This window comes from Thamnophis sirtalis, unplaced genomic scaffold, assembly GCF_051295495.1.
Source record: "Thamnophis sirtalis isolate CommonGarterSnake01/CBP01778 unplaced genomic scaffold, rThaSir2_p1.2 scaffold_4, whole genome shotgun sequence".
Lineage (NCBI taxonomy): Eukaryota > Metazoa > Chordata > Lepidosauria > Squamata > Natricidae > Thamnophis > Thamnophis sirtalis.
In genome coordinates this window covers 41458523-41530611 of record NW_028261384.1, presented here as the reverse complement: position 1 = coordinate 41530611, position 72089 = coordinate 41458523, and the positions used below count along the sequence as shown (strand labels likewise).

General features: G+C 38.3%; 1 protein-coding gene and 1 long non-coding RNA gene across 4 annotated transcripts; one reads left to right on the top strand and one right to left on the bottom strand.

Moving 5' to 3' along the window:
* Nucleotides 1–17460: 17460 nt before the first annotated feature.
* On the top strand, nt 17461–21724 carry LOC148045817 (uncharacterized). Its single transcript, XR_015696349.1, has 2 exons — nt 17461–17718; nt 21535–21724. It is a non-coding gene; the product is annotated as an uncharacterized LOC148045817 (long non-coding RNA).
* Nucleotides 19100–64396, bottom strand: SNX10 (sorting nexin 10). Of its 3 annotated transcripts, XM_014067865.2 has the most exons (8): nt 64218–64340; nt 51321–51395; nt 48658–48702; nt 45643–45729; nt 44085–44185; nt 36463–36561; nt 21480–21692; nt 19100–21058 (listed from the first exon to the last, which is right to left on the bottom strand). In XM_014067865.2, exons 3-8 carry the CDS (start codon nt 48679–48681, stop codon nt 20977–20979), a joined length of 606 nt encoding a protein of 201 aa, XP_013923340.1. In that variant the 5' UTR covers nt 48682–48702; nt 51321–51395; nt 64218–64340; the 3' UTR covers nt 19100–20976. The 3 variants fall into 3 exon arrangements, with proteins under 3 accessions (XP_013923340.1, XP_013923332.2, XP_087568928.1); XM_014067857.2 differs by lacking the exon at nt 51321–51395 and having other exon boundaries at nt 64218–64396; XM_087712802.1 differs by lacking the exons at nt 51321–51395; nt 64218–64340 and adding an exon at nt 58064–58147.
* Nucleotides 64397–72089: the final 7693 nt, after the last annotated feature.

Sequence of the window (72089 nt, the reverse complement as noted above, 5' to 3'; positions counted from 1 at the left end):
GCTGGAGCCTCTTCCGGATGCCTCCCCCCCCCTCCATATTTAACTCAGCTTCACAGAGACGCCATTGGCTTCAACAACATTGTTCCCCTTACCAATACTGTCCCTTTTACCAACGCTACTACTGGTACTGCTATTACTCTTTCCAGTAACATAGCCCCCGGTTTCAGCATTGTTTCCTTCACCAACGCTGCCTTATTCTTCGACGCTGCTCTTTTTATTAACGCTGCCTTTTTTACCAACATTGGTTCCCTGCCGCCTCGGACTTTGCTTGCCAGACTTCCCTTACCCATAGACCTAGGCCCTATGTTCCTGTTTGTCTTAGCTCTGACTATTACCATCATTACTCTTGGTGTTTATCCCCAGAAGGAAACTTTGGTCTGGGCTGTGGATGGACAGCTGATGGCAACAAACTGAACTCGCACTTTAAAAACTTTTTAATCAATTGCGCAACTATTTTAGCTTTTACTCTTCCTCTTCTTTCATCTTTTTCTTCTTTCTTTGTATGGGCTATGTATGAGGTATGTATAAGATGAATGAATGTCCCACTTTTATGATTATATTGTTGTAAATTTTGTGTTTTTAACTATTACGTGGGGACTGTCTGGGGGAGTGTATGAGTATGTGTGATTCGGAGGACCTGCCGGGAGTTGCGGGGGCCATAGGGGTGGTTGAGGGGACCAGAGACACGGGAGAGGGTCGGGGTATTGTGGTCGTAACAGGGAGGGGCAGATACGGCGGGGACTTCAGGGCAGGCCATTACCGGGGAAGGAGGGTTCACTACATTACAGAGATCCCTCCTTCCGGCCCTGGGAGTCCCACTCCAAGACCAGATGGCGTGAGTAGCCAGGACCCTGGTCTCAGGCTGTTGTCGCTAAATGCCAGGTCTGTCGTTCATAAAGCTCCTCTCGTCCGGGACTTAATTTTAGACGAGAGGGCAGACCTGGCATGTATTACTGAAACCTGGCTGGGCCCAGAGGGAGGAGTCCCCCTTGTAGAGCTGTGCCCAGAAGGATTTCAGGTGCTGCATCAGCCGAGAGCCCAGGGAAGGGGTGGGGGTGTGGCCGCCGTTATCCGGAAGTCGTTAGTTCCTCGTAGGGTCCCTGCTCCGGAGATTGTCGGGTGTGAGTCCTTGCTGTTAAAGTTGGACCTCAAGGGTCAAGTGGGTTTGCTGCTAACGTACCTGCCTCCCAACAGCGTGGCAGCAGCCCTCCCCTCGCTCCTCGAGTCGGTAGCCGAGCTGGCAGTTGAGTTCCCTAGGTTGATGGTCCTGGGGGACTTTAATTTGCCATCGCTCGGTGAAAACTCTGATGGGGCGCAGGAGTTCATGGCTTCCATGACAGCCATGGGCTTGACCCAAGTAATTCGAGGCCCAACCCATTCAGCGGGACACATGCTTGACCTTGTATTTCTCTCGGAGCAGTGGATTCATGATCTTGGTCTGAGGGGGAGCGACATCATACCCCTGTCGTGGTCAGACCACTGCCTACTGAGGCTCGACTTCCGGAGGCCAAACCCCCACTGTAGGGAGGAGGAACCGACCAGGTGGTTCCGCCCCAGGCGTCTCATGGAGCCGTCAAGGTTCCAGACAGAGCTTGGGGTTATTCCTGACACTTTCGCCCACAGTCCGGTGGAGACTCTGGCTGCTGCGTGGCACTTGGCAGCGTCAGAGGCCCTCGACCGGATTGCGCCACTGCGGCTCCTCCGAGGCGGCGGATCCCGGAGACCTCCTTGGTTCACCGAGGAGCTCCGGGAGATGAAGCGCCGGAGGAGATGCCTAGAGCACCGTTGGAGGTCCGATAAGTCCGAATCGAACCGAGCAATGGTAACCACCTGCACCAGGGAATATACTAGAGCACTTAGGGCAGCAAAAAGATCACACATAGCCACCCTGGTTGCATCCGCTGAGTCCCGTCCAGCCGCCCTGTTCAGGATAACCCGCTCCCTATTGAACAAAAGGGAGGCGGGGGAACCCCTGCAGGGCAGAGCTGAAGAATATGCCCAATTCTTGGCGGACAAAATTGCTCGGTTTCGGTCGGACTTGGACTCCACACCTGCAGTTCCAGCCGAGGCACAGGGGGACCAAGTAGAACAGCTCTGGGTTGAGTTTCAGGACGTTACCCCCGGGGATGTGGACAAGGCCATGAGAGCTGTAAGTTCCTCCACCTGTGTTCTGGATCCGTGTCCCTCATGGCTGGTTGCTAACTGCAGTGAGGTGACACGAGGCTGGATCCAGGCGGTCGTAACCGCCTCCCTTCGGGAGGGGAACTTCCCCGCCGCACTGAAAGCGGCGGTGGTGAGACCCCTCCTGAAGAAACCATCCTTGGATCCAGCTGTTCTTAACAGCTATCGCCCGGTCTCCAACCTTCCCTTCCTGGGGAAGGTTGTTGAGAAGGTGGTGGCCTTCCAGCTCCAACGGTCCTTGGAGGAAGCAAACTATCTAGACCCCTTCCAGTCAGGCTTCAGACCCGGCTACAGCACAGAAACCGCCTTGGTCGCATTGATGGATGATCTTTGGAGAGCCAGAGATGAAGGACACTCCTCCATCCTGGTCCTCCTTGACCTCTCAGCGGCTTTCGATACCATCGACCATGGTATCCTTCTGCGACGACTGCGGGAGGTGGGAGTGGGAGGCACCGTGCTACGGTGGTTCTCCTCCTACCTCTCGGACAGGTCGCAGTCGGTGTTAGTGGGAGGGCAGAGATCGTCCCCAAGGCCCCTAAATTATGGGGTGCCGCAGGGCTCGGTCTTATCCCCCCTACTATTTAACATCTACATGAAACCGCTGGGAGAGATCATCCGCAGGCACGGGATTAGATACCATCAATATGCGGACGATACTCAATTGTATCTGTCCGCCCCGTGCCAAATCAATGAAGCGGTTGACGTGATGAGCCGGGGTCTTGAGGCGGTCATGGACTGGATGAGGGTTAACAAGCTTGTGCTCAACCCAGAAAAGACCGAGTGGCTGTTGTGTTTCCCTCCCAAAGATTTGGCCAATATTCCAACACTCAGGCTGGGGGGTCAAATTTTACACCCCTCAGAGAGGGTCCGCAACTTAGGAGTCCTCCTGGACCCACAGCTGTCATTTGACCACCACTTAACGGCTGTGACCAGGGGGGCATTCGCCCAGGTTCGCCTGGTGCGCCAGTTGCGGCCCTACCTGAATCGGGAGGCCCTCACAACAGTCACTCGGGCCCTTGTGACCTCTAGGCTGGAATACTGCAATGTGCTCTACATGGGGCTGCCCTTGAGGAGCATCCGGCGTCTTCAGCTAGTGCAGAACGCAGCCGCGCGAGTGATTGCGGGTGCACCTCGATTCACCCGCATAACACCTATCCTCCGCGAGCTGCGCTGGCTGCCTGTCGATCTCCGGATGCGCTTCAAGGTGCTATTAATCACCCATAAAGCCCTACATGGCAGTGGATCTGGATACTTGAGAGACCGCCTTCTGCCAATTACCTCCCTACGACCTATAAGATCTCATAGATTAGGCCTCCTCCGCATTCCATCGGCCAGCCAGTGTCGGCTGGCAACTACAAGGAGGAGGGCCTTCTCAGCAGTAGCCCCGACCCTTTGGAACGAGCTCCCCGTGGAGATTCGTACCCTCTCCACCGTCCGGGCCTTCCGCATAGCCCTGAAGAACTGGCTCGCCCGTCAGGCCTGGGGATAAGGATCACTACCCCGCCCGAATGATGAATGTATGTTGCTTATTATTTTATTATATGTTGTTATCTTAATGTTGTATTCCCCCCTTCCCTGGTTTTCTGTGAGCCGCCCTGAGTCCCCTCAGGGAAAAGGGCGGCCTACAAATGCTAATAAACCACTAAACCACTAAACCACAAGACTTGCACCCCTAACCCTTTAGAAAAAAAACCCAGGCATGTTAAAACTTGACAGCTTTAAGACTTGTGGACTTCAACTCCCAGAATTCCTCTTCCAGTCAAGTTGGCTCAGAAACTCTGGCATTGAAGCACGCAAGTCTTAAAGCTGTCAAGTTACAAGATCCTTCCACCCCTAATTCTTTAGGGGAAAAAACCCAAAAGTGTTCAAACTTGACAGCTTTAAGACTTGTGGACTTCACTTCCCAGAATTCCTCCTCCAGTCATATTGGCTCAAGAACTCTGGCATTAACGCCTGCAAGTCTTAAAGCTGTCAAGTTACAAGACCCTTGCATCCCTAACCCTTTAGAAAAAAAACTGCAAGGGTATTCAAACTTGACCGCTTTAAGACTTGTGGACTTCAACTCCCAGAATTCCTCCTCTCGCTCTTCATCTTGATGATGTGCGGATGGGCAGGGGGAGGGAGCTGGAACCGGTTCTAAATGGCACTGTAGATTTGTGGAACCTCTTCTATAGAAGAGGTTAGAACTGGCAGGAACCCACCCCTGCTTACAAAGTACTATATTTTGCTAGACCTTAGCATGCAGCCTTTTCTATGCTATTTTATTTACAGTTATAAAAAGATTATCCGCACAAAGATGAGCTATTGTGAAAATTAGCAGGAGTGTGACCTGTAAGTAGGAGGTAGTCAGATATGTAAATGTCATAATAACTTATCTGCACTACCTGCCAATAAAGGATTCAAGCTGAGAAGCGAGAAATGCCAAATCCAAGAGTCCAAATCTGTAGGGGGTGACCTTTATTCATCAAATTATTTTTACAGCCTAGAGCATTTTCTATTGCTTGGAACAGTAATTCTCAGTCTTATTTTCCCAAATATTGCTGGGCTACAACATGAATCATTCCAGACCATTGACCCTTCTTCCTAGAGATAATGTGAATTTTAATCCATTATGGTATCTGGGTCCTAATGTTGGCAGCCACAACTCTAGAGCAATCTTTCCAGCTCGCACGGTATTTTGGAACTCTAGCCTCAAAAAAAAAATTAACCAGAAATTCTGGGTGTTGCTCCCCACAACTACTGAAAATTGATGGACACAAACCACAAAATAATCTTTCCTTCCATTTACAAAACTGTTGCCTTTCTGAAGACCTATTTATTTACTGAAAACATTTATATGTCACCTCTTGCCATATTACAATTTCAGGATGAAGTGCAATGAAAAATTCTGTAACTATATAAAATATATTAATATTTATTAATATATTAATATATTAATATTTATTAATTAAAATATATTAATTTTATTATATATTAATAAAATAGCAATAAACATTTATTTTTCAGAAGAGCGGGACATTAAATAATTTATAACACTTTAACACTTAGTTAAATTGTCTGGTGTTTACAGTTCTGCAGTGAGAGCTCCAAGTGAATGCTTTCCATAATAAGAGTTAAAATGTCAGAAGTTTGTCTCCCTTTCTACTGAATAACTTGCCTTTGATAACATGCTGCATCGAAACAAGAAATTTACCAGAAAAGGTAAATATATACAATACACATTTCTATAATTTTGTATCAAGGGTTTGGGTCCCAAGACATTTTAATGCATGCAAAAATGAATTAGTTTTCTAAGAGTAAAAATTAATTAATTAATTAATGGGAGACAAAAAGTGCCCATCTTTTGAAACATGAAAGTATTAACTTGATAGTATGAATTAAGAAGTATGCAGAAGTATAAAACTAAGGTTGTTTAATAGTTTCTAGCAAATAGACAGAAAACCTGGAATGCAAAAAGCATGTATTTTCTTAAGCCTTTTTCAGTTTACTGGTTTCTGGAGAAGTTATATGTTAATTCCCCAAATAGGATCATTCTTATTAGAAATATTGTAATATGTAATATGTACACAAAGACTGCAGAGATTTATTTATTTTTTCATCAAGACAGCTAATCATATCTTTATTAAGTGAATGGTTCAATGCACAAGGGATAAAAAATGAATGGATTTATGTACCCAAACCTTTACTTCCAACCAAAGGTACTTTTCAAAAGGTAACTGGGTTTTCTTTTTTTCTTGGGGTTTTTTCCTTGAAAATGTTTCATTTCTCATTCAAGAAGCTTCTTCAGTTCTCAGTTCAATTCTTAAGGAAATAAATAAGGCAGTCCAGTTGCCTTTTGAAAAGCAGATTTGGAACAAGCATGACCTAGATCATTGAGAATTTCTGTAGATATAACCTCCAAAATTTATTTGTTTATTTACATATTTGTGTTTACGACATCAAAATTCCTTTGGTTGTTTTAAATTCTTCAGCTGCATTATTCCCAAATACACACAATTTTCAGCTATTATTCTAGCAATCCAAATGTCTAAATTTTCTTGCATGGAGATTAACCCACAACTTCTGAAGGCAAGATGTTCCACTGGTTTATTGTTCCCACTTAGAAAGTTTCTCCTTAATTTTAAGTTGCTTCTCTCCTTGGTTAGTTTCTATCATTTCTTGTTTTGCCTACTGATGGTATGAAAAATAAGTTGACCTCTCCTTTGTGGCAGCCCCTCAAATATTGCAATAATGCTATAGTGTCACCCCAAACCCTAAACTAGTCATATTCTATTCCTGCAACCATTCTTTGTGTTTTAGTCTCCATGCTCTTAATCATCTTAGTTGTTATTCTCTGCACTTTTTCTAAAGACTCAGTATCTTATTTGTAATGTCGTGACTAAAACTGAATGAATTCTAGGTGTTGTCTTACTAAGGTTTCATAAAGTGGTACTAATATTCACATGATCTTTACTCTATGCCTGTTTATGCAACCAAGGACTGCATTTGCTTTTTTGGGAGGAGCTGCTGCAACACACTACTGGCTCATATTTAAGTGATCATCTTACTAGGACTCCAAGATCCCCTCTTATAGTTACTGTTTTAAGACAGGTTTCACCTAATCTGCATTAATACCATTACCGTATTTGCCTAAGATTCACATCTGCCACATTATTCATTACTATACTTAGATTGATTGGATTTACACAAGTGAGTAAACTATACACCATGGATTATAAACTACAAACTACTAAATTCACATAGCACAGTCAGAATCAAACATATCTCAATATGGCTAGTAAAATGTAAGAACCCAGCTATTAAAAACACTATTAAGCTTTATGCATGTTTGATTTTCAATATGATTTGTATGTACACAGACATGCAAAAGCAGTGAGGCAGAATCTAACATGTGTTCTCATTTTATTTGCTTATTACATTTAAATTCTGAGTTCTTTCCACGTCACCTATATTTTACTCAACCCAAGAGTAGGGTCAGTCTGAAAGAAACTGATTTCTACTCAAAAACAAGCATGAACAGATGTAACAGATTGTCCTAGTGACTAGTGAACTGATGTGTTCTGAGGCATGAATCTGCTTTAAATCAATTTCCTCAATGAGGTCTAAGGTTCCATTCTTCTAATTGTCTTCTACAGGCTTTATAGATAGAAAGGACATAAATATGATGTCATTCCTACTCTGACTGGTATAAGAGCACAAAATCCACAATATTTGAAACAGTTGAAGAGGTGCACATGGGTAGGAAAGAGAGAAGAAAGGGAACTGGCAAATAGTTCTCCAATTATGGTGGCAATGATCTCATGGTATTTTTCACAAAACAATTTCCATACTATCACAATCACATATCAGTATTGGAAACCCACAGGAAATGTACAACAGGCCCTTCCCCTAGTGCCCATTTGTAGAGCGTGGAACTATTCAGTGGATTTGATTTTCTGCCAAAATTCAGCTCTGTAATTTGCTGTCAGTGCTATTCAAGAGTTGCAATATTCAACTCTTAAGGCTGTTTAATTCTAATGTTTTTAAATGAGTTCGAGGTAAAGATTCTCTCTTCCCAAGCTTCTTCCCATGGAAGGCTGCCCACCTATATATAAACCATGCATATAGCATGGTTTTCCATGGCTAGATCTTCTTTGAAAAAGGTAACCTCAAAACCCATTTTAAAATAATGAAAATAAAATAATCTGGCAATAAGATGAAGCTTTGTTTGGGTTTTTGTCTGTTTTCTTTTCTCCAAAGAGTTTCTTTCACTTTATGATTGCAATTAATATTTCCATTCTACTGCAAAAGCTGGTGTTCAGTATAAATATTAGCCAAGCGAGCAAAACTGCCATCCTTTCCTCTGCAGTCAGGATAAGCTCCCCCCACATCCCACCACCGCCCAGCTGTATTTTTCCCATTATTCGTTTAATGCAGAGCAGGGCTGTGATTACAAAGAGGCAGTTTGACTCCAGCAATAGGTCTTCTTCACTAATCCTCACTGTCATAGAAATTCCAGCTGCTACATGAATAAGAAGCTCAATCCATATTTGCCAGCTCTAATATGAAATCTGTCAGTGCCCAAATTAATGAGTTCCAAATTCCTTACATCACGATAACAGGTTAAGACTGGTCAATTAATTACATAAATCCTTCCCAATTCATTGTGCATTTTCAAGCAAGATTGTGTCTTACATTACTCCATGACACAAGGCCTTTTGGCTCTTGTTGTTATGGACGAAAAGGCCCCTCATTTAAGCTCAGCTTGGCTGCCACCAAGAAGTGTTAAATGTCATGCACTGAATTTGCACTTTTCTGTAATTGCTTTTGTTTAAAAAAAAAATTAAATTAAAGCTTTAGCTCAGTAATGCTTTCAGGAAGGAGGACATGGAGACCTTGCAAATCCTTGTTAGTGTGAAAGTAACCCAATAATGTGAATGTGTCTCCTAGAGGCAACTATATTTTCCATATAGGTTTTCACTGCTTAAAGCTATTTCTTCTGAAAAATATACTTTTAAAAATAGCCTCAGGTATTATGATCAAATATGTATCATTTGCTCTTGATCTAGAATCTAGATTATCCTGTAATATGATAACAGACTGTACTTTTATATCTATATAAAAGTATATAAATATATATACATATCTATCTATACCAGATTATTGCATTTTTTGCAAAACCTTTCATCTGTTCACGCCCCCTTGTGGTAAGACCTAAATTTACCACAATTTTAGTTTCAGCGTTCAGTATATTTAGCAATAGCAATAGCAGTTAGACTTATATACCGCCTCATAGGGCTTTCAGCCCTCTCTAAGCGGTTTACAGAGTCAGCATATTGCCCCCAACAACAATCCGGGTCCTCTACTTTACCTGATTATTCCCATTCTACTTTTAATACCTTCATGTTCTTTTAAAAGATGCATGTAGGAATCTTATATGAGACTCTAGAACATGAATGAAACAATGGGAAAATTCATGTTTGCATCTCTAGTCTTGCAGCATCTTTTTTTGGAGAGTTTAAATTTTTTCATAGCCTTGCTCAACTTCCATCATTCAAAGGTCTTTGACTGCAATTCCTAAAACTCCCACTAGGAGGGCATTAGATTAGGAAAAAACTGCTGAATAGCACACTACAAAATTTTTATATCTTTTACAGAACTCTTATACCATTATGCATGATTTCAATTTTGGATAAATTAAAATATCTCCAAGAACACTTTATTGCAATAAAATCTATGGAATGTTCCCTTTTCATCTAGTGAGATGCACATTTCCTGGGCATATTTCTGTGGTTTAAAACATAGAAGGGTGAGGTATAATTTGTTCAAATAATCATCCTGATTATTACTGTGGCTAATGTAATAGTTCACTCCTTCCACTTGACTGCCAATTACTACCATACTGCTAGAATTATGGGGATTGCATTTGAAACTTATCAGGCTGATTATATGCCAGTTAAAAATAAGAATGCACGATGAATACTATGTTTCTAGAATTAAGAAATTATTCATTAATGACCGCTGGTGACAATAGAGCACATGGATATTAACACTGCATAATGACTGCACTTGGATAAAGAAAATGAAATTCTGCAGTAATAGAACACTATGTCGTTTCATCCATATATCCTTATATTTTTGATGATGCATCAAAACGGGGAAAGTTAAATAGCAGTTGTTAACAATGGGAACTAAAAGTGAACATGGGCATTGTAATAGATCTCTGAACTTTGTAACGAGAAGCTGCTGCTTAGAGACTAAACAATGAGGAAGGAAAAAAAAGTTGGGCTGTGAATGACTGTCACCGCGGGGGAGGGTTGTATGTTTAAAATTGTATTTGTATTTGTATGTCTTATTCTTTGAAAAAATGTATAATCAATAAAGACTATTTAAAAAAAATAGTAGCACACCTATTGCTTTCATTTACACATAAACTTGAGAGGTCACACAGATTTTATCAATGACATCATGCTTTTCCCTCTTAAATATATGCTTTATTTGTTAAGTATTTTTCATTGGATTTATATTCCATCACATTTTGTATAGGAATGTAAAATGTTAATCCTCTCCGTGAAACAAGTTGGCCTGAGTGTAACTGGCCCAAAATCATCTGCAGAGCTTCTATATTAAGGATAGACTAGATCTTGCTACTCATTTTATACCATACTAGATTCTGAATAAAAAGGTGGACTGTAAATTGAAATTCAATATCAATATCATTTGCAGCACTTAAAGGTCCTGAGTCTTTATTTTCCTATAAAAAAACAGCAAATTTCAATACTGCTATATTCATTGTAAGAAGTGTTCAATATCTAGTATTCCTTCAAAGCCATCTCTTAATGAATAAAAATATTTAAACGAAAAGGACAACAGTAAATAATAAAATAGGATCTGGACTAATATAAAGTAGTTAAATATCAGATGTAAGAGGAGACAATTTAAGGATTACAGTACTGTTCTCTCAGCTATTCCAGTCAGGATTTCCCATATTCTCTATAATTTCCAGCCTTATAATGGTGTGGTTGCATGAACAATAATGTATTTTGCTTGATTTTGATTTAGTTTACTGCAGGACTCCAATTGCTGTGATCTATAAACCACAAATTATAACTTAGTAATACATGAATCTAAGAAGTTAATTCAATAAATCAGTGCTTAGATCAGGCCATCTGTAGTTGAAAACCTCCAGTGACCAAAGGGGAGATTGAGCCAGTTGGAGCTTGCAAATCTCCAAGGAGACCTTCCCCAACCAAGGGGAAATCAGGCTTTGTGGACCTACAGCTTTCAAGCCTCCAGCTGCCTTACAACTTGCAGGACATGGTCTGCTCCAGGATCCAGCACACTCAACTTACATTTTATTTTCAGGTTCTGAGAGAAGCACGCAGCCTGAGATAGATCGGCTGAAGGAATAGAGGTAAGGCTATGTAAAGACATGCATAGTAAGCTACCGTGATCTCAGTAGCTGGCTACCTTGAATACCTACAAGCTCACCTACTTAGCAGAACCAGATGTGGGAAGAGAGAAAAGGTTACGTACAGACATGCACATTAAACTGCCATGATCTCAAGTAGCAGTTTATCTTTTAGCCCATTATCTCACCGAACAGAGACAGGCTGTATCAGAGAGTTAGATTCAACCTTGATCTGGATAGCTTTCTGGATTCACAAGGGAAAAGGGAGGGAGTAAACAAAAACAAAACTGTTGCTTACTTGCTTTGTTCTGCTTATTGAAACTGTATAAAAAAGCTAAATAAACTGGATGCAGACAGACATTTTGGACACCACTGCTTGATGGATTTCTGAAACCTACAATTGGCTTTCTTGAGGTGGAGTTAAACCTCTGTGTCACTGCAGGTCAAGGAATGTGTCTGACGTTCAGAGATGGTTACATAGCTGTTGCATTTATACATCTGTGAATGTTAACATTCTGGCAAGAAGGCATTCAAACAAAATACAGAAAACATAGAAGACAGCAGGAAATGGAAGTTGGATCAATCAATCAGCAGCCAGAATGTGCATCTCCAAGCGTGTAGTTGGTATTTGGAAGGTGTACAAGGTCAGCCAGTGTGCAATCACATGAAACCTAAGCTTACTCATCAACCACTTTGCAACGCAGGTATACATTGTAGTTAAGTCTAAATCAAACTTTACAAAGCCGAACTTGTGACAAAGAATGTTGTTTTCATAAACCTGTAGAGGCCTCCCTTTGTAAGAAGGCTCCACAATTCCATAAAAAAATAGAGCCTCCTTAAAAAATGGAACCCTGTCACAAGAATAGCATTTGAGTTTGCTATGAGCTGAGTGAATGCGGCAACAGTTGTAATTTTGGAACTGGATCATAAGTAGCTTTAAGAGTGGGTATGGCAAAACTTCAGTGGTGACTAAGCAACTAATTGTAAATCAGGGCTACCTGTATTGACCATGTAATATTTTGTCTTGCCATGCCTCTTTTCTATTGTTCATTTGGATTTTCTTATAGGCCAGTTTATTGTCTTCAGTATTCAATAAACCTTCATGGTATACAAGCCTTGAATGCATCTTGATGCACATTGTCCTTCAGATATCTGGCCTGCTGCTATGGCCTAGAGATGAAGCTCTTACCTCAATCAAGAGGTTGTGAGTTCAATCCTAGGTAGAGGCAGATGTAGGGTCTCCTGCTTGGGCAGGGGGTTGGACTAGATGACCTGCAAGGTCCCTTCCAACTATTAATCTCTGTGTTGTTGGATATTCTTCCAGTGCCCTTCTTTAACTGTCTGGTATACTTGCAATATTCCATGCCACTTATTCTACTTGGTAAATAGAGTCTGTCAATATCACTTTGTGGATGAAGGGTGTGATTCACTGATATTATTTTCCTGATCCTATTTTTCAGCTGTATATCTGATCCCTGGAACTGCCCAGGTATTATTCACTTTGATGATATTTCTGCCCCTAAATTTGAACATTTAGATCTTTTTCACTCTCATGATGTATTAAGTAGTAATCTTCTTGATTTCAGTGTGCTTTATGCTGTCACCCTGAAGGAAGCCTGGATATTTGTAGTGATCTTTTGATGTTATTTCCATGGGACATCTGATTTCTTCAATTTTCATTCCCCCTACCTTCATGGAAAGGGTGGCATTTATCCAGTCCAAAATCCACTGCAATATTTTGGCTATATGTATGGACAGTGTTGAGCAGCGATTCCATTTCAGATGGTTTTTTTCCATTACAGGTACTCCTCAACATGGCACAATTGAACCCATAATTTATATTGCTATGTGAGGTATTTCTTAAATGAATTTTTCCCCATTTTATCAACTTTTTTGGCATAGTTAAGTGAATTGCTGCAGTTTTTAAACTAGCAACACAGTTAAGTGAATCTGCCTTCCCTTTACAAAATGGGATTATATGATCCCAGGACACTGTTGTCATCATAAATATGAGCTACTTACCAAATTTTATCCTGTGACCATGAGGATGCTGCAATGGTCATAAATATGAAAAATAGTCATAAGCCCCCCTTTTTAGTGCCACTAAACAAATGGCTGTAAATTGAGGGTTATCTGTAGTTTCAGATTGGCCATGTAAAGAAGGTGGAATAGCCTGGCAGAGGAGCTTGATGCTTGATAGTCATGGTCTGACTTGTTCAGTTTTGTTGACAGAGGAATCAATGCAATGACAAAGAGTAGTAGTGATAGCTAGTCTCCTTGAAAGATTCCTTTCTTGATGTTAACTTGTCCCAATCTATCACCATAGTGGTACTGATCTTTGCACAAATCTTCTGATGTTTCTACTGTTACTGTTATTTCTTGATACTTAATTATCCAGTCATATGTCAAGGAGTCAAATGCCTTCTTATAATTAGTCCAAACTACATTCAAGGTTTCCCTTCTTTTGCAGTTTTCCAAAATCATCTTGTCAGTCTCTGTCTCACACAGATCTACCATGGTCATCCAGGTGTCATCCTTTATAGTGTCCAGGAAGCGGGTACCAGGAAGCCCCTTCTCCTTTTTCCGCTGATAACTCCCAGCATGATTGACTTTTCAAGTGAGTCAGCTCTCATAACATGACCAAAGAATGTCAACCTGTGCTTGGTGATCTAGGCTTCAAGTGTTTGTGTGTGTGTGTGTGTGAGATTGAGTCTAGAACTTGTTATTTTTGCAAACTATGGGATGTATAATAGTTGTCTCCAACACCACAGTTCAAAGGCATCCATTTTTCTCCTATCTGTCGTTTTCAGAATCTGTTTCATAGACATAATTAGGAATTTGGAAAAAATATTGCGTTAATTAATCTGTATTTAGTTGTGCTGCTGGTGTCTTTACTCTTCCAGATGTTATTCATGCCAAACATTGCAGTTCTTCCAATTGCTATATGTCTTCTGATCTCAGGTCTGCAGTCACCACTTTGATTTTAGAGCCTAAGAAGATGAAATCCTTTACCGTTTTGATAGTGTTATTGTCAATCTATATTCTGGCAACTATATTCCATAAAAAAATAGAGGCACCTGAATAGAATCAGAACTGGTCATGCTGGAAGGAAGGCAATACTCTTTGAGTAATGGCTGAGAGCTCCCGACTATGGTGCATCAGAACTAACAATAATACATGTAGGTTGAGAATGCCTCCTAGGGAAATTTCAATGTACCAGCAATGTCATCATAGCCATCTAACCAAAAACAGATTAGCTTTCTTAGATATCAAATTATAACATCAATTCTATTGTGGCTTATTATTGAGATTTTTATCATGGTTTTACCCTAATTTGTTATCTCATCTATTACATTGTCCACATACCTTACATATGCATTTGTGGATTTAAACTAGGATTTATGTTTGTACACATAATGTGTTTTATTTATCAGGAGCTTCCCTGAAGCCTCCAGAGTGCGAAAAACTAGCCCTACGGGCAAACCAGAAGTTCAGGAACATATTTCCAGTTTGCTCATAGAGCCAGTTTTAGCCCTCTGGAGCCTTCAGGAAGCTTCTCTAGTCTCCGGAGGGCGAAAAATGGCCTCAAAAGAAGGCTGAAGTCAGCTGGCGAACATGTGCATGCACGCTGGCTAGCTGACAGGACAATGCCTCGTATGCATGGACAAATGGCTCCATGTGCCATAGGTTTGCCATCACGGGAATAAGAGAAAACTCAACCTCCCCCCATCTTGTGCAACCTGCTCCCTTTTTAATTGTATTTTTTACATATTTAGAAATATATATTTTTATGGTTTTATTGGCTTTTAATGTTGTAAGTTGCCCAGAGTTGCATTGAGGTGATACCGATAGCAAACCAAACTAAATAAATCAATCAATCAATAAACCACCCCAAAAACAGAGTCAAAAGATCAGACCCTACCTTTTATTTACTTATGCATTGTATGGCATCGGTCATGCAGTGACTTATATGGAACACTGATAAAACACATTATGTGGCACCCCTGCGCTCCCCCACTTTTGGCACGTGAGCCACAAAAGGTTCGCCATCATAGTCTTATTCTATCAACCACCTCCAGTATAATGCACTATTGTTGGTAGCCCAAGCCAACTGGCAGAGCCAGGTCTTCAGGTATTTATGGTCTAAAGCTGTGATGGCGAACTTATGGCACAAGCCCTATTTGCTGGCACGCCAGTTGTCAGTTCCTGTGCTTCAGGAAAGCCTCGAGGCTGGAGAGGGTGAAAAACAGGCCCAATGTGAAGTTCATTCCTGAACTTCTGGTTGGCCCATTGAGCCTGTTTTTCGCCCTCCTCAGCCTCTGGATGCTTTCCTGAAGCCTGGGGAGAGCAAAAAATGGCCCCAACGGGCCAACCAGAAGTATGGAAACAATTTGTTTCCAGCTTCGCGTGGGCCGCAGGGAGGCTGTTTTCGCCTTCCCCCAACTTCAGGAAAGCCTCTGGAGTCTGGGAAGGAGTTGTGCGTGCATGGCGGGGGTGTGTGTGTTTCATACGTACATGTGCAGGTGGGCAGGGAGGATTGAATTGGTGTGGGCATGTGTGCGTGCACAGTAGCGTGCTCATGGACAATTTTGGCACGCCATAAGAAAAAGATTAGCCATCACTGGTCTAGAGGGTGGGGGCAGATCTTACTTAAGTGAGCAAGATGTTTCAAAGCGCAGGTGCTTGGACTCTGTCAGCTGAAATTTCTTGACCAACAGAGCCCACGTCATGCCCCTTCTGTGGGGACAGGTCAGTACCATTTCGGTGAGACAATTCCTCAGATATCCTGGAACCATGGCATTCAAGGCTTTAAATGTTTTCTTTTTGCTCAGATGGAATGAGTTTGTTTTCAATGCAACTAGACTGCATCAGCTGCTATACCAGTCAGCAATTTGAAAGTTTTTGGTAAGCAGATAATTGGCCTCTAGTTGTCCAACTCTGTCCCTTTTGCTGGACACTCATGTTAGGATTTGCAAAATGTTAACCAATGTTAAATTTTACTTCCTTGTGGTATGTTGCTAAACTGCTTGGCAATGAGTGAGTGCAGATCAGTTCAATAACAAAACCCATACAGTTCACTTTCATCAAGATGGTGCTGATGAATTGGCAAATAATCAATATTTGATCCTTCTTGCCTTTTCTCCATTATTTCTACTGTTATTGGTCAGCCAGAAGTTTAGATTGGATTTTTATCTACCTATCAAGTCACTCCCAAGGCAGATGTTTTTGGAAGGTGCTAGTTATCATCAGGAACTTAAACAGAAACACATTAAAACATAAACTACTGTAACCACATTGACTCAGTTCATAAATATACTGAGCCAGAGTACCAAACTACCCTACTGCTTATATGATGGAAACTAAACTCCAGTGACATGACAAATATGTAGTAATTCATTTTCAAGAGTCACAGATGAAGTCAAACTGTAGTTTGCCTATTATTAGTTTAGCTAGTGTGTGATGCTAATGCCAACCAGTGGCCTTATAAGACTAAGTTTATAGTTAATAAACTATGTGAACTCTTCAGCTGTGATTCCCTCAATATATCATGCTTAAGCCAATCATAGCTTAACATGTTGCATGGCCATGTGATATATGGAGATTTTTAGTTCAAGTGCTTGAGAAATTACTAGACTATGCTTTATTCTGAAAAATGCATGGCCTACTGAGCATGGAAAAGTCTTATTGTTTCTTCTTTAGGTATCCTAGGTTTGGGTATTTTAAAACCATGCAATCTTTCTCGTTTTTAAAAGGAGTCCAATCTCCAGAATCAGGCTTGCAAGCGCCACATCCTGCTTTTCTTTCCCAGCAGCGTTCAAGCTCTGCATCACCGCAGAGCGTTGGGAAAACAATAACCCGCTTCTGCTGTCTGCCCTCCCTCACCAGCTCCGCTGACCTTTATTTCAAGGAGTCATCCGACTACCTCGGTCCCTGCACAGAGAACGACAGCCGGCTGCCTAGGCGTTTGCATAACAAAAGCCCGCCATCCAGCCGACGCCTGGGAATGCCGTCGTCACCCCTCGCCCTCCTTCCCAGTCTTTCCCTCACAGCATATTTGCCTCTCATTTTCCAGCCTCCTCTGTCTGTCATTTCATACATTCATACAAAAAGGCGAAGCGGGGAGGGAGGGAGGAGGATGAAGTAATGAAGTATTTGCAAGGAGAGCGATGCCTTGAAAAATCCTTTGTCGTTTGCAACCCCCGTCTCCGCATTGATGTTCCAGGGCGGCCGCATCGCTTTCTGGGAGGAGGGGAGGGAGAGGTGCGCGTTGACGTATTCTCTATGGGCCTTTTGGAGCAGCGGGCTACTGCTCTCTTGATTTGGGCCGTTGCTATGGGTTACGGGATTACGGCCGGCGACAGCCTTCTCTCTCTCTCTCCCTCCCTGACAAACAGCTCCCAGCAAAGCTCAGGCACATGGAGGGCGCCTGGAACACACATTCCCCGGGCGGGAGGGGGGAAGCGAGCGAGCGAGGGAGCGAACTGCTGCTGCTTGCTTCCTTGCTTGCTGCTTGCTGCTGAGCCAGCGCCCTGCGCGCGCCGGCGATTCCGCGTGCGGCTTTTGCAGCTGCGGGGGGAAAATGTCCAGCATGCGGGGTTGAAAACAGGGGGGCGGGTGGAAGAAAAAAAGTGGATCGAGGCCTTGAGGTAAGAAACCGGCGAACTACTATACTCTATGCCAGGTCGAAGGTGTGAAACTGGCCGAAGAAACCAGGTTTGGAGAGAGAGAGGGAAACGCTAATGGCTATAACTGATGGCCAGGCATCCCTGTTTCGCTTCTCCTAAAATGAAGCCAGATGGCTTACGGATGGATTTATTTTTATTTTTTGCTTCGTGCAGGGAGAGAGATAGCAACCAGGGGAGGGAGACGGGAAGCTGCAGATGATCCCAAAAACCAAGCCAGTAGCGAGGAACGGAGGTATCGCTGAATAGAGTAGTTTTAAAATAAAAGCATCCTTCCCAGCGTAATAAGTATGAGAGGGAAAGTTTTTGAGTTTGAAGAAGCGGGATGACGGCGCAATTCCAAGCAGTTGGCTCGTCGAAAGCGACTGTGTTTGCCAAGCAGAGAAGGCCAGCAAGGAAAGGGTTACGTTAAAAAGCGGAAAAGTTAAGATATGTCATTCCGTGTCCACTGATTCTTACCCTCTTGGCCTTTTGCAAATTATAATTCTGTTTTTCTGATTTTATGTGAGGTTAAACTTGAGAACTAACCAATTCTTCCTATTTGATGGATAACTATAGTTAAAAAGAATTATTTTCCCAAATTATTTCTAATTGGCATAAAATCATGAGGAAGAAAGAGTATTGTATTCGCAGGGGACCTAAGCATTTCGAATAATTACCCCCCCCCCCCAAAAAATTCTTTCCACTTTAAATCTTGTAAAATGTGATGTACTAAGAAAAGGCTATCAAATCCACATTTTATAAGGGATTTGCTAGAAAGAAGCTGAAACAATTTTTAAAAAAAATTAAGCAAAGTTAAAAGTATCACTACAAAAACAATTTTAAAAAAGGGAAAGCATATATTAGGGAAAATATTGAATTAATGCACTAGTGTTTATAACTATTAAGAAAATAGGCTTCATTGCTAGATATTTTTTCCTGCTTTATATCAACATCTACCAGATTTAATTTATAAAATGAGCTGTACAAATAAATGTGAATTTATTTGCAAAGCTTTATAAATAGCAAGTTGTTATAAAAAGTCTTCAGAAATGAAAGTGTGGGGATTACCTAAAATGTATGTAAATCATAAAATTTGTCTTATCATATTATATCGGTATTGAATAACAAAAATATGACTGACAGACTGAAAAATATGTAAACTTAGAAAACAGATTTCTTTTCCTTGTCTTTAAACCTGAGGAGAACAAACTGAATTCCAAAATGGGACATGTGACTTGGAAAATTCATGGGATTATTCTTTTAGAAAATTGACTTGTTTTATTCGTGCTTTCTTAAAATATGTGTGCTATATAATTGGATATAAACTTGCAATTTTTAAAATCAAAACTCAAAGACAAAAATAAGTCAACATAGAAAATGTTTTATTTTGGAAATGTAACAAAATAGAAGCATTTTCTAAACATTTTAAGAGTCCACATGTTTGTGATCAAGTATTTCACTAATAGACACTAGATAGACAAAATATTTCAAAGGTCAAGCTGCAATCAGATACACTCTAGAGTAAACAATAGATTTACATCATGGTAAGCATGTAGAAGTTTGCTAATGAAAATTATGAATATAGTAATACTGAAGCAACATGATTAATATGCACTGTATAGATAAACCAAATGACAAACTGCATCAAATCCAGCAATTCACAGTGGAATTTGAATGTAACAGTGGTTCCCAAGCCTTCTATTTGCTATACTTAAGACTGAAATAATTGTTTATCCTCCAGCAGGCATCAATTAAATGACATCACATAAGTCTTTAGACATCATATACTAAAATTAGCAATCACTTAATTTATAGCATACACATTGCTTCAAATTGCTTCACAGTAACGACTCTAGATTTCTGTAATTTTAGTAAGCGACAATATCTTATTCCATTTTATTCTGTCTTTTTTCCTTTCCTCAGTTGGATGCCTTTTGTTCATTTTACTGTAACAGTAGCAAACACTGCACTGGTAATTTTACTAACATTTTCAAGCAGGTATTCTTTTGTAATTAGGCCTAAACAGTTGTATACAATTCAATAATAATAATAATAATAATGATCTGCAAGATTATTTTATGTTCAACCACAATAGCAAAAGGATTGTTGGCTCTAAATATTTACTACTTCTTTCCCCTCTTCGAAAATATATCCCATGGCCTTCAAAAAGTATTACTTAATATGAATAGAATATGAAAATTAGTTCCATAATAAATACATTTTTGGATTGGGCAATCAATTAATTTTAGGATTTTTGAGGGTTTCAAAAATAAATTGAGTTTACGAAGTTGTCCAGCTAGATATTTTAACATACATATCCCTAAAAAAATTAAATTATCTTTTGTTATTTCCTGCTCCTCTGGCTAAAATCTAGTTCTTTCAGTGTTACATCTAGAAAATTTGAAAATATAGCATAATTCTTTTATAATGCAAAGAAGGTTTGATATACGACATAGTTTCAAAAAGCAAGGCATACTAGGTTCCCTTAACCTGGTACCCTCAATATGATGTACTTTGATTCCAATGGGATTATGAGTCTGAACTATATATTTACATGACTTGTGACAATTGTTAGGCAAGCTTAAACCTACTCACTTCAAGTAAGCATACTGACTGAAGCACTTGATACGCTGTAATTTTGATCACACAAGGTTCAAGTATTTATTGAGATGAAACTGATACTTTAGAATGTTTATTTAAAACTGATTTGGTCATTTATTTCTGTATTGCTGAGCACATACGCATACTTACCTGGCAATGCGTTTCATTATAAACTGAGGTTTTTTTAAATTACATTTAGCAATGATTTAGAACTGTTAGGTTTGTACAATATGATAGAATTATGCGCCCATTTAAAATGTCAAATGAAATTAGAATTTGTACATTTTGAAGTCAGATATTCCAACGTATTTCAAAATCATTCAGAGGTTTTCTCTGCTCTCCCTTATAATGACTCCCAAAGGATTACATCAGGAAATCTAAGATACTGAAGGTGTCTCTACAGATGTAATTCATAACTGTTCAACAACATAAATCAGGTTTCTCCTGCTTGATCTGCAAAATACTTGGACTATTATCTCTATAATTCCCAGCCCACATGATCTCTACTTCATATACTGTATATTTTTCAAAACTGGTTTGAAAACAGAAAGCACGTGCTTTGAGAAGTAGTTGGAAAGGTCACATGCAACTTTCAAGTTAGGCCTGTCATTCCAGGAACAGTAGAGTGCAAATAATATTTCAGGGTTCTTCGGGAGCTCTGCTTGCTTTATGTCTGTGTGAATTGCTATCATCGCCACTGTGTTCAAGCCCAGAGGATGAACTGCAGAGGAGAAAAAAAAAAGGGGGGGGGAGGAAATTGGTTTTCACAACACACTCAAAGCCTGAGTAACAGAGGAGAACTTTAATTATCCCCAGTCACAAAAGAGAGACAGGAAATTTGGACTTTTAATTAGTCATTTGGAGTGCAGTTGGATATTTTTTTTAGCGAGATAATTTAAACGCGAATAATTCAAGTCTGACTAAATGAAATTCACATAATCAGAATGCAGATAATTGAATTTCTACTGCATTCATTAATTCAATGTGGAGGTGTATGCAAAGACTTCTATGATGAGCTGTCACAGCTCAATAAAATCTCAGTCAATTAATTTTTTCATTATCTTAGCATTGCATCAACAACAAAAATGCTGAAGTGTTTTTATTTTCATGTGTGCATGTTTAGCAAAATGTAAGGAAGTAACCTCTCAGAATCTGAATCGGCATAATTTTCTTTTTTCTTCTCTTCATGTTCTACAGGAAATCGTCGTTTCAAACAAGCAAAGTCATGGATTGCTTCAGCCACAGAATATTTCGTATTTCCAGATACACAGGCCTCAATATCGTCAGGATTCAGCTGTGTTTGTACAAATAAATGAAGTCTACTGTCTGAAAGCAAAATTGGATTCTGGAGTACCCTTTAAAAAATACAAAAAAATTCATCAACAAATTGCCTTTCAAGAACATTTATTTAATATTTTTTGTCTCAAAGTTACTTTTAACTTCATACCCATTGCAGTTTGAACGCAATATAAATGTTAGAATGTTTGAGTAAGTGATACCTTTATTAACGTATTTGGGATTTTAGGTGAGTAAAATAAATGAAGCTAATAGTTATGAACATCTGTTATATAAGTAATTTTCAAGGACTTTTTTTACTTCCCCATCTGTTGCCACCATGTGAATCGATTACTAGTTTGGCTGTGGGGAAAGAATGTGTGCCTCCATGAACTAACATGGTAAATGATGCATAATCAGTAATTCTGAATATGTAATAAAACTATTGCCTTAAAATAAGGGCATTACAGAATTTACCAAAATTAGAGGCCTATGTAAAACAGAAATATTTATTTTGCAAAGACGTGTGTAGGGTGTGTGTGTGTATGTGTGTATGTATATATATGTTTGTGTGTGTGCGTGTGTGTGTGTATATGTGTGTATGTATGTGTATATATATATACACATACATACATACACATATATATATATATATTTTTAAAAAATAGATTACCACTATGTACATTACCTTCAAAAAGGCTGATAAAACTATTTCAGAGGAATGGGAAAAAGAATCTTTTACTTCAGTTAATTTTGACTCCAGCATATAATTTTAAAATGAGAATGTTCGATTCAGCAAATATTTAAAACAGTTTAATACAACATTAAATAATTGCAACTAAATTTTTATTAACAACAGAATGGTCTTGCTTCCACCACGCCATGTCATAAAATCTATTTTTTCCAAACTAGTTTTATTCAACATTAAAATACATTTCTATTGGCTTATTTTGTCCAGCAAATACAAACCCCAAAATAACATTACTTCTATATTAAAAATGTGGATGTTTAGATCCCTTGTTTTTTTCCTTAATATTTGTTAATGTCAGTTAATTACTTTTATCATTAAATGTTCTCTTAATTACAATTCTGAAATCTAACTGGGGACAGTCAACATAAACAATTTCAGGACTCCAGGCAAACATTCAGGATAATATTCTACCGGAGAATCATTATTTTAATATGAATAAGCAATCCTATACTCTGCCTTCTGTACAAAGATAATCTCAAAATATTTTATAATCCTATTTTAGAGAAATGACATTTGGATTGATTCTATTAAAGATAGCTGTGAAAGAATCAATGTGGACATTTTGCAGCCTTCCTAGCCTGGTGCCTTATAGATACTATGAAATTAGAGCCTACATTATTCATCATCAAAACAATGGGACCTGTAGTCTAAAACATTTCAAGGATGTCAGATTAGGGAAGTCTGATACAGTGAAGAATATTTTAATAATGACTCATCAGGTCAGTAGAATAGAAAAATAGGGTTTGAACTATTTACTGCAGGCTATGTAATAAATATGAAAAACAATGGCTGTGGCATATTCTTGAATGGAAGGAAGACAAAAATTAATTCATTTCAAAATTGGGGTGATAGAGAAGAGAGAAATAAAATGAGGTTTAGACCAGCCTCAATTATGTGTGCTAGAAAAGAAACAGGAAGGCATCTCTTTTGACCTAGATAGCCATCTTACATACCTAAGCAAAAAAGAAAAAAATCTTTTAGGAAATTTGCAGAGATTTTATCTCTTTAACAGCTAGGCAGGAGAATAATGAAATTAGTACTGAAATTCTAATTATTCTATTAAGGATGTGCAATGTCCATTAAGGATGTGCACATATAAAGGAAATGGTACATATATCATCATTTGTCCCCACAATGGACATTCATGCTCATTTGTTTATTCCCCCTTATCCAGAAAGGCCTTTGGATTTTCCAAGCTCACTTGAATCTAACCCACTTTACAAGTTGTTATGAAAATAAAACTGGGGGGGAGAGAATCATGCATGCTACCTTGAGATTTTGGGAAAATAAGCTGAATATAAAAAAAAATAAACAGGAAGCATACCAACGCTCCTCCCTTAAAATCAAAAATAGTCTATTCATTTCCTCCAAGTTTCTAATTTAGTCTTTAAAACAAGGCCATCTTGGATAATACAGAATTTATCAGTATGTAAAGTAGCACTCTTGCCTGAACCACTTCAGTTGAGGGCAAGGAGGCACCTTGTTATAAAAATAACCAGGTTCTTGTATCTTTAGATCTTGATTTCTTTCTGCTTTGAAAATATATTCTGCATATGTATGTCCAGAACACTATGAACAATATGAAGTGACCAATTTGTTATGCAGCAGCTTCAATACAATACAGGAAAGCATGCAATGAAGAACAGAGAATGCTTTGCCCAAGCCACAATCATATCAAAGGGTTCCTTCAAGGTTTTATTCAGATATAATTCATACATGCAGACAAGAATGCTCCGATATATTATCTAATTGCATGCACATTAACATAAACATTATGCAGGAAGCTCAGATATTTGTCAAGTCTAGTGGATTCTGCTAATTGCGGTGGTCATTAAAGATGCTGCATATGTCATACTCCTCAACCACAATGATAGTAAAGAAGGGACAAAAATATTACTAATAATCTAACTTGGTATTTATTTTATTATAATATTATCTTAATCATAGAGCTATTCAATTATTCTAAAATATGTAATGCTTATATCATTTTTATCAAGTATAAATTGCCCTTTTCCGCTCCAATATGCCTACATTGTAAGATATTTGACATTGTTCATAAAGAAACACACAAAACAGTAAAAAATAATCAGGTTACTGGGAAAAATTACTATCTTCTGGAATTCATATAAATCAGTTGGACCTCAATTGAATTGTGACCAAATATGAATGGAAAACAGCAGTAACATCCATGGCTTTAAGCAAATGGTACATAACCTCTGCTTTACTTTCAGTAATAGCTGAAGCAAATTATAATTTTAATATGATAAAAAGGAGAAAATAGTAAATATATGGAAAGCAATCACAATATCTTTAAAATGTACACTAAATTAAAATGTGAATCAAATCAAAACAAAACTTATTTTTAAATGTCTTATCTGTTCCCAAAGTGGTTTTGTTTTCAGTAGCATACCCTCTACCTAGGCAACCCATTGAGAGGTTAAGTGTGACCTTGATCTGAAAAATGTGGGCAACTTTTATTTAAATTCCATTTCAAGTTGAATCATGTTACATAAGAAATCCCAAACAAATTAAGCATTAATCATCCCATTCCTGATAAGATTTTTCTCATCCCTCAGAAAATTCCTATCAATTTCCTAACAGAATGACACTTGTTTAAAGTATGCATATAATGATGGAGATAAAGGGGGGATAAAAATATTACTGATAATCCAACCTGGTATTATTTTACCTTAATCATACATCTATGATCATACATATAATTTTATTTTCAATAGATATTTTCAGGGGTTGCTTTAGAAGTGTGATTGTGTCGCCAAACTGAAACCTTAGTAACTGTTGATACAATTACACCACAGTTACTTCTTTGTTACTGTTTTAAATGCATTTTAGTTTCTTTGTAAAATAATGGGTAATCTTTAAAATTGATTTTTGATGGTTTGAGGCATTGCACCGCAAAAATAATGAACACTAATGTCAATGATATTGGACAGAAATTCATTTTAGCTTTATTTCATGTCCAGTGCAATTTTGTTAAGCCTTGAACTGCTAAAGCACTATTATTAACTTGCTGGTAACCTAACATATGGGAACAACGAACAAAAGTGATAAGAGTACAGGTTGATCTAAGCACATCAAGGCTACTATTAGACCTCCCCTGCCCCTCCCTGCCACTACAATTCAATTTCCACTTTTATTTTTCACTGGACTCATTACTTTACAGTCGTTCTTTTTTCTGCTTAACAGTGCCATCTGGAGGCTTAAAAAATCTGTTCAAAGATAATAAATTAAAAACAGGAAGGGTATCCTAGAAATGCAAACATGCCAAGTGTGAAAAGACATGCATTGAAAGGTCTGTAATGCCTGTCAGTCCTTTGAGGTAACCAGGTCAAGAAAAGACCAGGGCAGGAATTCCAGAAATGCTTTTTTTATAGCAACAAAGCAGAATAGCAGAATCTTACTGCAATACTGTTTCTGTACCACCTTAAATAAAATCAATGTGGGATTGTTTTGAGGCTCTTTTCTGTCAAGTTTCCCTCTAACTCAAAACTGTATAATCTTTTCCTTAAGTCTCCCCTTAACAGCTTGTTCTTTCCTTCCGTATCTGCAAAGTCGATTTATATATTCCCATATATTTTCCTACTATTTTCTTAGGAAGAACGATATTTAATATTTTCCCTTTGCATCCACGATCCAGATTTGGATTGAAAAGGAAGGCAATGGAGGAATTTAAATCATAATTTGATCAGCTATTATGTCTTTACCCCATCTTTCCTTATGCACTTGGCTTCTAGTTTAGTTGCTTTTAAACAGCGCTTAAACCTGTTTTAGGCATCACAGGAGAAGGTAATAAAGTCTGTTGTTCTTTCCACCTCTCTTTAATAGAGACATGGGGAAACCAAATCCACATGATAAACTTCAATCTGAATACAAGTTGTCTATTTCCATATCCATCTTACCTATCTGGCTGTGCTAAACTGTAATGTGGCTAGTCTGGGTTTGACTTAGTATAAATCATAATATATACCATATTTTTGGAGTATAAGACGCACCTCTTTTCCTCAAAAAAGAGGCTGAAAATCTGAGTGCGTCTTGTACATTGAATACAGCACTTTTTGCCTCGAAGTCCCGCACCCTCCCGCAAAATAGCTGTGTATACCCTCATGAAGGCTTTCAAAGAGCTCCTGGATGCTGGGGAGGGCAGAAATGAGCAAAACATTGGATATTTCCCCCCCCCAGCCCCCAGCAGCACTCTGTAAGCCTCCATAAGGCTATGCATGCAATTTCTTTGACAAAAAACAGGCCCATTTTCATGAAAAATGGGCCATTTTTTGCTTGTCCGTCCCCCCATCACCCCCCCCCCCGCAGGAGCACTCTGCAAGCCCCACCAAGGCTATTCATACCTTTTGTTTGAAAAAAACATTTTTGGGAGGTTTGCAGAATGCAAAAAAAAAATTTCCTTTTGGAAAGCTCTTTGATGAGAATCACATTGATCAAGTGCTGTGCCAGCAAAAATAAAGTCTTAGGTGCTGCAGATTGTCAGCGATTTCCTTCTCCAGCACATGGATAAATACACCTGGAAACATCTACCTACCTACCCACTCTCTCTCCCCCTATTTATTTACTGTATTTATATATATATATATATATCTCCCTTTATCTACCTACCTATCTAACTACTCTCTCTTTCTCACCCTACCTACCTACTGTATTTCTCTCTTTCTCTCCCTCTCTATTCCTCTATCTACCTACCTACTTTTTTTAAATTTGCCTCTTCAAAACCTTGGTGCGTCTTATACTCCAGTGTGTCTTATACTCCAAAAAATACGGCAGATAATCATTATATATCTGAATCTCACAGTTGTCATTTGTTTGAAAAAAATCTCTAAAATTATATATATTTTACCATACTGTGGAGTGTTATGGCACGATCTAATATGTAGCTTATAGATAGTACTTGAACCACAACCATTCATTCAAAGTTACGTCAGTGCCAAATAAATGGTGGTTAGTCCTGTTCCAGTAAACCAGCACCCTCAGTCATGTGGTTTCAATTTGGCAACCAATTCCTACTTACAACAGTTGCAGCATCGCACATCACACAATCTCAATTTGTAGTTTTTTCTACCAGTTTCCCACAAGTCAATGGGAAGCTGGCTGAGAACCACCCCGACCGCTGCACAGCACCTCCTCTCTACTCATCAACCTCCCTCATTTGGCAGCAGCCACTAACGTGCCTGTAGGTCTGCTTGTAAATAGCCTGGGATTTGTGTTTTCCTGCTAGTTTCCCCACTGACTTTGGTTGTGAGCTCAGGTGGCACAGTGGTCAGAGTGCAGTACTGCAGGCTACTTCTGCTGATCACCAGCTACCAGCAGTTTGGCAGATTAACAGATTAACCAGGCTCAAGGTTGACTCAGCCTTTCATCCTTCCAAGGTCAGTAAAATGAGGACCCAGATTGTTGAGGACAATATGCTGACTCTGTAAAACACTTTAAGAGGGCTGCAAAGCACTATGAAGCGCTATTGCTATTGTGAGAAGCTAGCAGGAGAGTGCAAGCAGATACTTACTTAATGACACACTTAACAACAGTATCACTTAGCAACAGAAATCCCAATTGTCATCTTCCTGTACATTAGCCTTAGTAATTTAAATGCATTACCCTAATAGTGATTTTTTTAAAATTGTGTAAGCATAGGAGATGTTGAAGTTATGTATGCAGCCATTTCTTCTGGAATTCATGCATCACAACTTGTCAGCTTGAGATTTGATCTGGCCCTTGTTTCCAGTTATCAGAAAAGTTAATTAGATTGCAGAGGACTGCCAAGAGAAACTTGGTTTTATCTAATCAGTTTAGATCTTGAAATCATGTCTGCAACCATCTGTTGAGCAGAAATAGCTATGTTTGAAATATATTAATTCCAATTACCTAACTGCATATATGGTGAAGAAAACATGTTTTCAGTTCTATTCATAACTGGCTTCTATATGCTTTAAAGCAGTGATCCCCAACCCCCGGTCCGCAGACCGGTGCCGGGCCGTGGAGTACCTGGCACCGGGCCGCGCAGCGGCCGGGGGCCATGATCGCTGCAGCGGCCGGGGGCCATAGTTTCTTTCTGTATGCAAATTAGGGCTAACTGGCACAAGGGGTGTTACTGGACCGCTGGTGGCACTCTGACGTCACCAGCGGCCCACCGCCCCCCTGTGTCCAGCGCCGCCCTTCTCATTCCTTTTCAGTGCTTCAGCGCTGGCCGATTCCTGAAAAAAACCTAAGAGCGCCTGCGCAGCTACGTAGGGCTAGCGTAGACAGCGCTAGTAGCGTAGCCTTGCACTTTATATTTATGTAATTGTATTTTATTTTGTAAGGCATGTTTAAATACAATAAAATAAAAGTTGTTTAATCAAAACAATCTGATATATAAACAATCAATGTGTCGTTGCGAACAACGCCCCCTCACCCCTGCGCGCGCTCAGCAGGCCACGGTAAAATTATCAAAGGCTGACTGGTCCGCGGCGATAAAAAGGTTGGGGACCACTGCTTTAAAGAATTATTTTATCTTCCATTTTAGACTGAGCAACCGCAAGTGACAATGAAGCCTTCAACAGCAATTGGCCTAGTTGATACAAATGTTTTAGAACATTCACAAACATTTTAACTGTTGAGACAGACACATTCTAAATTGGAATATTTACAAACTGTGTTTTGCTGAAAGAAGCAAAAGTCACCGTGGCTATAGTGATGGAGAGAAATGCAAACACACTGTGGAAGAGGCAGACTGCATGAAACAATAACAGGATGGAGAAATCTCAGTGGAAAGAAACCTTCGAAACAGAACTGCTTAAAGAATAAAAAACCTAGAAGGGATGTGGCTGAAATGTCTCTGTGGCCATTAAGTATCTCCTTCTATAGATTCTATGTCTTGACCACTTTTTAATGATTCTTGTGGTTTAAATAAGAAACTGGTTTACTACTAAACAAGAACTAGCATAATATATTATTGTGATGGTAGAATAAGACGGTTCCACCACAAAACCGCGTTCGACTAAAGCGCGCTCGACGAAACTGCGTAGCTGACGTCATCACAGCGTGACAACAGCGCGGAGAAAAAAGCACGCTGTGAACACTAAAGCTAAAATTAACCCCTAAACCTAACCCTAACCCCCCTAAACCTAATCCTAAACCTAACCCTAAACCTAACCCTTAACCTAACCCTAACCCTTAACCTAACCCTAACCCTTAACCTAACCCTAAACCTAACCCTAACCCTAAACCTAACCCTTACTTTAACTTGAATCGGCTTGATTTTAAAGCGCTATTTAAAGCGCCCTTTTTTCTCCGCGGTCGCTGTTGTCGCCCTGCTGATGACGTCAGCGACACGGTTTAATTGGGCGCGCTTTAGTGGAGCGCGGTTTTGTCGTGCCACGGAATAAGACCACACTGGAATGGTTGACATTATCCTCAGCAGCTAATTTAACCCATTCACTAAATGGATGATTTGGCATCTCTGTCAGACATTTTGTGAGTGAGCAACTATTTGTGAAATGAACCTTACCACATCCTCCAAATGCACTTCTAGCCTCAAGTCTATCTCCGAGATAACAATAATCATATCTGATTATTGTGTGGAACATGTATCACTTATGATACGTATGTGTGGAATAGCTATCATTTATCTATTTACTCATTCATACATACATGTATACATTCAATCAAATCAATTATTTATTTATTTTAAATGTATATGCCAGCCCAGCCCTCAAGATGGAAGACTGGCTGGCTTACTGTCATACACACAGAATCCCATTCACATGGGGCCAGCAAATTGGTCTGGCTTATGATGAAAAGAAGAAAAGTAGAATAATTGTCAAGGGTATCGTAGGTATTAGGTCTATAAGTCCTATCAGTCCCAAATTGCTTGAGGCAGTTCTGTTGTAGGACTGATGGACATTCTGGGCTGAAACTCTGACAAGATTCAGATTTTTGGGAGGCTAATTAAAACCTTGTTCAAATACACACTTTTTTGGGGTGGGGAGAAAACAAGAACAGATAAGCACTAAACTGAACGTGTTTGAACAGATCTACAATACAGTACTCTACTAAGAGACAAGGATTGAAGTATTAAGTATTAAAATTATTACGAATCTTTCAATCATGCATCTTAAATTACAAGAGTTCAAGCTGGTATTAATTACTTTGTATCAAACTCAGATTTTACTGATATATATATGTATGTATAGATAGATAGATAGATAGATAGATAGATAGATAGATAGATAGATAGATAGATAGATAGATAGATAGATAGATAGATAGATAGTTTGTGCATGCTAGTGCTCAATATTGATCTACATGTTGTTAAACTCCAATTCTAAAACCTGCCCAATTGGGAGAATGGAAAACAAGCCTGTATTTCTTCAGTCAGAGCCACTGCTTCTATTTCCATTATATTCAGCCTAGAGAACTTAAAATACATTAAAAACGGAATTTCAAAGCTTAAAATAAATGTATTGTGCATAAGGCAGTCTTCAAGACATTTCATTTATTTAGAACATCTACGTGAAGTCTGGATGTTTAAAAACGAAAACTATATTTTTAAAATGCAAACAAAATGAGCAGTTGCTTTGTTTGGTTAAAAGCAGAGGGGCAGATTGGGTTTTATTATGTATATTGTAAATTATTCTTTCAGATGATAACATATAGCTGAAATGGACCGTAACCTATTCTAACTAAAACTTTTTTTGTATCTTACGTAGCCCAAGTGCATGTTTGCCAAAAGCTAAAACACCAATTTGTTTTCAACAAATTTACTCAGCCTATTTACTACATTTCTTGACTCTGGGTATGTGTTGGTGAGAAATCTAATCTATAGAAACAAGCAAACACAGCCTGTGTTTTGGTGCCCTCTATTGAATGCATACACAGACGAGATTTCAAAAGGAATCCATGAAAAATTCAGCCTACAGTGACATACAATAGATGAGGTTGCCCCTTCTTTCTTCTTAAAAAGAAAGCAAATTCTGAGTCGTAAAGGTTGAATACAGAGTTAATTAATCTTAAATAGACTGTTTAAAATAAATGGGGGGAAAATTACACCACATTGATCTCAGTGGTTTTCATCCATGGATTGTTGGAAAATAGCTATTACTGCTCCTCAATAACTTATTATTTTCTTGAATAGGAAAAAAAGACCCCAGAAACAAATTTTTATTGTATTTAAATGGAGAGAAACAAAAGTAAACATTCTCAGCTTGAAAGGGCTGTTTTAAGTGTTACAACTTTTCTTCTATTCTGATTTAGTTTACAGATAGTCCTCAACTTACAACAATTCGATGGCCATTCAAAGTTACAACAGCACTGAAAAAAGTGACTTATGACAGTTTTTCAGTTACTATCTGTAGCATCCAAAATTTCAAGATGTTGGTAACTGTTTCATACTTATGACTGTTGCAATGTCCCATGGTCATGTCATCCCTTTTTGCAACTTTCTGACAAGCAAAGTCAATGGGGAAGCCAGATTCACTTAACAACCAACAACCAACAGGCAATTTGGGGGTCCTCCTGGATTCACAGCTGACACTGGAACATCATCTGTCGGCTGTGACCAGAGGAGCCTTTGCCCAGGTTCACCTGGTGCACCAATTGCAGCCCTACTTGGATCGGGAGGCACTCCAAACTGTCACTCATGCCCTAGTCACCTCAAGGCTGGATTACTGCAACGCGCTCTACATGGGGCTACCCTTGAAAAGCGTTCGGAGACTGCAACTAGTCCAGAATGCAGCCGCGTGAGCGATATTGGGTGTATCTAGGCACACCCATGTTACACCTATCCTCCGCGAGCTGCACTGGCTACCCATTGGTCTCCGGACGCAATTCAAGGTGTTGGTTATTACCTTTAAAGCCCTACATGGCTTAGGACCAGCATACCTGCGAGACCGCCTACTGCCACATTCCTCCCAGCGGCCGGTAAGATCCCACAGGGTTGGCCTCCTTCGGATACCGTCAGCCAGACAATGTCGGCTGGCGGCTCCCTGGAGGAGAGCCTTCTCTGTGGCTGCCCCGACCCTTTGGAACGAACTACCCCCAGAAATCCGGACCTCACCCACTCTCATGGCCTTCAGAAAAGCTGTCAAGACCTGGCTTTTCCGGCAGGCATGGGGCTGTTGACCTCATTGTTGAGGTCCAGCCCCGACTGAAATGAATGTATCTGTGTCGTTTTAACTTGTCTTATTTTATTTTTACTTTCTTTTATTTTCTTTCTCTTCCCTTCTGTAAGCCGCCTGGAGTCCTTCGGGATTGGGCGGCCTATAAATAAAATTAAACGTACAAACCTACTTACTTGTCAACTGCAATGATTCCCCTAACAACTGTAGCAAGAAATGTCGTAAAATGGGGCTAAACTCACTTAACAAATGCCTCAATAACAACAGAAATTTTGGAGCAATTGTGATTGTAAATTGAGGACTACCTGTACTTGTTTAATTCATTTAACTATGGAAACTTGCAGAGAACTTTAGCAAATAACAGGCACAAAATTAATTTCTCCTTCTATAAACTACTGATATAAAATCAGATGTCAGATGTTACATCTTTTCCATCCTGCGCTACGGAGTAGAGAGTTGGTCTCTGACAAAAAAAAAAGTTGAAGAAAGTAGAAGCATTTGAAATGTGGATTTACAGACAGCTGTTAGGTATAAGCTGAGTTGACAAAATCATAAATGTGGAGGTGATAAGCTGCCTGGGTAAGTAAAGGGAAATCAAAGCCATTAAAAAATGAAAGTTAGAATATTTTCGACATGTGATGTGACACCCAGAAAAATACAGCATACTTCACTTAATCCTCCAGAGAGAAATTGAAGGCAAATGAGATCCAGGCAGAAGAAGAACATCATGGCTTCAAAACCTAAGGGACTGATTTGGACAAAATTCAGCAGCACTTTTTCATGCAGCTGTTGACAAAAACAGGATTGCCAACATGATCACCAATGTCAGATGACGGATATGGCACAAGAAGAAGAAAAAAAACTACTGAAAAGATGAATTGGGACACAAAGTAAGTTAAATGCAGGTTTTTATATTGGAAGCCATTTGGGATATAAACAACATCAGAACTACTGTTGTCTGGAAGTCAGATGACATCTATGGTATCCTTGGTTCGTTCTTTCTTTCTTTCTTTCTTTCTTTCTTTCTTTCTTTCTTTCTTTCTTTCTTTCTTTCTTTCTTTCTTATGTATTTCATACCTGAGTACCCATGCAAGATAGCATTGCTGCACTCTGCAAGAAGAAATCAATTCTACGCCAGATCTGATTGCTTCCAGGAATTAGACACCTGCCAGTAATAGTGAGCCACCACTGGTGAGTCTTCAAGAAGTGACAAGGACAAAGTTCAAGACTGACTCAGCCCATCATCCTTCCAAGGCTGGTAAAATGAAGATCCAGATTGTTGGGGGCAATATGCTGACTTTCTAAAACACTTAGATGGCTGCAAAACACTATGAAGTGATATAAAAGTCTAAGTGCTATTGCTATGAACTTTTCATCAGGGATCTGATATGATGAGAAGGTAATGGAACTTGAAAAAGTGATAATTTGCTAATATTATGAGCACACTCTATCATGAAGGTGAGCTGACCACTTGTCAGTATATCATAAGGTGATTAGCAAGAGGTTCAAGAAAATCCATCCTAAAGAATTTAAGAGATAAACTGGGTATTAAAATATATCCAGTTATCAAGATTTCTGTAATCTATAACTCTTCTTTCTGCTTAAATCTTGTTAAAGAAGATTCCAAGATGACTGATTCTAGTTATAAGTGCCTGCTAAATGCTTGAAAAATAAAATAGGATAAGCTATTACAGAAAAAGTTAGATATGTGAGCTCAGTATTACTCAAATTCAAATATTTGAATTTGTGATATTTCTATACCTTGACAAGATAGTATATCACATCAAGGTATAGAATAGAAGATGTAAATTCTATATAAATAAAATATGAGGATAGCTAACTAGAGCAACTTTGGAACAGGTTTAGGAACAAATGTAACTGAACATATCATAGGTTTTATTGGGAGGTTTATGCTGCAGTAATTAAGTAGAAGGAAAAAGCAATGGAACTTCTCTCTAGGTGAATCCACAGAGGACTATCTTAAGAGTATTCTTCTAGCTGCTAGGTGAAAAAATAAAACTTCCAAAATATTTGCCTGGTGCCCTGATACCATCTGAGCTGTTATAAGCAACTGGGTGGTCTTTAGCAAACAAGTTCACTTGGATTTATTCCAAGCTTAGTGTCATTTGGGGCAAGATTAAATGTCTTATTACCATCTGTCTGATGTAATCAATTTGCTGGTTATATTCAGCTAATAACCTCAAGCCTGAACTATTTTATTGTGCTCTTCCTAGGAGGTGCTTGAAATGTGAAAAAAATGTAGCTAGGCCCAAACAAGGCAGGATGGCTGATGAATGGAGCCTCCTTGAGATTATCTCCATGTTGAAATAGTTCATTGGTTGCCAATTGTCTTTCAAATCTAATTCAAGATGCTGATGATGCTACTTTACATAGTTTACAGCCAAACTAATTACAGGACTCCTGTTTCCATATAATTTATCACATGCTCCAAATCATCAATATATCATGGATGTATTTGGCATCAAAAACTAATTTAGTTTTCTCTTTCTAATTCAGGGGGTGTCTCAAAGTCTTTTGTATTTTAGCCTTCATGAGGAGATGGTTTCCTGGCCTGGTCTATCTAAAGGGGTTGACACCAATTAAAAATGTTTCGGTTCATTTTGCGTAAGTAATTGGTTATCATATAGGTCATCAAAATTATTTTCCTTACACTCCAAAGCAGCTTTCTAAAAGCAAAACATCTAAGTTGATTTTTTTAGAAAGAAAATATAAAGCTAGTGTTAACATTGATGTCAATAAATATCAATATTTACATTCTCCAAGAACCACAGAAAAATAATCATGTGGCCGATGTCCTGTCCTGCTTTACCTAATGTGATGAATGTTTAATATTCAACTATTGAAAGTTTTACTGTCATTAAAAAAATATCACAGGGAATACTGGTTCTTTATTAGGGCCACATGACTGATTATTGAACATATCTTTGCCTTGTATGGACTTCAGCTTTAAATAAATTTTATTTATTTGATTTTTCAATTGTTTACAAGGTAATAGGCATAAGAAAAAACATGAGCATGAATGAAATGGGTATGAATAAACGGGAACAGTAGGACAGGGATGGTAGGCACAATGGTGCACTTATGCATGCCCCTTACAGACCTCTTAGGAATGGGGTGCGGTCAATAGTAGTCAGTTTAAGGTTAAAGTTATGGGGATTTGAAGATGTAACAACAGAGTCAGGCAGTGCATTCCAGGCATTAACCACTCTATTGCTGAAGTTGTATTTTCTACAATCAAGTTTGGAGCAGTTTACATTGAGATTTGTATCTGTTGTGTGCTCTTGTATTATTGCGGCTGAAGCTGAGGTAGTAATTGAATGGTAGGACATTTTAGTGGATAATTTTGTGTACTATACTTAAGTCTGACCTTAGGTGGCATAGTTTCAAGCCTGGTGGTGTAGGGTATTCTGTTGCGAGCAGAAGAATGTAGTACTCTTCTCGTGAAATATCTCTGGACTTGTTCAATTGTATTAATGTCCGATACACAGTGTGGATTTCAGACAGATGAGCTATATTTGAGAATTGATCTAGCAAAGGTTTTGTATGCCATAATTAGCAGTACAATATTACCGGAAGAGAAGCTTCATAAGATTAGGTTAACAACTCTTAATGCTTTTATGGCAATGCTGTTACACTGAGCTCTAGCACTTAAAACTTCACACTGCTAAAAAGATTAATTCATGTATTGCTATTTTAAAACAACTTGATTTTCAAATTCAATAATAACAATACACTACTTAATAAATTGTTGGCTCAAAAAAGAAACCAAAAAAATTCAAATGCAAGAGTAAAGAAAACACATGTGCTGTGTAATCTTCCTCCACAGAAAATTAGAAGTGCAAATTCATAATTGTGGCCACAAGGTGGCTGCCGTGCACAAGAGATGAACTGGTATTGCAGGCATAGGAAATTAACAACTTCATTAAAGCAACAAACAACTCTAAAAGCCAATCTACTCACTTTTGGAGAAATTCTTGCAAACCTTGACGACGCTGGTCCACATGTTGAGAATTATTTGAATTAAAAAATGGAGTTTTAGGTGGAAGGTCTGGTAATTGTCTTTAAAAAAAAGAAAATGAAAATACAATTTAAATTACTTTACAAAAGAAATACTGGTTCTTATCAAAAAGAGAAATGAAAATAAAGAGAAAAATGGATTTGAGTGAGTCAATTAAAATGTCAGCTCTGTTCATTTCAAAAGTGGTCTAGGGCTATAGTTAAATATAAAGATTTTCACAGACTCCAGTAAAGACAACTACTTTTTACAACCCAAGGATGCCATTGTAAAACTGGTTTACTTTATAATGAGTTGACAGAAATGATATTTGTGTACAAGTAGTCCTCAACTTACGACCATAAGTCAGCTGAAAATGTCTGTTGCTAGGTGATAAAGTTGTTAAATGAATTTTACTCCATTTTGCAAACTTTCTTGCCACAGTTGCTAAATTAGATACACAGTTTTTAAGTGAATTTCATTTCCTCATTGATTGCTCATCAGAAGTTCATAACAGGTGATCCTGGGACATTGCAGTCATCATTAACATGAGATACTTGCCATCTATCTGAATTTTGATCACGTGACCATGAAGATGTTCAATAGTCATAAGTGTCAAAAACGCCACACACCACTTTTTTCAGTGGTGATGTAACTTTAAATGGTCACTAAATGAACTGCTGTAAGTCGAAGACTGCCTGCATTTCATTTGATTTTTTAAAATTCTCTAAACATTGTAAACTTTTAAAATGCCTTTTATCTGTAAATTAGTGACAAATCCACTTTTACCATTTTCTGTCAAAATGTCCAAAATGTCTAGGAGCTGCAAAATAAATAAAAAAAGATTGGATGGGCTCCTGGTGCTCCTGAAATCCAGGAGTATTGCTGTTTATTATATATGATCTATTTGATTATCTCTTTGGTCCAGGAATATTTATTGGATATGTTATTGGATTAAAATTATTTCCCAAGAAAATGAAATTCTCTCCTAAGAAAAGGTCATTCCAAGTCTGAGATAAAAGTCAAGGATAAAGTAAAGCCATTGAAAACAATGGACTCAACAATGTACAAATTCAGAGTTAGGCAAAAGGTTCCGCTCGCAATATGTTAGTCGTTCCCGACTCTAGGGGGCGGTGCTCATCTCCATTTCAAAGCCGAAGAGTCAGCGCTGTCCAAAGACATCTTCATGATTATGTGGCCAGCATGATTAAAAGCTGAAGGCACACCAAGTGCTGTTACCTTCCCACCAAAGGTGGTTCCTATTTTTCTACTTGCATTTTTACGTGCTAGGTTGAACTGTTAGGTTGGCAGAAGCTGAGGCAAGTAATGGGAGCTCACTCCATTATGCAGGGCTAGGGATTCAAACTGCCAAACTGCTGGCCTTTCTGATCAACAAGCCCAGTGTCTTAGCCACTGAACCACAATGTCCTCATAATTAAGGGTTGGGAAGGTTTTAAAATAGTTTGATGTGATACCGGCATTGATAAACTGATTTGTGAATTACCACATATATGGATCAGAAAGTATGGTTTGTTAAGTTCCTCTAAACTACCAATTCATTGAAAGCTTGTTATTCTGTTTCCTGAAATTATGCTAATTACTGAAGTGTTGAGAAATTGGAAATGGGAGCAGACAAGCAACTCTAAACACATATTCTTTTATATGCGGAGTATTTGACCAATGCTTATTGTCATTTGATGCTGCTATAATGTCTTTGATGATGTCGTTCCACCTTCTTCTGGGTCTGCCTCATGCTCTTTGACCTTCTCCTCTTTGTATCATGCCTTATATGATATGCAATTCCCAGACATTCTCTCACGATGGACAAATCATTTTATTTGCCTCTTTGTATGCAGTTTAATATTGCTTCTATCCCAATTCTTTCTCTTACAATCTCATTCCTGATTTTATCCTTTCTAGTTATTCCAGCAGCTTTCGTCAAACATCTCATTCCCATGTTTGGCACAAACAAGTGTCCATGTTTGGCACTGGAAACATAAGGTGGTGATGAATATGCTTTGTATGAGATGCTCCTTTGTACTAATGAGTACTGCCTTATGTTGTAGGATTGGAGCTAAATACCCCAATACTTGGTTTGTGCCTTACTGCATTGCATGTTAATCTCTGAAACTATTTTTTCCTCTTCAGTAAATATTGTTTCTAAATATTTGAACTGATACTTGTTTTATATTTGTTCCCTCTATTACTATGTTTAAGGTGTACTTTTCTATTTCGATATCATCACTTCTGTTTTTTGTTTACTAATTCTCATATTATTTGTCTTACATTCTTGATTCATGGACATGAGTTGTCTTTAGCTATTCTTGCTATTAATGCCTGATCTCCTGCAAAGAATAGTTCTTTCATATTATTTTCTTCTCTGGGCTTGGCTTCTTTGCTTATACTGTCAAGGTAAAATAAATAATTGTGGTGATAAGATGCAACCATGTTTTACTCCAGATGTTATTATGAAGGGTTCTTATGTGGTTTGTTCCAAACTACACTTCTGCAATTGCTATGTAAACTTGTATATAATCTAACAGATGATCATTTACTCCATATTGGTCATAGTTTGCCATAATAATTACCGATCAACTCTATAAAATGCTTTCTTTTGTTCTACAAATGTGACAAAGAGATTCTTATTGTGTGCTATACTAAGTTATATTATCTGCATCTGTACAGCTTCTATGTTCCCTAAAATCTTCTGCTAATTGCGGTTCTATAGTTGATCTTAATCTCATTTTTATTATCTTGGCATACATTTTCCCTACTTGGGTTGATCAGTATTGTGTGCATTCTCACTGTTGCCAGTCAGTAGAAACAGTTAGTTGTGTCCATGGTGCATTAAAGATTCTATGTAGCCCATTTTGTGGATTTATATTTATGTGACTCTTTAACAAATCTTGCTACTTGTTTAATCATTAATTCTGGTTGTCCTCTCATTGTTTGCTAAATATTTTCCCAAGCACTCCGAGGATTCTTGTTTTGCTTTCTTAATTATCCTGTTGGTAACCCTACACCGTAATCTACAGTTTATATAATCTTTCTCTGATTTAATCAACATTTATACAGGTTGTTTTCAACTTGGACCACAACTGATCCCAAAATTTATGCTGTTAATTGACAAATTTATAAATTAATTTTGCGCAGTTTTATGACATTTCTTGCCAAAGTTGTGAAGTAAATCCCTGCAGTTGATAAGTTAGTAACCTGGTTGTTATATTAATCTGGTTTCTCCATTGACTTTACTTGTCAGAAAGTTGTAAAATGGGATCACATGACTCTGGGATGTTGCAATGGTCATAAGTATGAAACAGTTGGCAAGCATCTGAATTTAGATCACATGATCATGGAGATGCTGCAAAAGTTGTAACTGTGAACAAAGGTCATAAGTCACTTTTTCCAGGGCTGTTATAACTTCAAATAGTCACTAACTGAACAGTTGTAAGTCAAGGATTACCTGTTTAACTCTTTTTTCAATTTTACTGCTTCTTTAGTCTCTTCATACCACCATGCTGTGTATTTATCCCATTCCACATAGTTCTTCTGTGATGTTAAGCAGGGTAGTTCTGTATTATTTCCATTTATCCTCCATATTTCCCACTTCTGGTGGCAGTTGTCTAAATGTTGTCTCCATCTTTTTTTGTAACGGTTCTACTATTTCTTACCTTTTTTTTATTTGATATTTTAATATCTGGTTTCTATTTATTTATTTTCTAGTTTCTATTCTATTTATCTGGTTTTATTTTAATTTCTGGTTTATAACTATTTAATATTTTATTTTAATAAAATCACCCTGGCAACAAAAGTGTGTATAGTCAAGGCTATGGTTTTCCAGTTGCAATGTATGGCTGTGAAGGTTAGACTATAAGAAAGGCTGAGCGCCAAAGAATTGAGGCCTTAACTATGGTGCTAGGGAAGACTCCTACGAGTCCCTTCGACGGCTAGGCGATCCAACCGGTCTGTCCTAGAGGAAATCAACCCTGACTGCTCTTTAGAACGCCAGATCCTGAAGATGAAACTCAAATACTTTGGCTGCCTAATGAGAAGGAAGGACTCACTGGAGAAAAGCCTAATGCTGGGAAAGATTGAGGGCAAAAGAAGAAGGGGACAACAGAGAATGAGGCGGCTGGATGGAATCACCAAAGCAAAAGGTGTGAGCGAAAATAGACTCCAGGGGATGGTAGAAGATAGGAAGGCCAGGAGGAACGTTGTCCATGGGGTTACAATGGGTCAGACATGACTTCGCAACTAACAACAACAACAAATTTTAATATTAGGTTTAAATTTTTTGTATTACACTACAATCTTAGCGCTAATCTCTAGTTATTAGACTATGTGATTGGTATCATATAGTCCATTGGAGGTTGCTTTTGCATCAAAATTTCTGTATCTTCCTTTTACTTTTGTTAATGTGTAATTGATCTGATTTTTAATAGTGATCTCATTCCATTTATATATCGTGAGTCTCAATGTTGCAAAAAAGTATTAGTGATAAAAAGATGATGTTGGTTGTAGAAATCCAGTATCTTTTGGCCATTCTCATTCCTTTCACACTGTTCTTAGCAACACGTGGACCAATGAACTGCTCAATCTCCCTTCTATTACTACCCATTCTAGCACTGAAATCTCCTATTACATACAGTATACTGTTAGATTCCACTTTTCTCTATTTCCTCAGTGGTTCAAAGAATTCATCCTTTTGTTCTTTTGTGTAATTATCACTATATATAATTGTATATGTTTCAATTTGCTCTCCTGGTGTGATTTTCAGTATTATTATTCTGTCAAGAAGAAACGTCAGTTTAATGTGAAATTTGTGAAAAAGGCAATTGAAGCAAACAAAGAGATTAATAGAGCAAACTGCAAGCTTATACATGCATTAAAACATGAAGATGGTTTTGTCTATAGAACAAGATAGGAAATGTTAAGAAATAATTGGAAAATTCTATTCAGAGCTATACAAAGAAGTAACAACACCCAAGAAAGTAACAACACCCAAGAAAGTAACAACACCCAAGAAAAAGGAAATGTCAAATATCCTAGTGGAGGAAATATCAAGTGCCATAAAATCAATGAAAAATGGCAAAGCTTCAGAAAATGACTATGTTATGGTTGAAATGCTAAAAAATGGTGGCCATGGTTTACACGAGAATTTAGCAAAAATATACTCAAGATATCTAAGAGAAGAAAATATATCTGATACATGGAAAATGCTAAAGTGATTCTTATACACAAGAAAGGGGCCAAGATGATTCAAAGAACTATTACCCAATAAGCATTCTTTCAGTTATCTACAAGGTTTTCACCAAGAGAATAGCAATAAGAATATTAAATGATGCACAGTCAAATGAGCAGACAGGGTTCAGAAGTGGCTACAAAACAATGGATTACATCCAGGTTATTCAGCAAGTCACAGAAAGGCAAAATGAATACACCATGCTGTTTGCATGACTTTTATTGACTACAAAAAGGGTTTTGATTCAGTATTCCAGGGAGCAATATTTAATTGGTCAACCAAGGCATAGGCACTACTCACATAAACTTACTACAATCAGTATATAAAAAAACAATGGCAACAATTTGTCTTAATGATCTTAAAGTGGAAATCAACATAAAATGAGATGTACTACAAGACAATACAATATCACCTATCCTTTTCTCAGTTTGCCTTGAAGAAGTATAAACTAGACTAGCCAAAGGATAGAATAAAAATTAATGACGCCTATTTAAATCTCTTAAGATTTGCAAATGTTATTTTCTTCTCACAAGACTCAGAAGAGCTACAAAGACACATACAAAAGCTGCACAGAGCAGGAGAATCATTTGGCTTAAAAATAAACCTAAAAAAGCCAGGTTATGTTTAATAAATTCACCGAAGAAAGATTTTTTTTTTTATAACTGGAGAAGAACTAGGCACAGTCGACCACTACATATACCTTGGCTGATGGATCTCAGTGGAAGGTGATACAATAAAGGAAATGGAATGATGTGTTAAATGTGATTGGTGAACATGCAGCAAGCTAAGCATAATTTTCAAAAAACAACTTCCCCCTATGACTGAAGAGACAAGTGTGCTACCTGCTCTAACATATGCTGGTAAAACATGGACACCAACCTCAAAATTGCTACAAAGGCGACAAGTGGTGTACAGAGCCATGGAAAGATACTTGGCATTACAAGACAAGATAGAAAGACCTGCACATGGATTAAAGAACAAGCAAAGGTATATAATATCAAGAGAGTAAAAGAATTGAAATGAAAATGGGCTCAGCAAAAAGAACCGATGGCAGGTGGACCAGGGCAGTCATAGAATGGATCCCACTTGATAAAAAGCTTCCTAAAAAGAGACCTAAAGCAAGATAGATTGACAATATCAGCAAGAGTTGCAGGCCCAATTGGCAAAAGGAAGCTCAGGACCATAGAGGTTGGAAATATGCAGAACAGGCCTTCATCTGCAGTGGATACACAATGGCTAAAATGATGATGATGATGATGATGATGATGATGATGATGATGATGATGATGATATAACTGTTAATGTATATAGTAGTATGCATTTTGCTATGTCTGAATCTGCCAACAAGCCACTTTTTTTTGCTGCGTCCCTTCCTGAGTAGATAAATATTCTTTATTAATTTTTTTACTACATGTTATTTGTGTCTTATATTGGCTAGTCCCATTATCTTAATCCCTCTTCTTTCCATTCTTTCCAAAATTTCTGTTTTATTTCCCATGCCGGTCATATTCTAAATTCCTATTTTGTATTTTGTTGCCCTAACTCTTTATCTTTTGACATTGCCACTATCATTTCTCATTGGATCAGTCCATTTGTATCACATGTGGTTTTGAGCAGCTGTATAATATATATTGCCAGCTTGCAAGGTCTGTTGCAACTTCAACATAGCTCCGCTAGCCAGGCGATTTAGTCAGGCTAGCCCAGGATGTCATTCATGGGTTCCATAATAGTCCTGTGACACTAGGCCACACCACACTTCAGCAGTCCTAGCAATCTCTTACTTTATTCTGTTACCACCTTTCTTTTTGTAAGCCACCCGGAGTCCTTCGGGATTGGGCAGCCTATAAATTTTATTAATAAATTAATAAATAAACAAGGACATGGGGTTGGACTGTGAGATTTTTAATATGCAGTGTTGCCAAATTTAATTTTCTAATTTCAATATGATATTAGGGATGTACAGTATATAGTGAAAAATAAGTCATAAGTTGTATACGTTCATTATGTTAGTTGTCTAATTTTTCTCTCTTTTTTTGGCAATGCACATAATAAACTGAAACTGAATTAATTATGGATTGGCTAACCATTTAGATTTGAGTTCTGTACTAATGAATTAATATGTCAAAGAAGACATACAGATAGATAAAGTTATCAGAAAAAAGCGAAGATATGAAATTTCTAAGGATCATACTACATACTATACAAATTATATAAAATCTAAAAGATCTTGTGTATTTTACAGATTCTACCTATTCATTGAAATGCACCAGATTACAATTAGGATTATCATGGGTGAGTACAGCTATATAAATCTTGAGTTATTTTAGTGTTTTGTAAATTACTTACATTAATACAGCATTGCTTTGAAGTTTCTGTCTGAGCCACACAAATTCTCGAAAACGGCGTCGCACACAAGATGTTTTTCTTGTAAAACACATACTATTTGTCTACAGAAACACAGAATGTGTTAGATACATTAGTTGAGTTTAGTGACACATTATTTTCCCAGAACCAATAATCTGACAATGCAAGATCTTGACAATGTGAATAGTTAGCTAATGAATGCTCCATACCTTCATTTCCTAAACTGATTCTGTGTTTCCTAAGAAGCTAACCCATGCTTTGGATTCTCTGCTCAGCACACTGGAAAACATTCTATCCCCAACTAACCCCCCAAAAATATTGTTTCATGGAAATTGGGAAGATTAAAGAAAAGGATTGAAGCTAAAAATATGACTTAAATATCTATTCCTGAAATACATATTTAAATTCTTAAAATATCTTGTGTTTGAAGAAAGGCAACAGAGTACTGTTCTTTTCTAACTCTTACTTTCTATGTAGTACAGAGTGAAAGACTGGCAGAAAATTTCCACTGGCGTTTCTTTCTTGTTCCATCTCTTATCTATTCCTCTGCCAGTGAGTGGGTTCTTACATTTGACAAATGATAACTCTCAATCCAAATAAATAAATAAATAAATAAATAAATAAATAAATAAATAAATAAATAAATAAATCTTAGTAAAAATGTTAAAATATTCAGCATAAATATTCAGCACACAAAATTTCCCAGCTTTTCCATGTCACTAAATCTATTTATATTTCTAGATCTTGATCTAGATCTAAATATATTATTACATTTGTTGGGGTCTTTCAAGGCCTCCCCATGCCCTAGGGATTTTGTGTTCTGCTTCTTGCCATCTACTTTGCCTTGCCCCACTCAAGCCACCCACTCACTTTTGCCATTTCCACCGCTGCCTTTGACCTCAAGAACTGGGGAACGGCAGAGAATGAAACTGGAAAAAGAAAGCGGCTAGCCTGAATGCAATTCAAGATTTGCAAGGTTTTGTTACTGAAGCAGGATATTCCTGTAATAAGAACAAAGATGTTGACTTAGGTGTGAAGAGTTATAAAAAGGAAAATAATCTAATCAAGAAAATAATTCAGTAAGGCAAAAAAGAAAGGAAAACAGAGAAATCATTAATAATTTATTAAACTTGTATGAAATGAAACTCTGGACGGCTCACAAAAATCAAACAAGACATCACAATAATATAAATAAAATAATAAAATAAAAACCACTAATCCCCTTAATATTTTAAACCAAAGATGCACTTGAAAAGAAGGCTCAGATTTTTATATACCGGCCAGGAATGATATGAGTAGCAATTTAAACAAGGAAACCTACTGTTTTGCCCTCTATCAGTCTAAAGGTTCAACTTCTATTCATTTTCTAAGGCAGCCTTCCCTAACCTGTAGACTTAAAGAAAACTATAGATCAGATTTCAAAATTCTTAAATTCCAGAGTTAGTATGGCTAGTGGTTCATGACCACTCTTCACATGGTTATTACATATATAGTTCAGAGATTAGAAATACCATTTTCATAGAAGAGTGTAACTACTTACATGAATGAAGATTTCATAATCTATATAGGAATGCCAAAAATCTTCCTTCTGTAACCTGGGATCTCGCACCAATACTGTTACAAATTCCTGCAAGAGCATAATAAAGTAATTAATGGACAAAGAGCCTTAACAAAGCTCTCTTCTCCACTGACTGGAAATGTTTTTGTCACTGTAAGTTATATGTATTAGTAATAATTCTGAAAGAGGAAAAACAACATTCAAACAAATGTAACACCAATCAACTGCTGTGAAAAATAATGACTCATCTATGTGGGTCTGGAAAATTTCTTGTCAACTAGCCAAGGGGGAAATTCTAAGTTAGATAATGCTGTGTATTTCCAACCAGGAAATGTATCTTTCCAAATAAAGGTTTTTGTAATTTTCAATTAGTCTCCTTCAGGCAATAATTGCTGCTGAACAAATGGAAACAAATGTCACTATTTCTTTACAGCCAACTTGTCATAATAGCCAGAAATACTAAATACCTTTGCTGATGTTGCAAAACAATGTTTAAACTACTGATTAAAAAGGTATTTGTTTAAAAGTTCAAAGTCTTAAATCTGAGTCTTATTTATTAATTGTTTAATGTATAGCAAATTGCAGTGTAATAAAGAGATAAAAAGCACAGAAAAAAAATTACTGTATGCACAACAAGGTCTAATGTGGGCATGGAATAAGTCCAGTAAATGCCATAAAGAGCTGAGCCACAGTGCAAACCCAAATAAGAGAATGTGCATGTATCACTAATTGGTATCCAAGCCAAGGTAGATTCTGTAGCCTTGCAGCTTTGGGTCTGTAAAGACTGGAGTGGAAGCAAAAATTGAAAAAAATGTCAGTTAGTTACAAAACATGTTGACAATTCAGCAGTTTTCTTCCTAAAATCATATTCGTTATCATATTTCCTGCAAGCTCTGTAGTATTTTTTTTTTCATTCTGTTCAATCACATCTGATTCTCAGAGACTCCCTGGACAGCTTCCTGTAGTTTTCTTGGCAAGGTTTTTCATAACTTATTTGCCATTGTCTCCTTCCAATGGCTAACAGAAAGCGACTAGCCTAGATTGAACTGGCTGGCTTCATGCTACCTCGATGTCTTAACCACTGTACCAAATTGGTTCTCTAAGAAACCTTTAGGTAAAGGTTCCCCTTGCAATATATGCTAATCATTCCCAACTCTAGGGGGCAGTGCTCATCTCCATTTCAAAGCCGAAGAGCCAGCGCTGTCCAAAGACATCTCCATTGTCCTATGGCCAGCATGACTAAATGGCCGAAAGCGCATGGAATGCTGTTACCTTCCCACCAAAGGTAGTTCCTATTTTTCTACTTGCATTTTTTACGTGCTTTCGAACTGCTAGGTTGGCAGAAGCTAGTACAAATAACTGGAGCTCACTCCATTACGCAACACTAGGTATTAAAACTGCTGAACTGCTGGTCTTTCTGATCGACAAGCTCAGCGTCTTAACCATTGAGCCAATGCGTCCCTATAAAGAAACCTTTAGGTAAGATACTGCTGATAGAAGGAAAACAAGAAGTCAAATTAAATTTGTTCTTAGGATTTATATATTTGCATTTAAAGATTGGACATTATGTTTAATTTTACAGGTATTCCTCAACCTATGGCTGTAATGGAGCCCTCCGCTATACTGACTGTCAGATGGTTGTTAAGTGAAGCACCCATGTGATTGTCTCACTTAATGATCTCCCATTTCTGCTCATCCCAATGTAGTCAATAAACAAATACATGGGGTTGTTAAGCAGACAAGAGAAACTTGGACCCAAGGGGAAGCAATGGGTGGCCTAGATCTGGTTCTGCCTTGGGTCCCCAAGGCACCCTTCATGTTGTAATGCATTTCATGCTTTTCACCTCCCACCTTGTCTTCACCACATTCAATGCAGCCACTCCCTTTCATCATTTCCACCACTTCCTTTGCCTTCAAGTACCAGGAGAATGACAACCAGTGGATCTGGCAAAATAAGCAGCTGGCTTGAACGCACATTCATATTTGCAAGATTTTATCATCATAACAGTAGTACTGATGTACCTGGTATTGTTTATCTGGTTTATCATGAAGGGAAAGCAGAAATCTGGATTACAAAAATTCCCCAAGAGAGAAAGCCTCAATAAAGTTCATTCATATATTAACCCGCCATAAGCACAAGACCCAAGAAATATTATCCCTGTTTCAATTCATAACCAAGTCTTTGTAATGTTCATGGTTCTCAAACTGTGAACATTAAAATACCCATTTGGTGGATAGACCCCTTAGTTTTAGTTCTTACTATATTGTTGTAAAGGAAGGGAGAGGTGATTGTGTTTGGGTATATATTACACAAGTTATTTAATATTCAAAACACAGTTGTACAAATAGAAGGTATGTTTGCTAAGGGGGAAAATGGCTAAGAAAAGTAATAGCAACAGGGCAAAAACACTGTAATTGTTCCCTTACAAAAAAAAAACATTTCTGTGTAATCTACCAGGATCCTGTGGGAAATTAAAATGAGATGCTTAATTTAGTAGATTAGTATTGTCCCTGCTGCCATCAGTGGGCCCTGACAATTTTATTTGTCAGGGCCCATTGATGGAAACAGAGAAAATTTGCCAGAACCTCTCTAACCTAGATTAACAATTAGGTCAGAAATTTCACTTGGGGAAAACTTACTTTAAGAAAGTTTAAAAAGTATATTCTATAGAAATATACATGCCAGAGGTCTCTAGCTTTTCTTTGTTTTCAAACCTTAAGAAACAGAAAGTGTCAGTGAAATTTCCTCTGATTGCAACCATACTTTCAAAAGCTATATGGCTCTAAGCATTTCATATTCACTGAAAAGGGCTTTTTGCCATTTCTTCAGAGTAGCAGTTACACAATCTTCTTCATGTCCTAAGATTCTACAAAAATATCTGAAAAGGGGAAATTGAGTTACCCGTTTCATTCATAGCAGTTAGGCACATTTCCACTTTCACTGAGGCCAAAACGTGTTTAGTGTTGTATTTTTAAAATGTAACATGCAGTGTTTACCTGTTTTTCATGCTTTGGGGTCATCTTCAAAGTATGTAAATCAATCTAAAACAGAAAAAGTAGCAAATCCTGGTTAAACACAACTGAAGGAATTAAATCACTTTTTAAATGTTTGCAGTTTTCTTGGCATGATTTTGGAAGTTGTTTGTCATTGGCTGCTTCTTGGAGCTGAGAAAGATTGACTGGCACAAGGTCATCAAGCTGGCTTTGTGCCTAAAGTGAACGAGAACTCAGGGTTTACTGATTTGTAGCTTGGTGTTTTAACTACTATATCCAACTAACTCTCTCTTCAGAAATATGCTACCATCGAGAAGGGTATTTTGCCAATTCTGTACTCTGGAGAGAAGTAAAATGGAAAGATATTGTTGAATCCAGGGGTGGCTTCCAACATTTTAGCAAGGGTTCTCTGCCCGGTTGCTGGGTGGGCATGGCCTAGTTGGCATACTGCCCTCCCCGGACTCCAGAGGCTTTCCTCAAGCCTCCGGAAGGGCGAAAACAGCCCTCTGGAGGCTGGAAAAAGACCCCTTTCCAGCCTTCAAAATTTCCGATATGCCTGTTTTTCAACCTCCCCTGAGCCTAAGTGCACGCCCTGCACTTATCTGCATCCAAAAAGAGCCATGTGGAGACTCCTGGAGGGAAGGGGTGGGCAAGAGTGGGATTTGGGGGTTCTCCAAACTGCACAGAATCTTAGCTAGAGGTTCTCCCGAACCCCTGCAAACCCCCAGCAGCCCATTCCTGGTTGAATCCCATGTTGTCATAACGATTTATCTAAATGGCTTTGGCCCAGTTACCTTTTCTCCTGTTTCATATGGTTATTGTAAAGATGAAGTACACTGCCCAAAGCATTTTGGAGCAAAATTAATATAATAAATGAACATTAAAAACACTGTTACTCTCATGCTCGATTATTAGATATTTAAAATATCCCCCTGGCATATATCATGCAATGCACATCTGGGCAGAGTACAAAAAAAATCAACAAAATTAAATAACAAAACATATAAAACAATAGAATGTCGTACAAATTATATGACATTTTCTGAAGGTAGCTCAAAAATACTATTGTGAACGCTTAAATGCCAAGGGGAAAAACATATTTTAGCATACATCTAATTGTACAAAAACTGGTGCATAGTTCATAGGCAGAGAAAAATATGTTAAAAAGACAGACTTTAAATGAATGCGATACTTTTGTTACCCACATTAAAAATTAGACCCCTCTCTCTTTCCTGCAGTCAAAATATATAGTGTACAGTCAACCTCTATCAGAGCAAATAGGAATGGAGTTTCCCTTAACATTTCCCTTTCTTTGCACTGGGAAAAGTCAGGGAACACAGGTAAAAACACATCACATGCTTTCATAGTTTTCTTGAGATACGAAGCTGAATTTACATGCTCCACCATAGTTTGTCTCCAAATCATGGTGGGAAGTAATACATCAAAATGAATAAGAAATTACATTAACTGTGGGAAACAAAGAGGTATGCTATGCCACCCTCTTAGTGCAATCAAAAATCTCTGCCCTTGGATAGAAGATAGTAAACACCAGAAAACACAGGCATGTTTATTATTTCATTGGCTCAAATTTCTTCATGCTTCAACTAAACCACACGCTGGCTGAGAAATTCTGGGTGTTTGGGAAACACTTATCCAGAATGCCCTTTAAGCAGTTGTCGCTCCCTTATCTATCGTGAAAAAGCTATGGATGCTTCCAAGTCACTTTGTAATGAACTATATTAACTCCGTGACTAGCCAAAACAGCTTCAAAATGGCACAGTGAGTATAACAGACCTGCTGTCTCCACCAGCCGAGCATGTACCTACAAGACATCACATCTTTTTTTATCTGTCCTAACCAAGTACCACCTCAGTACTAATCAGATCTGAGTGATTTAAGCTTTCTGAAGATTGCCCCAAAATAGCTATAACAAATACCGACTTGCGGTTTTTCAATAGAAAGGTACTTTGTATCTAGATACCATTGTATATCTAGACTGATCCTTGGCCTATCTATATCAGAATGGTTCTTCCAGACTGGGTTTTTTGTAGCCTTCCTGAAAATGCCAGTTTTCAGACATAGGATCTTGTACATGGAAAGTACATTCTGACCACGTCTTCTACACTTAGTGAAAGCAAAAGCTTTTTGCAGAAGTGTTCAATCACATTCTTTGCAAATGCAGCTTAATTATGTTTGCTTAGTCCTTAGTATCGAAAGGATTAAAAACACATCCCAGCCAGTTTTCAGCTGAGTGCAGAAGTAAACAAAATGTTCAGGAACTGAATTAAGAGCATAAGCTAGCAGTTTTAAAATAAAACACAGGTACTAGAACAAGAAATGCTTTATGATCATAAAGCAAAAATTACTAATGCCACTGTACATGAAGTTTCCAGCAGGCTGGTACAATAATGATTATGAGGCACGAGCCTGCTGGACTTATTCATCATATCTTGTGACACACTAAGTATTTATCATGAGTACTGCACAAGGTAAGTTGGGAAATTGTTGCCAATCCCCTGCCAAGATCTTCTGATATCTTATTCATTTCATGATAGCTATCCAGCCAGCATTTACTATTTTGTTCCTTTGGAGGGGGGGATTAATTGCCTGATGGCCAAAGTAGGTTCTTGTATCATCTTAAATAGGTTGTGGAAAGCATATTTTACCTCAAGCTTGTTTGGTTCTATAAAGCAGTGGTCCCTTTTTGGCACCAGGGATCAGTTTCCTGGAAGACAATTTTTCTATGGAACAGAAGAGAACAGTTTATGTTTCACTGGCTTGCCCACCTCTCACCTCCAACGTGCGGCCCAGTTCCTAACAACCCATGGACCTATAAAGAAACCCATGTTTATACCCAGTTTATGTAAAACTGAACTTGCAACACAGCAGCTTAAGATGGTCTTAATTTTCGTTCACATATCATGGCAAAACCATGGCTAGAACAGAAAAAGTCCAAAACAAACTATCATTTCATACTGCCTTTACTTTGTCTTTACTTACAATCTTAACGTGACTTCCCAATTCTCATGTAATGCTATGTTCAACCACAATGGATCTCACAAACAGTAATAATGTGGTTGATAAGTTTAATGCTGAATAATTAAATTAGCTTTTATATCGTCAGCATGACCTCCTCACCTGTTTTCTCTCCCTCTCTCTCCCCCCCTCCCCCCGCTACCCTCCCCCTCCCTACCCCCACTTCCCCCCTCCCCTCCTCTCTCTTTTGCCTTCTCCCAGAGTGGAGAGATTGCGAGAACACATCTTTCTGAGCTGCTTTTTTTCACCTCAGAATTGATTCAGAGGTGGGTTGCTCTCAGTTCGGCCAGCACACGCACAAGCAAACCAGTAGTAAAAAAAAATGGAGACCCACCACTGAATTGATTCCTAACAAGCTGCAAGATCACAAAATCAGCTATTACATTAACTTGTTGATTAGAAGTTTTGGCCCATTCATAGCTACTATCCAAAACTGGCAAGACCCTAATAAGTTTCATCCTAAAGGCTTTTGTTTGCCTCTTAAGTACGAGGTAAACAGCTGATGTTAGCACATTCCTTTTAATGTGTAGTCCTCATAGTGTGCTTTCTTACTTCTTGCAATATCCACCTCTCCAATGAGTCTAAATACAAACTTTAATTTCCATTTGATAATTATTTTAGCATTAGGGTTAGGATTTTGAAGGGCAGGAAAGAATGTGTGTGTGGTGGGGGAGGCTATAAGAGGCACCTTTTCCCCTAACTTCTTATGACTGTTTCAAAAACCTTTCCCAGTTTTGGACTTACTTTACTGTTTGGGATTCATTCATGTTGACAGGAGTCATATTTTTCTGGGGATATAAATACAGATAATCCTTTGCTTATAATCATTTGTTTAGTAACCATTCAAAGTTACTGTGGCAGTAACTTTAAACATTATTTAAAGCTGATCCTTGTATTAACTTCATCAGTGGCATATGGTCACATGATCTGATTTGGGTACTTGGCAATAATCACACATTTATAATGATTACGGCATCCCACATCACAGGATTGCCACTCGTGACCTTCCTAGCCAGCAAACAAAGTCAACAAGGTAAGTCAGCAAGTTGCAGTGACCTGATACCTTGCTTAATGATTGGGCTGCTTAAAGACAAATTTCCCAGTCCTTATTATGATTGACATCAATCATAAGTAGCATGGAGTAGCAATAGCACTTAGACTTATATACCACTTCACAGTGCTTTACAGCTCTCTCTAAGCAGCTTACAGACTCAGCATATTGCCACCAACAATCTGGCTTCTCATTTTACTGACCCCGGAAGGATGGAAGGCTGAGTTGAGCCTGGTGAGATTCGAACTGCCAAATTGCTGACAGTTAGCAGAATTAGCCTGCAATACTCCATCCTAGCCAGGTATCTTAACTATTACACCAAATTAGCCCTCACCTTGATCTAATCTCCAGCCTACACAGTTTCTCAAATTTAGCAATTTTCAGATCTATGAATTTCAACTCCCAGACTTACCCAGCTAGCAGGGCTAATTTGCAGTCCATGCATCTAAAAGTTGCCAAGGTTGAGAAACAATGTTCCAATATATAAAGCAGATGACCTCTTTCAGGTCCCTAGTAAAAAGGTATAAAAGGGAAAATCCCATTGTTTTGAGGAATAATGCTGATTTTAACTATACACTGCCCAGTGAGTTTCAAATTTAACTAGTTTAAATCAGTCATAATTCTAGTGTTTTTTTAAACAATTATAATTTTAAATTAATTTAAACAAATTATTTTATATGTTTCTCATTTTTCCCTTATATTTTTTTTAGTTCTCATTCTTAGTTTATGCTATTGAATAGATAAGGAAGGAATATTTTTCAAAAAGTAGGGCTATTGCCAATGAATTCTGTACTTCCTATTTGCAAAATATTCAAAGAGAATATACTTATACAATGTAGTGATTAGGACTAAAAATATTATGAATTTCTTTTTTTTAGACAAGCAATTGTTAAACATTTATGGACATTGTGTTGGAAGTATAAAAATATTTATGGATGAAAGTTATTTAATCTCTCATTAGATTCTATCTAGTCAATCTAAGACGTACCAAAAGAATGATGTTGACATAATTCAACATCATACATTCATGTGACAACAGCAAACAACATTTTCACATTCTTTTGGTAGTTAGCCAGAGAAACAGTAATTTGTGTTGTGCTTATGCAAGGTAACTGACTAAGGAAGTAGAACCTCAAAGTAAAATAAGCTTCAAAGGAGAACAAACAAAACATTTTCAAGTAGGTAAAGTATATCGAATTGCTGAATTTCTATATTCACTCACCATGAAGCAAAAAATAAATATCAAAACAATCTAACAGAAATGAAAGCAGGTAAACACATGCTAGCCATGCACTTTGATATCTTTTAGATGAGTGTGTACCTCATTGTGTAACGTATGAAAGACTTACAGTAAAGTGAGAAATATCTTAGTTATGTTGCTTTGCAATCCCTGTTTGTTTTATTTCTGATGATTGGACAATGCTAAAGGTAAAGAGGTATTTGTAATTAAAGAGGTATTTTGGGGTTGAAAAAATATTTACAGACCCCTCATATCCGGGATATAAATTGTTTCACCTTCTCCCCTCAAGATGCTGCTATAGGACATTGTATGGCAAAACTAGACATAGGGACAGTTTCTTCCCCAATGCCATCACACAGCTGAATACCTAATTCTCACAGTACTGTCTAATGTCTATGTACATTTACCCATGCTGTATGGCTATAATGGCTATTATATCCTCATCATCATCTTTACTATCCCTTCTTATTGATATTATTACGATGATGGTGATTAAACTATTGCTTTGCAGGTACACTGTAAGCTTCTGCATTGGAGATAAACTCCCTCTGTGTCTAATCACACTTGGCCAAATGAAGTGTTCCATTCCATTCCATTAAAATGCTACATTATGGATCAACATACTAATACCTCTAGGCTATGAATTTGCACTGACTTATGAGGGAAAGGTCTTCCATTGACTTAATGAGCATTGAACTGTTTAAAGTGTTCTTGATTTCTGTGAACACAGAGTTCTACTCCCCCCCCCACTGGATTGGACTAGATGTGACTGTCACATTGGAAACTGAAATATAAGTGTATCAACTGCAAAGAAAATATATCAATAAATCTATTGGTGAGAACCGAGACTATTGCAGATGCATTATGGCCTTTAGCCTACTCTGATTTGTAGCATAGTTGAAAAATTGAGAATTTGTAGGGGCTTTCAGGTATTTGCTCCCTGGCCAAGTTTGTCAACTTATAGACATGACAAGTCACATATTATGCATTTAGTGGAGAGTAAACTGATGAAGGCACGCCCTAGTGCCTCCAGAGCTTCACCCTAGAGGCACTAGAAGTGCCTTCATCAGTTTACTCTCCAGTAAATGCATAATATGTGACTTGCCGTATCTATAAGCTTGCCATGTGACTTGCCAACTGTGTCTGCACACGTGTTGAGGGGGACAGTGGAGATATTTCCAAGAAAAGTGCTGTGTTGCAGCCAATCACTACTTTGATCTTCTTATTCCCATGTAGAGTTCAAAGACATTGTGCTAAGAAAAAGTTGAATGGAGAAATCAGTATTCAGAAATGAAAGTACAGCAAGAAAAGACAAGCTTTACAATAAAAGCACTGGCTCAAAGTCACTTCAAAGTGCAAAACGGGCAGCAAATAAATTTAATAATAATAGACTGGCTAGCTGCTACAAAGAGACTGACTACAAACAATGGCATGACAAAGTAGCAACAATGGGGCATAGAAAGATCTGCATTTCTCTGAAAGCAAGAACTGATAGGACCATAAAATGGAGAAAGTAATAGAAAATGAAGAACAGAGAGGCACCTGCCACATAACAGATTTAACAAATGTCAATGAGAAAAAAACAAAAAAGTCTGCATAGTAGACTTGGAATACCTGGAGACACAAGAATAGGAGAGAAAGAAATGGAGAAGATAACAAAATGGAAATAGAAAGACAAAGGAAGCAAAGTAGTACAGCACAACTTACAACAGTTTATTTAGTGACCATTTGAATTTACAACAGCACTGGGGGAAAAAGTTATGAACATTTTTCACAATCATTGCAGCATCCCCATAGTCATGTGATCCACAATTCAGATGTTTAAGATATTTATAATGGCTGCATTGTCCCGGGGTCATGTGATAACTTTTGTGACCTGACAATAAATGGGAAATCCAGATTAATTTAACAACTGTATTACTAAGTAGTGTAAGGATTTACTTAAATAACTATGGCAAGAAAGCAAAATGGGGTAAAACTCACTTAACAACTGTCCCGCTTAGCAACAGAAATTTTAGACTCAATTGTGCTTGTAAGTCGAGGACTAACTGTAGAAACAGTAAGGTGTTCGTGGGTGCAATTGCAAAAGTCGCTTTATTCAGAATAACTAACGTTCTGCAACAATGCCCTTAATCCGCCTGTCCCAGGTCATTGGTAATGACTTGTAGATAGACTAAAATGCCAAATCCAGTGTGAATGGTGTAACAAACCAAAATAATAAATTATTGTTATTCAGATCATATTTCATTTTTAACTAAGGTTGCCAGATTGGAAAGCTGAGAATGATTAAAGGAAAGAAGACACTTGTCAGTTATTTACTGTAGACCACTCTACTGTTTCTCTGTGAGGAATTCAAATCAACAGGTGAATGCCTGGTTTTGCGTAGGATTCTTCAGCTACATTCTTCACCAATGCTCTATACCCAATTCAAAAAGCTTTTTCTATTTGAGATTGCATTTTCTTATCTCATCTCAAGCAGACATCATAATAACTGAGATCACACCATAGGCTAAGCCACAAAAACTATTTACAAACCAAAGTGGTTGAGTCTGCAAAACATAACAAGCCAAAACCAAAAATATCACATGTCAACTTCATACAATGTGAGAAGTCAGAATGAATTTATTTTTATCATACTTGAATTTAGAAACCTGTTCTGAATGTAAGCAGAATTTTCAGCTTTTCCTACTTAAGAAACCATGCAGGTTGTTAAGTAGAGCATGGGGTATCTGTGGGATGAGGGACACTCTGGAATGCCTACCTCTGGCCAGGCTTACCTGACACAGATCTTGCCCACTCTTTGAAGCAACCTGGGCTCCTCTTCCTATATCTCAGGGTCTTTGCAATCCTTAACCCATTTTACACACACACACACACACACACACACACACACAGACAAAGTCATTGAAGGTTTTAGGTTTGTTTCCCATCCCACTGGGCCCTACAATCTTCTCCCTACCCCCATCTCACACTTATCTTTGGAAGATCCCCAGAGTTTGTGTTGGAGAAGGAGGCACGGCTGCTTCACCCCTCAGCATCCCTGCATATAGTCAGGAACAGTTCCATCCCCAAGCCACATGATTTCATGGTGGCAGCAGCCCCAATTGTTGGAGCAGCTACAATCCATTGCAACTGCTTCAAAACTGGTGTTTGCAAATGGGATGGAGTTTTATGGCCCACAGGTGGCTTTTCTATGCCATCTTGACTCTTCTCTGTCCCTGCACTTTGAAACAGCATCTGTCTAGAGACATGAATGATTCCCATTCTCCAAATGTTCCTGGAAGCTCTTAAGAAAGATGTAGATCTGTTCTCAGATCTGTTGTTAACATATCATTTATATAATTTTATCCAGACAATGATGACACTTTTGAATTATGTATTCTTTTAAATACTGTATGTCACTTGGATTCATTTGAGGAGGGGGAAATTAGCTTTGAAATTCAATAAATGAAATAACAAATCCATTATTGCAATACTGTAAAAGATTAAGGCTGTACATGCTATGAATAAAACTACACTGCTATTACAAAACTGTGGGGAAAAATAGAATCTGTAAAATGCAATAATATGACATTATTTATTTAGCCATATTTCTATATAGTTTCTGCACTTAAAAAATCAGGGGAATCAATCTGTCAGATGTTTGTAATGGTCTCATTATCTCCTGCCAGTTTTACAAAGCTCCTGAAAGGAGCTTTAAATTACCTACATTCATGCAGGGCTAACTCCACTGTAAAGCTACTTGCCCAGCTGGAGTAAAATAATCCAGTCTCCATCTAGACTGAAATTTTATACCTGTGTAAACAAATGATAGGGAAGGGAAACTAAAATAGATCTGGTGTTCTTTTTTATGCCTCCTTTGACATAGTATTTAGAGGCCAAAATAATGGATGATTTGGAAAGAATTAAGAAGAATTAGGATAGAAGCTTATGAGTTTCATTGAAGCCTTGCCTTTCCCTCTCTCAGATTCAAGTACTATTAACAAGACAATTTATATTGTCTAAAATCCAACTGATTTCAAAGAGATTTCTATGGCAGAACTTAAGTTCTCTAATATGGAACCAAGATCAGCTTGAGTTACCTTGCTTCCACTGTGAATCTGCTCACAACTCTATATGAGTTGTCTATGAGCCAATCTTTCTCAAGTTGTCACATTTGTTGCGAAAACCTCTAGTCCAACACAGATGGACAAAGTAGGGAATACAGTGAACCTTCAGGGAGAGAGGAAACACAGGGACAAGTTACGACACATATTTGGATAACCAATAATATGTGCCAATTTTTAAGGTGAAATGTGATAAACATCCAGGAAAATCTGTGATGTCACATGTTAAACAGTTCTCGAGAACAAAATAAATAGTAATGTAAATACAAAAAAAAAATTCTTTTTCTTTTTAAACCTAAGTTCAGAAAATAACAAACTAATCAAACAAAGCATGTATAGATGAGCTTGGCAATTTCCTATGAATGTTGATTCACTTAGCTCACCATTCAAAAAATGAAACACCAATGGAACTGATTTATTTCAATGACTGAAATGGGAGAGGCATGCAACTGCGTTTTTCCGAGCTAGGAGAGCTCATGTTAAATAGTGATTACAATGTCAAAATAACACAGAAGAGTTTTGGATTCAAGTCTCCAATAAATTGTGAAGCTTTCAGTAGAAACAAAAATATTTGCCTACTTTAGGGAATTCAGAAACTTGAAGACTATTTTTGACATTTTAGTTGTCTGCTAAAATGTTGCACTAATAATGTATTTTTTACTTTTATGTTGTGGATTTTTGATAAGGATAAAATTATAAAAGATGAAAAATATGTACACTGCCTAATGAAATATGAATCAAGTATTAACACTCAACATAAGAGGCCTTTTTGTCTTATTAATAGGGATAGAATAAATCCATAAAATATTTAACAATTACAAACTCAGAATGCCACTAAATGGACACCAACCCTGAATTCTCTCCTATAATACAGTTATGTTTGGTTTACAGACTATCCTAACCCTTAGATCTGAATTATTAAAACCCGATACCTGTATTAACATGAAACATTATGCCCACAGACATCTATGCAACATGCTAAGCCAATTTTATCATACACTAATCCAGTCATGGGATACAAAAAATTTTACTACCGGTTCTGTGGGTGTGGCTTGGTGGGCATGGCATGACTTGGCGAGTGTGGCAGGGGAAGGACACTGTAAAATCTCCATTCCCACCCCACTCCAGGGAAAGGATACCACAAAATCCCCATTTCCTCCCAATCAGCTGGGACTCAGGAGGCAGAGAATAGATGGGGACAGAGCCAGTCAGTGGTGGTATTTACTGATCCTCCAGACTATTCAAAATTTCCATTACTGGTTCTCCAGAACTGATCAGAATCTGATGAATCCACCTCTGCACTAAACAATGGACTATATAAACTTTAGCCTAACCTAACATGCTGTGAAAAACGACGACCACATGAACTCATGAAATGGCTCTGTTATTAACATCTCTCCATCTATCATTTTCTTTTCTTACTCTAATTCTGCTTTTATAGCTTTTAATGTTCTAATAATTATTTTATTATAATTTTAGGTAATGATTGTTTTATTTACTTATGGTTTTACTTGATTGATGTATGGTACATAATTTCTATGAGATCGGGCAGCCATATAAATTTGATTAATAAACAAACTACCCTACTTTATATCAAGATGGGAGATAGGTGAATGTGGATGTCTTGGCTTTCTTCATATAATCATGTCTTCAGCAGCCTGAAGTTTCTCTAGTTTCCTATCCTTCAATCAATCCTAAAGAAAAAAACTTTTTGCTGAGCTCTTTCAATAGCAATACTTCTTGAGCAATTAGAGAATGTTTCCTTCCTCTCAAGAAATATAGACACATGATCTACTGTATTTTTCTGTCCCCCCCCCAAAAAAAAAACTAGTGGAGAATTTTGAAAAACCCTTTTTTCCGAAAAAACTTCAAAAATATTATTTTTCTAGTTTTATTCCTGAAGATAAGTAGTACACAATGTACACGCTGTCTTCACAGCTGAAGTAGGCAGTTGAATTGTTAAAAGATGATTTACTGGCTGTTTTTTTTGGAAATTGAAGAGATGTAATATAAAAGATATCAGTTGGATATAGGTGGGTAGGTGTAATTTATTATCCCATCTGTATTATTTTTATAAATAACTCAAGATGCTAAACATATCTAAGACTCTTTCCTCCTCATATTTTCCACACAACAAAACACTGTGAGATGGGTTGGGTTGACAGAGAGTGACTGGCCAAAAGTCACCCAGCTGGCTTTTATGACTAAAGTGATACTAGAACTTAGTCTCCTGGATTCTAACTTGGTGCCCTAACCACTAGACCAAACTGGTCTAATGCCACAAAATATATTCTATTCTCAAGTAATGATTTGGATGAGAGAATAAATGGGGAACTCATCAATTTGCAGATGACACCAAACTGGCAGAAATAGCCAACACTCCAGAAGATAGGCTCAAGATACAGAAGGATCTTGACAAACTTGAACATTGGGCACTATCTAATAAAATGAAATTCAATGGTGAAAAGAGTAAGGTTCTACATTTAGGCAAGAAAAACCAAATGCACAGGTACAGTATAGGTGGTATCTTGCTCAGTAGTAGAAACTGTGAAAGGGATCTTGGAGTCCTCGTGGACAACCATTTAAATATGAGCCAGCAGTGTGCAGCAGCTGCCAAAAAAGCCAACACAGTTCTAGGCTGCATAAATAGAGGGATAGAATCAAGATCACGTGAAGTGTTAATACCACTTTATAATGCCTTGGTAAGGCCACACTTGGAATAATGCATTCAGTTCTGGTCGCCACAATGTAGAAAAGATGTGGAGAGTGCAGAGAAGAGCAACAAAGATGATTAGGGGACTGGAGATTAAAACATATGAAGAATAGTTGCAGGAACTGGGTATGTTTAGTTTAAGAGAAATAAAGACTAGGGGAGATATGATAGCAGTGTTCCAATATCTCAGGGGTTGCCACAAAGAAGAGAGAGTCAGACTATTCTCCAAGGCACCTGAGGGTAGAACAAGAAGCAATGGGTGGAAACTAATCAAGGAGAACTGAGGAGAAATTTCCTAACAGAACAATTAATCAGTGGAACAGCTTGCCTCCAAAGTTGTGAATGCCCCAACACTGCAAGTCTTTAAGAAGATGTTGGATAGCCATCTGTCTGAAACAGTATGGGGTTTCCTGCCTAGGCAGGGGGTTGGACTAGAAGACCTCCAAGGTCCCTTCTAACTCTGCTATTGCATTATTGTATTAACTGACAAGTTGTATTGTACTTATCACCTGTATTAATATTCCTTTGTAAACTGCTGCCTCGGTATGGAATTGTCAGTTATACAAGATGCTAAAGTTGCTTTGCTTAACCTTTGGACAATCCCTTGTATCTAGAAACAGAACTTTAGTTTATTGCTAAGTACATCAAATGGTATTTGGCCTGTCTGTTCAATTTACCTTAAACTGTCATAGCATAAGAGGAATCTAGATGTGTTCAGTTGAATATCTGTATTAAACCTAATCACATATTTTAAGTCAGGTTGCCTTGAGAGCACAACAGATTGCACAGCATATCAAGGGCCCTATTCCAAAGCAAAGTTCATTTTTATAGGGTGGCGGTTCAGCTGGTATTTTAATGGCTCAAATGGGCATCTTAAACTTCTACAATTTTTAAGGCACCTATGTTCCAATCCTCCTAAATGCCAGGCTGCAATCTATAGTTCCACCTACTATAGGAAGGATTTGGGGGCATCAAACAGGGTGCCAATAAACCACACTTTTTGTTCTCCTGCCTTAGCTTCTTTTCTTCAGGCCCTTTATCTAGTTTCCAAATACACAATTCCATTGGGAATGGAAAAGGAATGAGTGAACTATTAATAGGCTTATCTCTGAAGAGATTACTGGATCTTGAGAAAAAACAAAATGGGAAAAGGAACTTATATTCAACAAAATGAAGATGAGGATTTGTTTAAGATGGAGCAGAGATAAATTCTAAAAAAGGAGGTTCAAGATTCTGATACTATAATCTACAACAATAAAGAGCACTTTAGGAATCCCTTACCTACCACACAGAACTGACACTTATCATTAGATAAGACTGTGGTTGAATGGCACTAGCAACAATGCTTGTCAACTCTTATTAAAATAGTTAGTAAATATGAATATCATATTTATATAATACACGCAGCCAAAGACGTATAAGAGTGTATATCAATTTATACACAAGCAGTTCTATCAGCTTGCCTGAAATAATTCTGAGCATGTTTGGTGTAGCAGTTAAAATGCTGGCCCACAAACCTGGTGATCATAAATGCTAATCCCACCTGAGGCACAATGCCAGTGAGGTAACCTTGGGCCACTCACACTCTTTCAATTTAGGAAGCAAGCAAAGGCAATCCCCTTCCAAATTCTAGTGAGGAAAACAGCAGGGACTAATGCTGGACTCTTCAAGAATTGACAATGACATAAATGCATACAATTTGTGATGAGCTCTTCTCACAAGCACTGAAAGCATTAATACAAAATACACAATATTGGGAAGTGGAAGGACAATTGTACCCATCCATTTCATACATTAATTTAATGTAAAAAAAATAAAAAAATCCTTCACAACCATGCAACATTAAGAGCAATTTTAATAATATTTTTTAAATATAGGGTGTTTTTAAAAAAAGATTATTTAATATATATATATATATGTTATCCAAACCTCTTGCATGATGAAGAGTTCTGGAGAATTCAGCTAAGGATTGGGTGTTCTCTTCATATATTCATTTTAAAAAACCTTCTTAAATGGGCTAGAAGGCCTCCAAGTTCCCTTCCAGCTCTATTCTATTCTAATCTAATCCTCTTCTCTTTCCTTTCATTTCTATTTCAAATGAACATGTTAGACTCATACTAGAAATTTAGCTATATACATGAGATAGAGGCAAGGAGTTTAGCTCTGCTGTGCAGCCCATGTTCCAAGTTTGAATATATACATAAGACTTTTCTTTGCAGAAAGCAGGTCATCCCATTGTCTTCAGCAATTTTCTTATTATTTGATTTCTGTTTCTTGCTTAGTTCATATTTTGAGAAAGGCTATTTTATCTCCAAATAGTACACATTTATTTCTATTCACTCAGGAAAATTAATTTAAACTGACTCTGGAAAGCCATCATCTCTCTCTTAATAATTGAATGGGTTTTAAATCTGTATATTTATTTATACCAGATTATCATTTTCTTTTCTTTACAACACATTTTAAAAGATGATTATTTTCAATGGGCTTTTTAGTTTTGATCACACCACAGAATAAATTTGCCTATATAATCTATGAGAGGTGGAAGAAATGGTGTCTTGCAGCATTGAGGTTAAACTTATTCAGTAAAAATTAATTGCATCAGACTCCAGGATAGCATTTTTATATAGTTTCCAGTATGTTTTTCACGAATGTGAAATTCGGGGGGGGGGGGTCTAAGTCTACTCCTCCTTTGATAAATTCGCCTCCTTATTTCTTAAAGTCAGCACTGTAATAATAACAGAGGAGAAATGAATCATAGTGACGTCCTTCCAAACAGATGCACCCAGGAGGAGCAGAGGAAATCATACCGCTCTCTGTTATTATAATCATTATTCTCTTTGACTAATCTTTTCACCCTGAGCCTAACCATCAGATACCAGGAAATAAAACTGTAGTACAAGATTTTATTTTGGACCAATTCTGGTTCTAGTGTTCATTCTATGCGCGGTACTTTCCGGAGCGAATCTTTCAGGGCGGCAAAGGTAACGAAGGAACGGATATTCCTCTATTAAACCACTTTGGTGATGCCAAATCACTATCAAAGCGCAATCAGAGTGAAGCGGCGGAATTAAATCAAATTTAAAAACACGGAGGAAGGACTTCATGCGGGGAAGAAAGAGCGGAGGGTCTCTATCCATTCAGAGACTGGCGATCCAGGATAGCAGCTTCCTCTCTCTCAACCGGTTGCCTTCCTGAAAGGATTTTGGATTTCACAATTCTCGCCCACCGCTATCTGGGGATAATGGGGCTTGAAGTCTAACCCATTTGGAAGACAGATGCAGTACAAGAATCTAATCGTCGTGCCACTCTACAGCAAGGGCAACCTCGCTGTAGGAAAGGCGATCCCTCACCACGTTGCTGTTATACTTTCCCATCTTTTCGCCATTCCTTTCTTTCCAGCCTCAAATTACTTACCGCGGCTCCGCAGGGGCGAGGGGAACGGGCAAAAATAAGCAGCAACCAGTACGAGTCTCGAGCTCCTCGCGCGCCACCACAAAGCCGACAAATGCAGCAACAGCTGACCGAATCCAGTCGTGGATAAGGACTTTGCATCCACGTGACAGCCGGCAAGAGGCGGGGTGTACGAGGTTTCGTCATCGCCCGCGGTTGCGCTAAGGTGAGTCGAAGGGAAAAGGCCTGGAAAATCGCCCAAGACTGGTGGTGGGCGTCTGTGGCTGATTGGAGGAGCCCCGGGTGGCGAAAGTGGTGGGGCCTAAATTATGAGCGGCTGCCCTGGCGTATCCCTCTCTTCCGCCGGTTTCTAGAGTTCAATATTTATTGCTTTATGCATTGATGTTTAAAACATTGGCTGAGCACCACCACCCTGCCCGCCCTTTTCTCACAACGCTGCTCCTTTCAGTTCTTTTCCCCTCCTGGGAATCGGAGGAAAGAGATAGGGACGCCCAGGACCCTTTTAAGCCCCACGGCGCCGTGGAAGAAAGCTATTTAGGAAGCTTGCTCTCGTGATGATTTATTCGAAAACCATCCGCTTTATTGTGTTAAGAACTTCAGAAAATTTAGGGCGTCTTTTGTTGCCGCTGCCTGGGATTCTGGGAGTTGAAGTTTCTGCACGCGGATAACAAAGATTTGGGGACGGCATATTCCTGCCCAATCAACTTCATACCACCTCGTGGTGGAATTGATGGGCGTCTACTCTAGTCCAACAGACGCATTAGTACACTGTTAGAGCTGCCATAAAACCGTGAAACGCAGCCCAATTCATCTGATGTCTTTATATGTATATGTAAATGTGTAAGAAAAATGGCTTGGGGAGTCAAATTACTCCACTTATGCCTTGTTCTTTGGAAAAAGCAGTCCTCAGAACACCATTCTTTCTTGCTAGTTGGTGTCATGAAGCTCATAAAAGATACTGGAATCAGTGCCTTTTGCTGATAATAATATTTAATTTGCTCGTAAAACCTGTTCAGCCAGCTTATAGAAAGTATCTATTGAAGAATGAGAAAAAACCAATTCCAGGCTAGTGAAGTCCCCCATTAAATTTTAGTCAAATTCACACTTACAGTCTCAAAATCATGGGAGCTAAATCTTTTGATTCCTCAGATCCATTTTGTGTTCAATATTTGTTGCTCAGATAAGTATGCAATATGTACTTTCATTGCATAAAATATAGAGAGACCTGTAATACAATGGCACTGCTAGCTTTCTTTGTATAAAATGTATGTTAACTCATAACTTGTGTCTCTACCTAGAATCAGTTATTTTTCCTAGATTTTAACTATGTTGCCTGGTGAAGAATTCGTAGAGCTGATGGAAGTTGGTCCCATACATCTCAAATCATATTGAATATGAATATTAATCTCTTCACAGCCAATTTTTGCATTTCCAGAAATGCTATGACTGCCAATTGTGAGCTCATAATAAGCAGTATTTGCATTTTCCTGTGTGCCTATCACTGAACCAGTATTTCCCCACTCCTACTTACCACGGCATTTTACATGAACAATAAAGATCCTACCAATTCCTGCACAGTTGCTATATTGTCGTCCTTTAAGCAATACAAAATTCTGAATAAATATATTAGAAATAGTGAACAGAGTGGTGCAGACCCATTTTTCTCCATTGAAAAATTACAGGTAATCTCCAGGTTATGAGTGTTCCCTTAGCAAATGTTTGAAGTTATGGGAAAAGCACCCCCTAGGGTTTGCAAACAAGACCTGAAACTACGAATCTTGCAGCACCATGGCAATTGTTCACCTTTACAAACAACTGAAGAGGCTCTGCAAAATTTGTACTGCACATTGCTGGCCAAAATGAAGCTTCTGAGGGGAGAATCCGCTTTTCAGAAGCCCCATTTGGGCATCTAGAGGCCTTGCCTGGCCTGTTGCTAGCTGAAACGGAGCTTCTGAGGGAAGGATCCTCTCAGAAACTCCATTTGGACATCCAGAAATGGAGCTTCCTGAGGCTGGATCCAGTCCTCAGACGTTCAGTTTGGCCCTTCTTGGGCCTCCTCCAGCCTGTTGCTCACTGAAATGGAGCTTCTGGGGCTTCTGGATGCCTGAACAGGGCTTCTGAGGGCTAGATCCTCCCCTCAGAAACTCAATTTTAACCGGCAACATGCCAGATGAGGCCTCTGGATGCCTGAATGGGGTTTCTGAGGGGTGGCCAAACAGGCCTGGGGAGGCCTGAACGGAACTGCAGAGGGGCGCATGAGACTGGAGACTGCTTGCTAGACTTTTGCAAGGTAAGTGACCCAGCATGGCAGGTCAGATGGGGGAAAGCAATTTAGGGAGCATGAGACGTTTCAGTGGGTCAGGAAGGCCTTGGGTGGTCTTAGGCAGGTGACCTGTTCCATTAGTAGGCTCCCCATCACCTTCCTCACTCCGAAATACCTCATGTTCACATAATGAGACTCTTATTTGATTAGTGAATGCATGTCTGGAAGGAAGGAGCGATCTTCAAGGTACAAGATTCACTCCCACAAATCCTTGGGTTACAAATTGAATGGGCAGGCTCCATTACATTCATAACTTGGGGACTACTTGTAGTTATGTAATAACTACCATGTAAAATTTTGTTTTAAGATTTAGCAAAATCTCTGCCCACTCTATGCCTTTTAAACTTCATACAGAAATCTTACATATTGAATGGCACTTACATAAAAGTATACATGCATAAATTGTATCCCAAATTAATGATCACTGGATCTTTTTCCTGTGATAAATGGATTAAGAAATAAAGCATGAAGCTAGTCTGAACCTGGTTAAAGCATTGTTTACTTTCTAAATCATGGAATATTTTTAGTAACTTGAAACTTTGCTGGTATGGCTTATCTGTAACATCATCAAGTTCTTCAAGGCTAAGTATCTAGTTTGACCGAAATATCTGCAGGCTTAACATTTTGAGAAGATATGATGAACTGCTAAACATTTTCTGAATCCAGTCTGAGTTCTCATGTATTTGGGTCCAATAAAATTATTGTCTTGGTTATCTTGTGTTTCTTTTTCTATAGTACTGAGACAATGGCAACAGCTCTTTAGATTATAAACAATTATTTAGATTAGATAATTTTACAATTACAATGTTTCATAATGCACAATCACTCATATACTGTTAATTATGATAATTTATTTCAATTTAACTGGAACTTTGTTATAAGACTTCCCATAAATACATTGACTACAATATTTTCCAGCACAAAGGCTGTGTCATGTTAGATCTGCTGACCATAGGACAAAACTAAAAATATTAAACAGAAAATATGTCTGTTCCAGACAATATATCTACCTGTCTGTTCCAGTGCTTATAAAAGATCCTATTTCTTTAATTCCTTATATTTAAAATATATACCCTTAAACCTAAGCACTTAAACAACTCAAGAGAATATCCTTCACAGGAACTACCATCTTCAAGAACTATAAATAAATAAAAAATAACACCTCATCCAAGATTGAAAAGCAAGCTACTAAATACAAACTACACTTTTTCATGCACTAATGACCTTATGTAGCCTCATTAGAAGCATCTGCAGAAAAGCAAGGTCAGAGAATACAGAATCCAACAATTCAACCATGAGCTATGAGTACATATATTCCCTACTAATACTTTTCTTCAGACTGCCAATGGTAAAAGAGGAAGTAAAGCAGTACTTGCAGGTTAGGTCTCTTGTTTTCAGTATCTTTATATGTTGATAAACAAAGAGGGAACATCTTTGTTTCTAATGAGGTCCCATAGAGACTGCCTAATTTTGCTTATCCAGAAATAGCTCAACTTGCAATAGCCTAGGAATAGTCTGTCCTGATTCATTTCTGGTTTAGGGCTAGGTTTTGGGAGGAGGGAAACCTTTGTTCTTGTTGAAAATATTCCATCTGTAGTGATTTAAAAAATCCTTCTCAACAGTTCATCCATTTATGTATAAAGTTTCTTCTGTTCTGAACAAGTGATTGGAATCAAATTATTGGCAAGTGATCACATCCTTTTCATTCCTTTCTTCTTGTACCAGCTATACCACTAATGGGCAGTGCTTGAATTTAGAGAGTATGCTTATTATTGTGCTTTTGCTCATTAATAAATCATTAACATATCAGCCACACACAAAAAAAAGCTGTTAAATTGCTCTCTAGTATCTCATGTTGCTTCTGGGATGGTTTTTAGCAACCTTAGGTTATCTTGTTTTAAAATGAAATAATATGAAACAAAATTAAATCAACATTTCATGTCTTTTATTTATTCAATAGATGCTCCACATATTTGGTCACAATATTCATTTCACATCACTGATTGAACCCAAGACACCTACTACTATTGGTACTTTCTTTACCTTCTTTTGCCACTGTTGTTCTATTTTCAGATCTTTGTATTTTGTTACCTTCTTTTTCTTCTAATGTCTCCAGGTATTGCCATATCTACTATCCATTTTTTTTCTTTGAAAATTGTTAAGTCTGAGATGTTATGTGGCAGATGCTTCTGTTTGACTTCTAAAATCTCAAAGTACTTTAGCTTCTTCATTTGTTTTAGTTTGTTTATTTTGTGCTCCCCTTATTTCTTGCTTGTAGGCAAATATTATTTCTTGTTGTTCAGCTTCTTGAAAAAGTATTTGCTGTTTATTGTGGTTTTCTCGGTTTTGGCTTCATATACGCTTGCTCCTAAGGCTTGGTCTTGTGCAGGCAGAATTAGCCTCCTTTTTTCAGTTTTCCAATTAGGCATTACCAAGTCTTGTTATCTGCCTGCTTTTTTATATATGCTGGCCATATAATACTTTGCCTTGCCATGTCTCTTTCCTGCTCTTCATTTGGTGGTGGGTTTTGTTTTTGTAGGCCAGTTTGGTTTCACCAGAACAGTGAGTACATGGTGTACTAGTCTCGCTGCATCTTTTCTTCTTCAGTTGTCCAGTACTTGGAACATTGCATACTCACCTATTATTGGCAAGTAGAATCTGTCAACAGCATTAGATGGATAAAGGGCAAAATTCAACATTTTTTTCTGCTCTTCTTATCCAGGGGCTTTTAATTATGCTTGAGTTCAGTCCATTATTCCCGCTAAGTGTATAATGACTGGAATTGCTTTGGTGTTAATTTCCTTGATATTTTCTCCATTGAATCTTCAGTTCACTCTCGTCTTGAATTCACTTCTAACTTTCTTCTTGACTTCAATGGGTTTGATGTTGTCAATTTAAAGAGTCACCAAATTTGTAGTTATTGTCTTCATTCAGACTCCTGAACATGGGTGTGCAATTAATTTTCCCAATGGGGGAAATTACGAGAAACTGGGACTGTTGTAGAGGGATGCTGCTGCCCCAACTCCCATCACCCCACTGCCCCTGACAGTGCCATCACAACACCACCTGCTGACAATGCCATGGGCTTGATATGCTTTTGATGTTATTTCATAGGGCATCCCAGAATACTGAAGAAGCTGGCAGATGTAATCTTGGAACCATTGAATGAAAGCTTTCAGATGCTGGAGCAACAGGAAGCTGCCGGGGAACTGGAAAAAAGGGCTGATGTGGTTCCACTGCTCAAAAAGGGCAAAAGTGTGGACCAATCAGTTTGATATTAATACCTTGGAAAATCATGGAAGTTGGAGTTGTGAACATCCAGAAATGAACAAGGCAATTACTGGAAGCCAGCATGGCTTTGTTAAAAAACAGATCATGCCAGATAAACCTTATTGCCTTATTTGATAAAGTGACTAAATTATTGGATCAGGGAAATACTATAGATATAGTATAGTATAGACTTTATTGTCATTGTACAAAATAAATACAATGAAATTGGTTTTAGCCTCGCTGGTGAAAATTATAGCGGAAATGGATACACTATATATATGGATTTTAGTTAGGCATTTGATAAAGTAGACCACAGCCTACATCTTAATAAGATAGAACATAGAATCAACATGGATTTGCAGTTGGCTAATCAACCACACTCAACATGTAGTTCTCAATAGAGCTACAGCTACATGGAGGGAAGCATGCGGTGAAGTATTTCAAAATTTTGTCTTGGGCTTGATGCTCTTCAACGTCTTCATAAATGATCTAGATGAAGGGATAGAAAGGGAGCACATCAGATTTGCAGACAATGCTATGATGGGAGTAATTGCCAAAATGTTGGAAGACAGACTCAAGATTTAGATGGATCTTGACAGAGTTGAGGAGACTTGAGACTACCCAACAAAATACAATTCAGTGGTGAGAAAAGTAAGGTCTTGCACTTAGTAAGGAAAAACAAATGCATAAATATAAAATAAAAGGTACCTGGCCCAACAATAGTAACTGTGAGAGAGATCTATGTGTCCCAGTGGATCACTGCTTAATTATGAGTAAGCAGAGTGCTAAGCTGCCAAAAAAGCCAAAGTAGTTCTAGGCTTCATCAACAGAGAGATAGTATCAAGATCATGGGAAGCGATACCTCTTTGTACTGCACTAGTGAGGTCCCATTTGGAACATTCTATCCAGTTCTGGTCACCATGATTTTAAAAAGACACCGAGACCATAGTAAGAGTACAAACAAGAGTAACAAAGATGATAAGGGGTGTGGAGGCTAAATCATACAATGAACAGCTACAATAACTAGGTATATTTAGTCCAGGGGTCTGCAATCTTAAACACTCAAAGCCATTTGATCCACAAAACCTGGGCAGGCATGGGCAAGGACATCACTCACTCCCACCCAGCCACCTCACACACACACCCCAGCCACACCTACCATGAACCTTTTGTGGCTCCCTATATTTTCTCTGGGAAACAAGTGTGTGTGTGTGTCATCTCTTTCTCATTCTCTCTTTATCTCCCTCATTTCTCTCTCCCTCTCATCTCTTTCTCTTCCTCTCTCATCTTTCCCTCCCTTTCCCCCCCCTCTCTCTCTCTCTCGTGTGTGTGTGTGTGTGTGTGTGTGTGTGTAGGTAGGTAGGTGTCCCCCCCTTGAACCATTTCCAAAAACAGGTGAGGGTTGGACTTTTTTTTTTTTTGCTAATGTTCTTTCTTCTTGTTTGGGTGCTTTTTACTATGATTAAAATCAAGAATCATTTCAGGTTCCCAGATAAATGAAACTCTTTCATCCCTCTGCTGTGCCTTCCTGTCAGCTGACCCCACCACTGGCTACTCCTGCCCCTCACCCTCCTCTCCCCTTTCAGTCACTCCTTGCATGAGAAGGTAAGGGCAATGGTGGTGGGTGGAGATTTGCTCCATATTCCAGAGCAGGAGAGAAGTGCCCCTGTATTTGCCTCTTCTTCTGACTCTTGTTGGTGCTGCATGCACTCTAGTCACTCGGGAGATACACAACTTTCTCTCCACCCTAAGACACTGGCTCAGCCCGGTTGCAGACAATACTCCACATCATAATGGGCTCCAGGAGGAGGAGGCATTGTGAAGCGCACTAAATTTAAGTGTGCTGCGCAAGGCACTGCAAGAGCAGCAAGCAGGCCATGGAGGCAGCAAGAGCAGCAGTGTCAGCCATAGCTGGGCCGGGCCAGTGCTCTTGATTCGCCAAAGCACTGATCCTTTGGTCTAATGAAGAGAAGACTCAGGGGGACATGATAGCAATCTTCCAATACTTGAAGGGCTGTCACAGGGGAGATGGCATTGATTTATTTTCCACAGCTCCTGAGGGCAGAACAAGAAGCAATGGGTGGAAGTTCGTCAGAGAGATTCAACCAGGAGATATGGAGGAATTTCCTGGTAGTAAGATGATTAATCAATGGAACAAATTGAATTCCAGAGTTGTGGTTGCTCCGTCACTGGAGGTTCTCAAGAAAAAAAATTGACAACCATTTGTCCAGGATAGTTGATATAAGGATCTCCTGCCTTGGGCAGAAGGTTGGATTAAAAGA

Excerpts from the sequence above, each read along its gene's own strand:
- SNX10 (XM_014067857.2), bottom strand. The coding sequence starts at position 64,355 with ATGCAAAGTCCTTATCCACGACTGGATTCGGTCAGCTGTTGCTGCATT. Across the intron at positions 45,730-48,657 it reads CCCCAAAGCATGAAAAACAG|GAATTTGTAACAGTATTGGT; the intron begins GTAAACACTGCA and ends ATGCTCTTGCAG. Across the intron at positions 36,562-44,084 it reads CAAAGCAATGCTGTATTAAT|ACAATTACCAGACCTTCCAC; the intron begins GTAAGTAATTTA and ends TTTTTTTTAAAG.